Source organism: Bombina bombina, chromosome 10, assembly GCF_027579735.1.
Source record: "Bombina bombina isolate aBomBom1 chromosome 10, aBomBom1.pri, whole genome shotgun sequence".
In the NCBI taxonomy this organism is placed as follows: domain Eukaryota; kingdom Metazoa; phylum Chordata; class Amphibia; order Anura; family Bombinatoridae; genus Bombina; species Bombina bombina.
Genome location: NC_069508.1, coordinates 192,422,242 through 192,487,241, shown reverse-complemented (window position 1 = coordinate 192,487,241; position 65,000 = coordinate 192,422,242). Strand labels below are relative to the sequence as shown.

At 37.2% G+C, this 65,000-nt stretch overlaps 2 protein-coding genes across 2 annotated transcripts in view; one reads left to right on the top strand and one right to left on the bottom strand.

Moving 5' to 3' along the window:
- Nucleotides 1-5,749, top strand: part of TMEM125 (transmembrane protein 125) — a 29,456-nt gene extending 23,707 nt beyond the window's left edge. Inside the window, exon 2 of the mRNA XM_053693611.1 lies at nt 2,291-5,749. Within this exon, the coding sequence (XP_053549586.1) occupies nt 2,565-3,227 (663 nt within the window). The 5' untranslated portion in view covers nt 2,291-2,564 and the 3' untranslated portion in view covers nt 3,228-5,749. The remainder of the gene's footprint in view (nt 1-2,290) is intronic.
- A 20,573-nt stretch (nt 5,750-26,322) lies between these two features.
- On the bottom strand, nt 26,323-57,901 carry C10H1orf210 (chromosome 10 C1orf210 homolog). Its single transcript, XM_053693610.1, has 5 exons — nt 57,738-57,901; nt 51,389-51,471; nt 36,301-36,781; nt 30,581-30,727; nt 26,323-27,755 (listed from the first exon to the last, which is right to left on the bottom strand). The coding sequence occupies exons 2-5, from the start codon at nt 51,458-51,460 to the stop codon at nt 27,442-27,444; spliced, it is 1,014 nt and encodes a 337-aa protein (XP_053549585.1). The 5' UTR covers nt 51,461-51,471; nt 57,738-57,901; the 3' UTR covers nt 26,323-27,441.
- Nucleotides 57,902-65,000: the final 7,099 nt, after the last annotated feature.

Here is a 65,000-nt window from a genome sequence, read left to right as displayed (position 1 = left end):
TACATACATACATACACACACATGCATAAAACACATTCAACAGCGTCTCATGAAGTCTGAAATAATTACACTCTCCTCAGCATTATATACAGGAAGGAAAAGCATAAAGATGCAACAGTTAGATAAAACAGGAGTGTATCATTTTATTAAAGGGACTGTAAAATGAATTTCCCTTTTATTATGTTCCCATTTACTTTTTGTACCAGCTGCAGAGTATTAACTGTTGCTCATTACAACCTCACCCATTGTTCTCAAGAACATGCCTGTTCAAATTGGCTGAGGCTGCAGGAAGAGCACACCCGCTTATCTTCTCTCTATGTATATACAATATTTAGGTATTGCTATTTTCATCATGGGTACTCAATGAACAAGGGATAATCGTCAAAGTTCAAAAGTACAATAAGTATTTAAATATTAATACAGTATCAAGTAAATAGAGCTTTTATAGTAAAATCTGGGTTATAGAACTAGTTAGGCCTATTTTTAATAGCAACCAGAAATACACTTATCCGGAATCTACCAATCCCCATGGGTGCCGGTTAATTGAGAGTTTACTGTAATTGCAGAGAGCATTAGGTTATTTGTGATTTACCTTTACAGACAATGTAAAAGAATACACAGATTACAACAGTTAAACCTGCTGGGGACACAATGAACAGTGGTTATGCTAATGACTCATTCATTTGTTACATTTGGTAACTTATTTGAAAAATGCCAGAAGTGGTTTTATAATGGGGTTTGTATTTACCACATAATGAAAGAGAACATAAGTTTAGTCTGTACTAACTGTTGCTGCTAACTTGGTTTTATTGTAACATTTTAGCACAATAAATTCCTGTTATAGCGTTCAGAACTATAACACAACAAAATCCAAAGCTAATACATTTATTTTCACACTGAAATGAGACATAAAAGGTGCATGGAGACATAGGTTCCCCAATTATAGATATATTTCCCCCCACTCATCCTACCTATCTATCTATCTATCTATCTATCTACACATCTACGTTATCTATGTTTATCCATCTGTTTATTAATATTTATACATTTAGGCAAATTATTAAGTCATTATGAGTAGGTCTTTGGTACTGACATTTATTTTTTTGACTGTGTGCCCCCTTATATTTGTTAGAGAAGAAACAAAGAATAACCTGAATTATTAAAAAAACTAAATCTTTAAAGGAACATTCCAGGGACAGTAAATTCAAAATGAAATGTTCTTGATTCAGATAGAGCATGTGATATAAAACAATTTTCCAACATATGTCTATTATCAAATCTGCTTTGTACTAAAATGTCATGTTCTATCCAATCAATTTAAGTTTCATTTGATTTTACTGTCCCTTGAAACTATTATGGGGATAATTTTGCAATAATCATGATTTATATTTTAAAAATTAAATCCAAGGTTTGCACAATGTGCACTTTGCAGTGTGTTCCCTAATGTGCTGAGATTTTTGTTTGTTTTTTTAACTATGAGTTTATTACAAACTAAACAAACTACTCAGAATAGGTTGCATTAAAGCATAGATAAGTATACCTGACATAGGACGTAGGTATTTTTATGTTACTGGTCTCACAGGGGACTAAGAGATATACATTGTTATAGCAGAGAGAACTGAACATGGGTAGATCATTTGGCCTTAAAAGAAAACAATTTAGACTAATTTAGAAGTCAGGAGGATGCAGTGTGTGTGGTTCGCTTTGTTACTATATCCGTCTTGTGGGATTATAAAGGGTTACAGCCAGCCCCTCCCCTTCATTGTCATGCTTCAGACAGAGAAACTTGGTGACAGGGAGAACAGTTGGGGACAATAGTCAGACTCAGTGACATCAATAAGAAAGTCAGTGTGGCTTGGAATGGTCTCTTTTCTGTTGGATCTTTGTACAGTCTGCTATACAAAGCCTCTATCACTGTGTTTTACATTCTCTGCTACACTGAGGCCGATCACAAAAACCATCATCCTCAATTGTGCAAGGTATGTAACATATGTATGTGTTATCTAATTCCTTAATACAGTGCTCTTCTGATGTGTATACACTTTTTATTGTTCTGCATATTATTTATTGCTCTCTTTGTTAAATAATGATCTGGTAAAATAAACTGAATATCTAATTAATACGACAGCTACCCTGAGAATGTGCCCTAAATCACAAATGAGATGTAATGCAACAAAATGTATCTTTTCTTTTTCCCTAAATATCCAGTGATCTGTTAATTCTAAGCAATGTACCCAAAGAATGCAATATCTCTGTTTTGTATTCACATTTTTACTCTTGTGTCTTGCAGGTGAACTGATAGAAGAGATGAAGCCCTTCCTTGCCTGTCTGTCAGTTGGGATAACTGAATACCTGCGTATGACATCCTGTTATAATACACATTCCTATACACAAGCTCTGCCTGTGTAATGTGAAATTGCAGCTATAGCCTAAACCTTGGCTGTGTGTTTTGTTTTGCCAACAGACTTGTACTCAGTATAAAGGGTCTGATACTTGTAATGTGTCATCTTGGCCTGTGACTGTCTTCTATAGACTGAATCCTTTCCTGTTTCTCTACATCCTAAATGTCGGAAATGGAGTCAATACCTCCACCCCGGACCCCTCCTGACCCAGGACGAATGCAGAATGATGTCATAGAGGAGCACATGGAACTCTGGTGGTTCAATGAACCTGTAAAGTCTATAATGTGTTACTCTTTGTCAGTTCTTCTCATCCTATTAACTGGCATCGGAGGTATCGTCCTCCTCTCCACCACCACCACTAGGTCTGGTGAATGGAGACTAGTTGTAGGAGCCATACTATGTTTATTATCACTACTGATCTTACTGAAACAACTTCTGAGCTCTGCTGTGCAGGACATGCAGTGCGTGCAAAGACGCGAGCGTATAGAGATGTTAAAAAGTGGTGGCTTTTCCGACACGTTAGTTTTTATTTTGAGTGGTATCATAATTCTTGTATGTGGGGTTGCACTTTTGATACTGTCATTCACTAATGAGACACCTGGTTTATCCCCATTGCTGGTAACCATGCACACTGTGGGAATAACTCTTATTGTAGTGGGGGCAACAATTCTTTTTGGTGTTCTGGTCTATGCAATAGTGACAAACTGCAAATCTTATCCTTCCGCTCGCTTTAACCCCAGGAACATAAGTGTGTTCAGTATCTCTGGACACCTTAATGCCAACCAGCGCCAGACCACAACTTCTAGTATGGCAAACCTCATCTAGCATTGACTAGTCCAAAAGAAAGTTCACCTGAACCTCTGAGATCAATCAAGTCTCAGTCATTTTGGGAAAGAAGCCTCGGAAAAACAGCAACTGATATTTACAACAGAACATATATGGATGATTTGTAAATTCTGGCAAAGGGTCCTGGAACTGTATCCAGGAAACAATCTCCAAAATAGATAATCCATTCTGATCATTTTATTATAGCGTAATCTTGTATGTGTCTAATAAACCATTATGTTGGGTAGCTGCTAACGCTTATGGTTTTGAGCAACTGATTAGGTGTCCGGACACCAAAGAGTTAAAGAGGTGGCAGGTCCATCTCAATATTAATGACTGTTCTTGATGTTAAAAAGTTAATGTGACATTTGATAGACACCATAAGTACACAGTAAATATAGCAGCTGGGCTGGTTCTAGGCTATACAAATTATAGGTACTGACAAAAACAATGGTAAATTTCACTGCACTGTGAAAGATTTTATCTTCTGCTAATTATTGCAGTGTTTATTTGTTACTTTTCTTTTTGTCTTTGACAGAACTCTTAAAGTGACATGAAACCCCAACAGGTTTCTTTCATGATTCACATAGAGCAGCAATTTTAAGTACATTTCTAATTTACTCCTATTTTTGGTTCAGCACCTGGGTAGCGCTTGCTGACTGGTGGCTAAATGTAGCCACCCATAAGCAAGCGCTATCCAGGGTGCTGAACCCAAAATGGGCCTGCTCCTAAGCTTTACATGCCTGCTTTTAAAATAAAGATAGCGAGAGAACAAAGAAACATTGTTGATAATAGTAGTAAATGAAAAAGATACTTAAACCGCTGCTCTATCTGAATCATGGAAGCTGTGTTCATCACAGGACTAGCAATGCTAATCAGAAGCAACAATTCACTGTGTGTTTAACACCTCAATTCTGTTTTAAAGGGATATTAAAGTCAAAATTAAACTTTTTACACACAGAGTGTGTAATTTTAAGGTACTTTTTAAAGTTACTTCTGTTAGCAAATGTATTTTGTTGGTAAACTGCCTTATGTTTTAGTGATAAGCATACCTAGATAGGCTCAGGAGCTAGCTGGTGATTGGTGGTTACACATATGCCTCTTGTCATTGATTCATCAGATGTGCTCAGCTAGCTCCCAGTGGTGCTGTTCTTTAGCTGACATTACCCTTTGCAGGGGTTAATAGAGCAATTCTAAAATACTCTGACACTTTGCACTTTTATGTCCTTTTAGGCAACAGTGCACAGTAGGTGAGGTTATTATTGCTCATATACTGTGCAGCTCTTGTCAGTTACTGTGAATAGATACAAGTTGTGCTGTGCTAATGGGATGTGTTTTATATGCAGACATCTCATCCCCAGCTCAGGAATTTAAATACAATATATGTTTTCCAGGTTTTAAAATCAGCCCCATCTTTGGTTTACAATAGTCTATCTTTATCTCCATAGATATTGAAAAAAATAATACATGGTAATTACAAAGATGCCCTTCTCCATGTCTTAGTGACAGCTAAGGGACCACAATTGCTTAGCTCCTTATACTGTGACAGTAGATCAGCAGCTTTCGCTCACAGTGTCCTATAAAGTAATTGGTCACTCATAAAGTTCTGACAAATGTACTTTAAAAACACAAAATGGACATTTTTCAGACTTCTTAAAGGGACAGTCTAGTCAAAAATTAAACTTTCATGATTCAGATAGGGCATGAAATTTTAAACAACTTTAAAATTTACTTTTATCATCAAATGTACTCTGTTCTGGTATTCTCTGCTGAAAGCTAAACCTAGGTAGGCTCAAACTGATTTCTAAACTGTTAAAAACTGCCTCCTATCTCAGCGCATTTTGACCGTTTCTTCACAGTTAGGCAGAGCTAGTTCATGTGCCAAATATATAATATTGTGCTCACTCCCATGGAGTTAATTATAAGTCAGAACTGATTGGCTAAAATGCAAGCATGTCAAAAGAACTGAGATAAGGGGGCAGTCTGCAGAGGCTTAGATACAAGGTAATCACAGAGGTAAAAAGTATATTAATATAACCGTGTTGGTTATGCAAAGCTGGGGAATGGGTAATAAAGGGATTATCTATCTTTTTAAACAATACAAATTCTGGAGTAGACTGTCCCTTAAATGCTGAACAAGGAATTCATACACATTGTACATATTATATTTTATGATTTAATTATCAGGTTGTGGAATGAAAAATAATATAAATATATATATACTGCAAGTATTTAATGAGAGATACTAATATATATTTCAAATTGACACAATAATAAAACAAGTAGTTTTGTGATTTTTCTGATTGTAACTTTTGTGATTTGTCTTAAATCAAATTAACAAAGTCAATGCTTATCCCTTTGATTGCCGATTACTTGATGCATTCTATTGCAGCCCTCTCCAGGCATCAAGGGGTCAAATGATTAACCAATCACAGAGGAGGATTACAAGAGATGGAACTTGTGTGAAATGGTATTGTTGAAAACTAATCTTCTAGCTATAAATAAAATTATTTTTTTTTAAAGATTTTTTCCCCCAGTGTTTATTGTGTCCTGTCCACTATTAATCAGAAATACAGCAGTATGAGCAGCGCACAGAAGACACCAAAAATGTGCTTTAACTTCCAAAATGACCCTATTTTTTTATAATCGTGTACATGCATGTATGGCTTGACCTGTATGAACAGATATTGTATGGAAAATTAGGTCATGGCGATTATCTCTAATAAGAGTTTAAATAATACAGTCTCCTACTTTCACTAAATATGGTGGTAAGCGGCCATTAGTTAATGAAAGCTTACTGGTATATAAAAACACACAAAGATATAGGCCTAGATTACGAGTGGAGCGCAATAGTGCGCTTTCGCAAGTGAAATATATGCGCTCCACTTAGTAATACCAGTTATGTGTTCTGGTATTACAAGTCAGGTGCAATGCAAACGTGACCTTGTGTTCTCATTGCCTGGAAGCCTTGCGCTCACGAGAGTGCGCTTCCGTAGGCTCCCATGGGAGCCTTGTTCTTATGCTGTCAGACATGGCAATCCAGCTAGTGCAGCACAGCATTGGGCAGCAAAATAAAAATATATATGTATATGCTTATATACATATATATTTGTGTTACTGTGTATATACGTATATATTTATGTGTTTATATGCTTTTATATACATATATATTTGTGTTACTGTGTATATACATATATATTTATGTGTTTATATGCTTATATACATATATGCCAAAAGTGGACACCATCCCAACTGGATAAATAATATTCCCTTTGGTCAATTCCAAAGACTAAACAGGAATTGTTCTAAAAATAGTGAATTTTGAAGACGAATCAAAACTCCTAATGACTAAATTACTACATAAAGGATACAATGAACAAAATCTAAGAAAAGCATATGAAAAGGCCAAAAAGATGGATAGAAACACCCTCTTAGGAATTGGTAGATTAGAGAACACACATAAAAAGAAGAAAAACAAGAAAAATGGGGGAGTAACCTTCATAACAACTTATAACACAGGGGCCAGGGAGATAGAACAAATCTTTAGAAAACACTGGAATGTTTTTATCCAAAGATCCCCTACTAAAAGATATCGGAGATAAGAGACCCCCAGGAAAAATAGGAACTTAAAGTCCATAATAGCTCCTAACAAGCTCAAACCTAAAGAGAATGACAAAGCTAAGGGTAACTGGCTAGGGGCCAAGTCTATTGGGTTTTTCAAATGCAATAGGTCAAATTGCGTAGCATGTCTACACCATTATGGTGAAAACAAACCTACTAAACAAGTAACATCAACATCAAATAATAAGCTACATAATATCACCACATTAATCAATTGTAAAACAGATCATGTGATATATCTCCTGGAGTGTAGCTGTAAGCTACAATATATAGGACATACTACACGGCCATACAAGAAGAGACTTTTAGAGCATATTAGAAATATAGAAGGAGGGGAAAAGACCCATAGTGTACCCATCCATTACAGAAATTATCATAGTAAAAACCCCAAATGCCTTAAAGGAACCATTCTAGAGCACATCAAAAAGGCACCATAAGGGGTCAATAGACGATTACATCTAAGAAGAAGGGAGACCTTCTGGATCCACCAATTTGGGACTATGAACCCAAAGGGTCTCAATAAGGATATTGACCTAGCAGCTTTCCTTGAATAGATAAGAGCTATATGTCATTATACTGGGAGATTCTCAAGTATATGGGGATATGTGTGTATGTATGTATGTATGTATGTATATGTGCATATGTATGTATGTATGTATGTTTATATATACATGTCTTCTAGTTTGGGATTACAGAAGCCTAATACCATTTACAAAAGAACTATATGTTAAAAGGATACACACTCATATATTATACCCAGTTAATGGACCGTGTGTTGAACCTTATACAAAACAAGGAAACGTCCAGACTAGAGTGGGACTTTCTCTATTATTAACTTTACAATTATAGATCTTGCTAATGCTCTACCAGTATAAAGATGAAATATGTGCACACTATTATATATGTATTTACTATACTCAGGGATTTTTGGTCCCCTTTATTTTTAACCATAAGTGAGAAGAAACCTAAAGATTAAAAACAAAATAAACACAATAAGATATATATATATATATATATATATATATATATATATATATATATATATATATATAAAGAAACATCTAAATACAAAAATTAATTATATAAAGAAAAGCACATAATATTATATTCAGACTAAACTAAGAACACTCTTAACAAATCTCCAGTCTTAAATGCGTTTTAATACCAATAGGAAGTATCAAAATATATATGTATAGGAGCACATATTCCTCCAGATGACGAATATTTCCATATTGACTATATACTTTGCCACATAAACGGTTGCTATGACAAACGCCCATATGTATATTTATGCATAAGCTTTTGTAGGTATACATTTTTTTATCCATTATTCACAATTAACAAGGGACAGTCAAGTATTTATGGCGCTGAGTAAATTTTTAAAGTATACAAAGGGATTTTAGATCATAATATACTTCCGAATGTTTTTATATACAGTTGAAATAATAATCCGTGAGTTGCCATGGTAACTGTATCAACTAACACGTCATGTACGCTAAAACGTCATGACGTCACCAAACCCTAACCTGTGGTATGGCATTCGTAACAACGCATACATCATGAACGTAAATACGTCCTGACGTTTGCTGACTTCAACTAATCAGTAGAAAGAATTTGGACACAGGGGCGTATCGCCTGGCTTTTAAGGACCGATATTGGACGTTTGAAACATAGCATTTTAAAAAGACCCTCTGAAGAAGGACAACATAGCCTTCAAAACGCGTAAGGGACATTTCTTTGGGATTATATAAAGCTGTACTGATACTGTGAACTGTTATCCGAGTGGTATTTTAGCTGCAGACATTATAATAACTTGTGTTACCTTTTATTACCTACCTGTGTTTGGAGGAACGGTTTCTCTTTGGACTGGTACCTAGTTCTTACAGAAGTACCAACAGTATTCTATTGACTGACCGTGGTGTACAGACATTGTCTAAGTGTTTTATGCATGCCTCATATGTTTGAGGATTTTTAATGTGAGTGGCCATTTGTCCTTTTTATACTTTTTATATTATAATAAACTGTATTACACTATGTGCCCTTTCTTTGTCTCTCACTCTGCATAATCCATTGGATATATGGAGAGAACTCTAACAAGCCTCCGCCTGGTTCTACATGCTATACTCCAAGGGGAGAAGAATACATACATCTTGTCTCCAGTCGTCTCCACCTGATATTACCGGAAGTCCCCCACTTGTAGATGAAGCAACTTACCTCATATGATTGCGGTTTGTTCTAGTAAGTGCTATACCTACCGGATACTCATGGTGTGATTATATTTATATATAATGGACTAACATTCATCTTTGTTTACATTATTGAAATGGTATCTAACTGTATCTATATGTTTATTAGTAAGATATCCTAACATATATATACTTCTACATACTCTCTACGGGCATATATATATATTTTTTGCATTTTATTTTCAACTGCTACATATTTGGGCAGGTGTTTTATTATTATTATATTTATATACTGTATTTATATCTTACATTTAGGATCCCCCCTTGTTCAGCGCTATCTCTACCCCCACTTCTTGTTACATACATATATATTTGTGTTTATATGCTTACATACATATATATATATTTATGTGTTTATATGCTTACATACATATATATTTGTGTTACTGTGTATATACATATATATTTATGTGTTTATATGCTTACATACATATATATTTACGTGTGTTTATATGTGTATATAAATATATATTTATGTGTTACTACGTGTATATACATATATATTTATTTGTTACTATGCTTATATACATATATATTTGTGTTTATATGTGTATAACGTACAGTATATATTTATGTGTTTATATGCTTACATACATATATATTTCTTTTTATATGTGTATATACATATATATTTATGTGTTACTATGTGTAATATATATATATATATTTATGTGTTGCTACGTGTATATACATATATATATATATTTATGTGTTACTACGTGTATATACATATATATATTTATGTGTTTATATATCTATATACATATATATTTGTGTTTATGTGTATATACCTATATATTTATGTGTTTGTATGTGTATATACATATATATTTATGTGTTTGTATGTGTATATACATATATATTTATGTGTTAGTACGTGTATATACATATATATATTTATGTGTTACTACGTGTATATACATATATATTTATTTGTTACTATGCTTATATACATATATATTTATGTGTTTATATGTGTATAACATATATATTTATGTGTTTATATGCTTATATACATATATATTTGTGTTTATATGTGTATATACATATATATTTATGTGTTTATATGTTTATATACATATATATTTGTGTTAATATGTGTATATACATATATATTTATGTGTTACTATGTGTATATACATATATTTTTATGTGTTTAGTATGTGTATATACATATATATTTATGTGTTACCATGTCTATATATATATATATTTATGTGTTACTGTGTATATACATATATATTTATGTGTTAGTATGTGTATATACATATATATTTATGTGTTAGTATGTGTATATACATATATATTTATGTGTTAGTATGTGTATATACATATATATTTATGTGTTACTATGTGTATATACATATATATTTATGTGTTAGTATGTGTATATACATATATATTTATGTGTTAGTATGTGTATATACATATATATTTATGTGTTAGTATGTGTATATACATATATATTTATGTGTTAGTATGTGTATATACATATATATTTATGTGTTAGTATGTGTATATACATATATATTTATGTGTTAGTATGTGTATATACATATATATTTATGTGTTACTATGTGTATATACATATATATTTATGTGTTAGTATGTGTATATACATATATATTTATGTGTTAGTATGTGTATATACATATATATTTATGTGTATATACATATATATTTATGTGTTAGTATGTGTATATACATATATATTTATGTGTTAGTATGTGTATATATACATATATATTTATGTGTAATTTTGGTTTAACCATGAAAAAAGCTTTACCAATGCAGCAACCAGAAATCTATCTCCTACTGATGAGTTCCAAAAAGAACGAAACAGGCTTGTCTAGTGAGTGATTTCTGGTTTGCTGTAATAATCCTGTTTAAAAAGATCGCTGTGTCAAAACAGTATTTTTGAAGCAAAAAAACTGAGAAATTGCATATCTTACCCACAATTCTCTTGTGCATTGGAAACATTGTATATTAAGAATTTCTGGGGAAAAGCAAGCGGGGATACTTGCCTAGATGTACTAATTTCCTATGCAAATATTTACATTGATTTAATTTTGAGACATGGAGGATTTTAATTTCAATTTTTTATCTCCCCCCATAATTTTAATGAATTTATGTGTATATACATATATATTTGTGTTTATACATATATATTTACGTGTTTATACATATATATTTATGTGTTAGTATGTGTATATACATATATATTTGTGTTTATACATATATATTTATGTTAGTATGTGTATATACATATATATTTACGTGTTTATACATATATATTTACGTGTTTATACATATATATTTATGTGTTAGTATGTGTATATACATATATATTTACGTGTTTATACATATATATTTACGTGTTTATACATATATATTTACGTGTTAGTATGTGTATATACATATATATTTATGTGTTAGTATGTGTATATACATATATATTTACGTGTTTATACATATATATTTACGTGTTTATACATATATATTTATGTGTTAGTATGTGTATATACATATATATTTGTGTTTATACATATATATTTATGTTAGTATGTGTATATACATATATATTTACGTGTTTATACATATATATTTACGTGTTTATACATATATATTTACGTGTTAGTATGTGTATATACATATATATTTATGTGTTAGTACAGTATGTGTATATACATATATATTTACGTGTTTATACATATATATTTACGTGTTTATACATATATATTTATGTGTTAGTATGTGTATATACATATATATTTACGTGTTTATACATATATATTTACGTGTTTATACATATATATTTACGTGTTAGTATGTGTATATACATATATATTTATGTGTTAGTATGTGTATATACATATATATTTTTACGTGTTTATACATATATATTTACGTGTTTATACATATATATTTATGTGTTATTATGTATATATACATATATATTTACAGGAAAAACAGTCCCATTCACCTCTATGTAAAGGCACTTTTCAGTTTTTCCCCAAAAAACCCACGTTCCCCTCACTTTAACCCCTTATAACTGCTTTGTTATTTATTTTAAATAACTGTCCACCTTATTTGGGGGGCGATTTGGGCAACTTTTTATCATTAACCAGAGGTCTGGTTTGCGAGAGCATTAACCAGGCACTTGTAATGGTTATTTAATGTGCGCCCCTAAATGGGCAAATTTGTCCTTTACCGACGCACGTTAAAATATCGCTCTTTTTTGTAATCTAGCCCACAGAAAGTAAACAATACCACAATGTAATCAATGCATAAAAAACACAACCAGAAGCCACGTGTATATTGAGGTCACACAGTAATGTATTGACTTGGTACAGCCTGCTGTGGTTATTGATAAGATCTGTACATGGAGCGGACTGATATTTTCTGTAAATAAAAGCTGAGTAGATAAATTACAGGAGACGGTTAGGTGTATTGTTTGCAAGATACTGAGCAACTGTATAAATAGCCCATTGCAATATCTTCCCCAAAATACAGGGATCTAATGCACACATAAGGATCAGTTCTAGCATGTTATATCTTAAAGGGACAGTCTACTTAATTTTTTCTTATTGTTGAAAAAGATAACGACTTTACTGCCCATTCCCCAGCTTTACATAAAAAACATTGTTATATTAATAATATACTTTATAACTTCTAAGATTGCCTGTTTCTAATCCTCTGCAGGTTGGTCCTTATCTCAGTGTTTTTTTTTATAGCTTTCTAGGTTGCACTACAGCCAGACAGTGCTAGTTTGTGTGTGCTATATAGATAACATTGTGCTCAGAATGAAAATGGTTATACAAGAACTAGCACCGATTGGCTAAAATGCAAGATTGTAAAAAGCAAAAAAAAAAAAAAAAAACCACTGAGATGGGTGCAATCTGAAGAGGCTTAGATACAGGTAGTCATAGAGGTAAAATTATATTAATATAACGGTTGGTTATACAAAACTGGGAAGTGGGCAATAAAGGGATTATTTGTCTTTTTAAACAATAACACATTTCAGGTAGACTGTTCCTTTAAATCACTAAAGGGTGGGATCATTATTTGTGCTTGCAAAACTATTTGCATAGAATTAGATTTGGCTGCAAATTTAATCCAGATAGTAAAAAAATACAGTTATTTCCTGATTTCACTGGCTATTGCCTAACATAGATATGTACATTTAGACAGCAGATAAGAACCATAAGTGTAACAAGTCGGCCCATATTCCCTATAAAGTGTAATTAATATGTAGGGTAGCCTTATGCTTATCACAGGCATTCTTTAAAGCTACAGTAAAGTCATAATCAGACATTCATGATTCAGGCAGATCATACAATTTTAAACAACTTTCCAATTTACTTCTATTATTTAATTTGCTTCCATCTCTTGTTATCCTTTGCTGAAAGGTTTATCTAGGAAAGCTCAGGAACAGCAAAGAAACTACGTCTTAGCTGCTGATTGGTGGCTGCATATATCTATATATACTGCTTTTCATTGGCTCACCCATGTGTTCAGTTAGTAACCAGTAGTGCGTTGCTGCTCCTTCAACAAATGATACCAAGAGAATGAAGCAATTTTGTTAATAGAAGTAAACTGGAAAGTTGTTTAAAATTGTCTGTTCTACCTAAATCATGAAAGAAAAGAAGTGTTTCATGTCCCTTTAAGTCCCTCATAGTGTTTGTCTTTACCAACTCTAATGGAAGTTTATTCCATGAATCAACTACCCTTTCTGAGAAGAAGAGTATTACTATCCTTCAACTTGAGATCATGACCCCTTGTTCTGGAATTGTACCTATACATACATATACTGGTATGGCCATTTTAAAAAAAATAGAAATATATCTGCTAATAGATTTTATTATTAAAAAATAAAAAAAATGAAATTAGATATTTTTGAGCAACAAAATCAGTAACTATTAATCCAGTAATGGAGAATAAAAATTCGGCCTTGTACTGTGCAAACAAATAATTTTCATGGATTACAGAATTAATATATTGTTATATTGATGTTAATTAATATATTGTTATATTGATGTTAATTAATATATTGTTATTTCTTTCACAAAAGATATCTAAAGAATGAAGCAAATTAGATCATAGAAGTAAATAGGAATGTTGTTTAAAATTGTATTCTCTACCTGAATCATGAAAGACATTTTTTGGGTTTAATGTCCCTTTAATCTCCATAAGCAACACTACTTTTCTACTCTTATCTCTAATCTTTCTTCAAACCCAAAACATCTGTTCTCCACTTCCAATACTCTCCTCCGCCCTCCCCCACCTCCTAATACAACTTCTCTGTCAGCTCAAGACTTTGCCAGCCACTTCAATAACAAAATTGACTCCATCAGAAATGAAATCAGCTCTCAAAATAATTCCATTTTCTCCTCCCCTCAAGTGCTCTCACTTAACCACAACCCACATAACCTGAAATTTAGCTCATTCTCCCCTGTTACTGAGGAAGAAGTTTCGGCACTTATATTGCGCTCTCACCTCACTACCTGTCCCCTTGACCCTATCCCCTCACAGCTACTCCCCTCCCTCTCTGCTACCCTTACCCCTATACTAACACACATTTTCAACCTCTCCCTCAGCACCGGTAAATTTCCCTCATCGGTGAAACATGCACTGGTCACACCTATCCTCAAAAAACCTTCCCTTGATCCTACCTCCCCATCCAACTACCGCCCTATTTCCCTCCTCCCTCTTGCCTCAAAGCTTCCCGAAAAACTAGTATATGCACGCCTAGCCCATTTCCTTACATTAAACTCCCTTCTTGATCCACTGCAATCTGGATTTCATCCCCATCACTCCACAGAGACAGCAATTGTTAAGGTTACCAACGACCTACTTAAAGCAAAATCAAAAGGCCACTTCTCTCTGCTTATCCTACTTGATCTGTCCGCAGCCTTTGACACAGTTCACAACCCTCTTTTGCTCCAAACCCTCCAATCCTTCGGCATCTGTGACACAGCCCTTTCGTGGCTCTCTTCCTACCTGTCAAACCGTACCTTTAGTGTAGCCTTCTCTGGGGCCTCCTCTGCCCCGTCACCACTTTCTCTCGGAGTACCGTAAGGCTCTGTCCTTGGTTCCCTTCTCTTCTCAATCTACATGTCATCAATAGGTTCCCTAATAAAGTCCCACGGTTTCCAATATCATTTGTATGCCAATGAGACCCAAATCTACTTCTCTGCACTAGACCTATCTCCTTCCTTGCTAACCCGTGTCACTAACTGTCTTTCTCACATCTCCTCCTGGATGTCCACTCACTACCTCAAGCTAAATCTCTCCAAAACTGAGCTCCTCATTTTCCCCTTCTTCAAAAATCTTCACCCCAATCTCTCTATAACTGTCGACAACTCCATCATTACCCCTACCCCACATGCCCGATGTCTCGGGGTCACATTTGACTCAGATCTTTCTTTCACTCCTCACATTCAGTCCTTGGCTAAAGCCTGCCGCTTCCACCTTAAAAATATCTCTATAATTAGACACTTCCTTACACAAGACACAACTAAGATTTTAATCCACTCTCTCATTCTTTCCCGCCTCGATTACTGCAACTCTGTCCTCTCTGGTCTCCCCACCTGCCACCTAGCTCCTTTACAATCCATAATGATATGAATGAGTGACCTGATGGGGGACAGTAATGAGTCCTTTTTGGACATATTATCTCAATACTGTTATAAAGTTTTACAGGTTAAAATTTACGTTCAGATATGTCCAACCATTGGATAAATGAAGTTTAGATTTTTCACAATTTTGGAATCTCTAGTCTGAACGTTTTATTCTAACCCATATGTCCAATCTCATTAAACTTTGGGAGTAGACATTTAAAAGCCAATTTTCTTATTCAAGTATCTATATTTCCTAATCTAAACTAGATAGTGATAGGCTTATTAGTATTTGGCCTAGTATTTTGATGAGTATTAGAGACAAGGTATTTAGGAGAATAGTGTACAGGATGAGCAATAGAAATATTAGCAATAGGCTACAAGGGCAATGTAGAGAATGATGTATGTAAAAGATTGGAATTTACATCCTTTACCCCTAAATGTGAAAAAGGCAAAGAGAAAGATTATTGGAATTCCATATAACATTCAGCATCACTAGCCGACATATCTATATATATTATTCCATTTGCATTATTAAGTTTTTATGTAGATGTAAATGGTTAAGTGACAGGTATCTCATTTAGTAGGTTGGCGTTTTGTTGAAAATGTTAATATTGTTCTATTGTCATTCATTTAATGTGTTAGTGAATCCTGTGTAGTGGATACATGTGAATTACAGACAGCAAGTACAATGTAACTCAATTTCAGGAGAAAGTAGTATACGTGCTTGTCAGTTTAATTGCTCAGCAACTAAACAGTTAAATAAATCAGAGCATGTGCCTTAGCGAATCAATTGTTTTTACACCTCTTAAAAAGCCCATTAGTGAGGATGTAGTCAGAGAGCTATGAGTACGGCACACCAGCCGAAACGCGTAAGCTTAAGACACTAAGGGCATGCTTTTGTTTTTGATGTCTTCATGTATGCTTTTTAAGGATTAATAAAGGAAAAATGTTTTACTGCAGCTCCAGGACTTTAAGTGTTTGTTCCATAGTTATAGCCTGTTCTTGCCTGGAGCATGTTTGCAGTGGGTGAAGTCTTGGAGGCTTAAAGTAAAGGCAACGGTGCATTGGGACCTTTTTACTTACAGTCCTGGTTTGGTTCCAAGGATCGTTTTGTCAAGTTCCCGGTCCGGTCTCCCTTCCTCCCTTGCTAGTCGGCCGCGTCCGAGTGACGTCATCGGGTGGTGCCCTGGAGTGTTTCGATGGACGCCGGTGCAGCGTGTGAGCTGCGGTAAGCTCGTGGGAGCGTGCTCCGAGCAGGACGGCGTACCTTAGAGAGCCTAGGAGAGGGGTCTCCCAAACAGCTTTCCACTCCTATCGAAAAGGCCGTGAAGAAAGGGTAAGTCCCGTTGGGGATTTATTATCTTAAATATTTGGAGGAGCCGAGTGTGGAACTTTTCTATAAGGTCACCTAAGTGGAGATATCGATCAGGTCACGATATCACTTACACCGCATAAGAGAGACACTCCAATGTATTCCTAAAGGGTCACCTCTTTATTGAGGCATTTATTGATGTTTATTGTTGATGTTTGGCTACACTAGACCCTGGGACCGATAGTCCTGGCAACAGTATTTCGGAACTTGTACATTTCAGTGCTCTCTTTTTTCTCCCATGAAGATTTCACCTGGACTTTTTATTAACCTGTTATCAGCTATTAACCACTGACAAGTGATCACTGACACATTGAACTGCTTTGCAACGATCATTTCTTGCTTTTGCTTTCATTTGACTGCTATCTGTCACTCCCAGCTTCTATGAACTATTTCCATAGTGGTCGCTAACATAATCTTCTTCAAGAGGAATTCTGCTTCTGCTTATGGACTAAATTTACCTATTCATAGATGCAACAGTTTACTGGATATTACAGTCATTTTTCTATTTTCAATGTATTCGATTGTTACCAGATCATTATTCAGACTTATTGGTTTGCATTTGATATTACATATGTTATAGGATTTTCTATTATGCAATATCTTAAATAATGAATAAGATATTGGAGGATTTAACTGAATAGTTAAAACTTTTTGGAATTTCATTGCAACGGGACTTATTGCTCTGCACCCTTGGTCATTCAGAGGATAAGATTACACACTTATAGAATGTGAGCACCTTATGACCAAGATCATAGTAACTTTAAGGTGCAAAACAGAGTCCCACTGTAATGTTTTATCCCTTTACCAGTGGCTAATTGTAAGCTTATAGCTGTACTGTGTATTACGATATAATAGAGGCTATTTAAGTAAATATGTTGTAACGTTATTAGTAAGCAAGGCTCTTAAACTGACTATTTAAGACAAACCCTCGGGTTTCCAATTAGGCCAATCTGCAATTGAGTTGATATATTTTTGACTACTGTGCATCATATTATATATATCACACACAAATTACACCTTTTTTCTATGTACAGTACCATATAATATTTCTCAAGTAGAATTTTTAGGTTTTCATGCAGTAAGATATAGTTTGGTTTATCATGGACTGCTAAGTCCAGCTGATCTTACATCAAACACTCTAATTGTGAGAAATTAATTATTTAGTCAATTCCACCCATTTTCTAGTAGGATATTTGCCACATAAGAACTATATTTTGTATCATGGAGGTAGAAACAGTAAGCATAGATGAGGGAGAATTCTTTTCATATCATAACATCATATGAGAGAGGAAGTTGTGTAAAGGATCTAGATGAAATCTTCTGTACAGATAGATCCAAATTCCCTTTAGCCAAATTATTTGAAGAAGTAGAGTTCCTACTTATTAAAGAGAATAAGCTAAGGTGGGACATTATGACACTAAATAAATACCATGAATTAAGAATTATTCCCAGGGGGCTTAGGATAAACAAATTCCCCACGTTTCAGACAGATGATACAGAATTCATCAATGAATGGAATATTATTCTCTCTGACTGCTCCCTTCGCCTAATACTTTTATTGGTCCAATTTAAAACTAAGGCTCTTAATATTGTAACCCAACAAATTGAACTATTACAAGTTGAGCTCAACCTTAGAAGGAGTGCCTTGGAGTTTGCCAATTATGATGGCATTTTGAAACGAACGATTGCAGAAACTAAGGCACTTCTGATAGAGGTTAAACACAACAAATATTTAAGGGACCAATCTGACTATGACAATAATAGAATTTTTGTTTGGAATAGGAAGGACAGATTTGAAGGCTGTCGGGCCTACAATAGGACTAGAGGCAGAGGCAGGGGCAGAGGCAGAGGTAATAACAGAGGCAACAATAAAAATAGAAATATATTGGGTGCAGATTCTTCAGACAATAAGCTTGGTAATACTAAAAAAGTCACCTTCTCTGAGAGTGAGGCTGAATCTTACGATGAGAGCTCTGCTTCAGGAGGGGAGGACTCATTTGGTACGTCCTCCAATTCTGTACAGAATGTATGAGATCATTCAGTTAAACCTAAAGTGAAATCCAAAGAGGTACAGCCTATCTTAAAGAAACAACAACAACAAAAAGTTGGAGGGTCCAGATACACACCTGATAATGTGCAAGAAAGACATAATGATACACCCAATATGAATCAGGAAGATAGAAGAGATCTTGAACAGGTTTTTTTCCATCACCAAGACCCAACTGGAGGGAGGGGGTCGTGGAAGAGGGGGTTCAGAGAACCAAGGAGGCCAAAATCGATATCCAACCCGAAGAGGGAGATTCAGAAACGGATATCAATAACAAATAATGTTATAAATTTGTCAGATCACAATCTTACTGATATGGAACTGAAGGTGTTAAATTTAGGTTTGGGCTTTGTTCCCTCACAAAGTTTTAATCTGTTTAATACACTCATAGATGTTAATAAACTCATCAGAGGACTTACACTGAGAATTTTTTTTCACAATGACCAAGTTGAGGTTACTGCTGACTCTGATAGAGGCAATGAAGTTAGAGAGACAGCTGCAGGGAATCTTTTGTCTTTCAGTGAGGCTTGTGATATAGTCAATATGGAGGATTTATGACAAGAAGGTATGATTGAGGAAAATCCAAATACCCCTAATACACTGAGATTTAAAAGGGATTCCAAGTTTTATCCCATCCAATGCAGGGGTAATGCTTTGGAAACCTTTCAGGCTAGGGTAGAGAGAGACTTGACATCACTGCATCGGACCACCCAAGTTGGTCTCTCTAATTTGAATGCCAAGGAAAAGAGGTCCTTGAAGAAACTACAAAACAACACTGATTTGGTAATTAGGGGTGCCGACAAGGGTGGTTCCGTTGTAGTGATGTCTAGGTCTCAGTTCATTGTAGAGGCAGAAAGACAGTTGGGGGATGTGAAACACTACCAAAAATTGGGAGGAGATCCAACCATTAAATTTAAAAGGGAATTGGCACTATTGTTGGATGATGGTAAAGAATTGGGGATCCTAGATGAGTCTACCTGTGATTTCCTCCTGGTAGATAACCCTGTGATACAGATCTTCAACCACTTGCCTAAAGTCCACAAATCCCTGGAGGAGGTCACGGGTAGACCCATCATTACTGGTATTGGATCTTTATTAGAGAGAACTTCCCAATGGCTGGATGGTATTTTACAGCCACTGGTGAGTGGGCTCAGCAGCTACCTACAAGATACTACCCATGTCCTAAACCTTGTTAAAGATTTGGACTGGGAGGAATCAGACATGTGGCTTACGATCGATGTAAGGGCGCTGTATACCTCGATACCCCATGGTAAGGGTCTGGAGGCGGTCAGTTTCTTCCTTCGAAGGACAGGCTACAAGGATGAATATACTCAATATATTCTGGGGGCGCTGCAGTTCCTCTTGACACACAATTATTTCACTTTTGAGGGGTTTTCTATCTCCAGAGGTGCGGGACAGCCATGGGTGCGAAATTTGCACCCTCTTTCGCCAACCTTTATATGGGTTGGTGGGAGCTGTCCCGCATCTATGGGGATGGGAACCCCTTCAAACAGTCTATACGTTTTTACAAACATTACATAGACGATCTGCTCCTGGTGTGGAGGGATACAGAGGACCTAGCAAAGGAATTTGTGGCCTGGTTAAACTTAAATGATATGGGTTTAGAATTCACTTTTGAACTCAATAAAACCAGAATTAATTTTTTAGACTTAACACTAATTGGCACTCTGAATGCAGGCATTGAAACTGAAGTCTATAGAAAACCCATAACAGACAATACTCTCCTCCATGCCAGGAGCAGTCATCCCAAACAAGTCTTTAAGTCTGTGGCAAAGGGAGAATTCACAAGACTTAGGAGGAACTGCAGTGACCCTCAGAGATATGAGATACATGCTAATCAGCTGTCTGAACGTTTACTTAGTAGAGGCTATAAACGCCATACTGTGAACCAGACACGACAGGAAGTTGACAATGTTGACAGAGAAATGCTGCTAGAGAAATCTAAAGCCAAAAAACAAAACCGTGAAGGAATTTTTTTCACCACCGATTATAGTATGCAATATCACCAAATTTGCAATATTATCCAAAGAAATTTTAGATTTCTGGCAGTAGATGGGACAGTAAGAGAAGGATGTAAATGTTCCTTCAGGAAGGGAGTTTCCCTGGGCAATATCTTGGCACCCACACAGCTTAAAGAATCTCAAAGAGATGATCAGAGTTCATGGTTACATTTTAAAGGGGTGTATAGATGTCACAACAATTCCTGTAAGGCATGTGAACATGTCAGAACAGGTGAAGGCTTTAAGAGTGAAGTGACTAACAAAACTTACAGACATAACAGGTGCATGAACTGTAGAAGTAAATATACTATCTACTTAGCAGGGTGTGAGGATTGTCACCTACAGTATGTAGGTATGACAACACGTGAGACACGTGAACGCATTAGGGAACACCTTTCAGACATAAAAAGTGGGGACCTGACCACCCCCATGGTGCAGCATTTTAAAATGGTACACAATAGACAGGTGGATAGTTTCAAATGGACTATCATTGAAATAGTCAACACCAGTCAGAGAGTGGGTGATAGAGACCAGGCGCTAGCAAAAAGAGAGGTGTTCTGGATTTTTCACCTCCAGACTAGATACCCGAAGGGTCTTAATTCGTCCTACGATCTTATCAATTTTTGGAATTAAGTTTTGATATGAATGAATGACCTGATGGGGGACAGTAATGAGTCCTTTTTGGACATATTATCTCAATACTGTTATAAAGTTTTACAGGTTAAAATTTACGTTCAGAAATGTCCAACCATTGGATAAATGAAGTTTAGATTTTTCACAATTTTGGAATCTCTAGTCTGAACGTTTTATTCTAACCCATATGTCCAATCTCATTAAACTTTGGGAGTAGACATTTAAAAGCCAATTTTCTTATTCAAGTATCTATATTTCCTAATCTAAACTAGATAGTGATAGGCTTATTAGTAGGGCCTAGTATTTTGATGAGTATTAGAGACAAGGTATTTAGGAGAATAGTGTACAGGATGAGCAATAGAAATATTAGCAATAGGCTACAAGGGCAATGTAGAGAATGATGTATGTAAAAGATTGGAATTTACATCCTTTACCCCTAAATGTGAAAAAGGCAAAGAGAAAGATTATTGGAATTCCATATAACATTCAGCATCACTAGCCGACATATCTATATATATTATTCCATTTGCATTATTAAGTTTTTATGTAGATGTAAATGGTTAAGTGACAGGTATCTCATTTAGTAGGTTGGCGTTTTGTTAAAAATGTTAAAAATGTTAATATTGTTCTATTGTCATTCATTTAATGTGTTAGTGAATCCTGTGTAGTGGATACATGTGAATTACAGACAGCAAGTACAATGTAACTCAATTTCAGGAGAAAGTAGTATACGTGCTTGTCAGTTTAATTGCTCAGCAACTAAACAGTTAAATAAATCAGAGCATGTGCCTTAGCGAATCAATTGTTTTTACACCTCTTAAAAAGCCCATTAGTGAGGATGTAGTCAGAGAGCTATGAGTACGGCACACCAGCCGAAACGCGTAAGCTTAAGACACTAAGGGCATGCTTTTGTTTTTGATGTCTTCATGTATGCTTTTTAAGGATTAATAAAGGAAAAGTGTTTTACTGCAGCTCCAGGACTTTAAGTGTTTGTTCCATAGTTATAGTCTGTTCTTGCCTGGAGCATGTTTGCAGTGGGTGAAGTCTTGGAGGCTTAAAGTAAAGGCAACGGTGCATTGGGACCTTTTTACTTACAGTCCTGGTTTGGTTCCAAGGATTGTTTTGTCAAGTTCCCGGTCCGGTCTCCCTTCCTCCCTTGCTAGTCGGCCGCGTCCGAGTGACGTCATCGGGTGGTGCCCTGGAGTGTTTCGATGGACGCCGGTGCAGCGTGTGAGCTGCGGTAAGCTTGTGGGAGCGTGCTCCGAGCAGGACGGCGTACCTTAGAGAGCCTAGGAGAGGGGTCTCCCAAACGGCTTTCCACTCCTATCGAAAAGGCCGTGAAGAAAGGGTAAGTCCCGTTGGGGATTTATTATCTTAAATATTTGGAGGAGCAGAGTGTGGAACTTTTCTATAAGGTCACCTAAGTGGAGATATTGATCAGGTCACGATATCACTTACACCGCATAAGAGAGACACTCCAATGTATTCCTAAAGGGTCACCTCTTTATTGAGGCATTTATTGATGTACTCTCACTACCTCAAGCTAAATCTCTCCAAAACTGAGCTCCTCATTTTCCCCTTCTTCAAAAATCTTCACCCCAATCTCTCTAACTGTCGACAACTCCATCATTACCCCTACCCCACATGCCCGATGTCTCGGGGTCACATTTGACTCAGATCTTTCTTTCACTCCTCACATTCAGTCCTTGGCTAAAGCCTGCCGCTTCCACCTTAAAAATATCTCTATAATTAGACACTTCCTTACACAAGACAAAACTAAGATTTTAATCCACTCTCTCATTCTTTCCCGCCTCGATTACTGCAACTCTGTCCTCTCTGGTCTCCCCACCTGCCACCTAGCTCCTTTACAATCCATAATGAATGCCTCTGCCAGACTCATCTTCCTTACATGTCGCACTTCATCTGCTGCACCTCTCTGCCAATCCCTTCACTGGCTTCCTCTTGTCTCTAGGATCAAACACAAAATTCTCACTCTGACATACAAAGCCCTCAACTGCACTGCTCCCCCCTATATCTCAGACCTAGTCTCCAGATACTCTCCCTCCCGTCCCCTTCGCTCTGCTCATGACCTCCTACTCTCTCCTCTCTGGTTACCTCATTGCACTCCCGTTTACAGGACTTCTCCAGACTGGCTCCCATCTTGTGGAACTCTCTGCCTCACCCCACAAGACTCTCCCCTAGTTTTTGAAAGCTTCAAGTGCTCCCTAAAGACTCTACTGTTCAGGGACGCATACAACCTACACTAACCTTTCTTTATACCAGTTCCACTCCTCCATTGCTATCCCCTGGACCCCCTTAGCATGTAAGCCTAAGAGTCCAGCTGTTTGTAGATCACCTTCTAAAGAGCTGACTACTACAGTGCAACTCTTGGCAGGGCCCTCTACCGTTTTGATCCCTATAATTGTTTTGTTGTACTCCCCCTTTGTTTATAGCGCTGCGGAATCTGTTGGCGCTCTACAAATAACAATAATATATATATATATATATATATATATATATATATATATATATATATATATATATATATATATATAAATAAAAAAAGCTTAAATTCACATTAAGAATAGGAACAATGTGGAAACAATCGTACATAATAATTTGCTTATTCCAATAAAAAGAAAAAAGCACACAAGAAAATATAACAGTACGTTTTCTCGAATGAGTGTTGCAGTCCTATGGGGCAGAGCAGACTCAAAGGTTCCAGAACCTGCAAAAGAAAGATATCTCTGCACAAGATAAAGAAAGAATATAATGGTATAAAGTTGTATTGCATTAGCATCCTGAAAGAAAAGAGGAATTAAAGAGACCATTGAACTATAAAGTGTCCCCACTTTAATTTGTTCACAATTATTCATTTTGCTTGCTGAAGTGTGTTAAATTGTTCATAAATAGCTTATTTGCTTTTATTTTATCTTTTAAAACGATCGCGAGATTTCAATTATTGGATCGGGTCTGGACATAATATAGTCCGTCTTCAGACAAAAAAGCCGTAAACACTTTTTTGTCTGAAGACGGACTATATTATGTCCGAAAACGTTAACACTGATTAAAGTGATTTTGAAAAGTCCCTTGGATTGCGCTTGTCTTGCATTTCTATATATATATTATATATATATATATATATATATATATATATATATATATATATATATATATATATATATATATATATATATATACACATACACACACTGTATATAAATATAAACATACACACACACTGTAAGTATAGTGATCCTTAAAAAAATAAAGTTTAGAAGGCGACAAATAGAGGGGGGTCAATCATTGTTTTGTCCCAATATGATTTATAAAGTTTTTTTTATTTTATCACTACAGACAAATGTTGCACTTTTTTTTTATCTATAAACATTTGTGGAAAATATAAGAGTAAGATTTATAGACTCTTTAAAAAAGAAATATTAATTAACCCAACAGGAGCATTTTATATTTAACTTTACTGCACCACTTAAGTGAATCCTTTTTTAATAAAATTCAGCCTAACTTCAGCAAACAAATAAGAATATTCATATAAATTAGTTATGACACTAAAATTATAAATAAAATAGAAAACAAAAATCTAGTTTCCTTACATTCAGACAAGGTAAACACTTAAAAAACAGACTTTTCTCAGTATTTTTACCAAGTGTTTTCTTTCAAGGAGTTTCTGCACGCTGGCATGGCAGCAAAATATATAGGGTCAGTATTAAATGAAAACATATTGGCTAAATGAAACAGCCTTCATGATGACTGCCTAATGTGTCTGAGTGCTATTAAAGGGACATTAAACCCAAAAATGTTCTTTCATGATTCAGATAGAGAATACATTTTTAAACAACATTCCAATTTACTTCTATTATCTAATTTGCTTTATTCTTTAGATATCCCTTGTTGAAGAAATAGCAATGCACATGGGCGAGCCAATCACACAAGGCATCTACGTGCAGCCACCAATCAGCTGAGCTTATCTAGATATGCTTTTCAACAAATGATATCAAGAGAATGAAGCAAATTAGATAATAGAAGTAAATAAGAAAGTTGCATAAAATTGCATACTCTTTCTAAATCATGAAAAATCATGAAAAAAATTGGGTTTCATGTCCCTTTAATTTGTCACTTAACCAATAATATTAATCCATAATGAATACAATTAAGTTTGTGTAATTTTATTTAAAAAAAGCATTTTTAAAACATCGAAACATAAGCACATTCATAAATCTACCTACAGACGATCTAGATTTTGCATAATTTAAAAAATGTAATTTGACCTAAATATTTTACTTTTAATTATACAACAAAAATATCTTTACGGGCACGTGAACTGGGCATTTTAAAAAAAAAAGTCTGTTCAAATAGTCAGGATATACCATTGAAAACAGCTCAAGCTACCTGGGAGCCATGTTTGTAACAATGTTATACATACAGCACTCAAGACACATGCGCACTCTTATAGTTCCTTTCCATTACAGAATACTGTGGTAGGTTTGTTTTAACAAAGGATACCAAAAGAAAGAGAAGAAAGTCATAAAGTTTTTTTTATTGTATCAAGCTAAGGAGGCATCTTCTGAGCCAGTTGCATGAGTGAACCTACAACTTATTGTTAAAAAGCAGCATTTCTTAACCGCTACACCACCTCGGAAGAGGTGGATTAAAATCCCTCCGACGGATCTGACTGGGCTGACTGACAGTTCCTTCTCTCATGTGATTGGTTGTCTGAGATCAGAGGGCGGCACTGCGCATCTTTGCTTGTGTGATGATAAATGCGGCCAGTGTATGTCTGTTTGGGAACTTTGTTTGCCCACACAAGGATACATTGATCTTCCTTGCTGAATAATGAAAATTTAAAGGGATGGTAAAGAGGCATAGTTACCGTGATTAGCTATTTATTTGGAGTGCACATAGATAACATCTGAAAGAGTCCCAGGAAATTCCTTATGAACATGTATACACCAGATGTCTCCTGGAGGTCAGGAGCATTCCGCTATTAAACATAATAGGCTGTATGGCTCAGAGAGAGATTGGATGTGCAGACTGCACACAGCGGAGGTTCTATGGGGGTGCTATGCACCTTCAAACGCACATGTAGGACCCCTCTTGGGATGTGAAGAGCAGCACATATGTGTGCTATGGCTTTCAACTTTTTCTCCACCTTTTTTAACCCCCTAAATATTATGTTCTAGAACCCCCACTGACTGAAAATCTAGAAGCTTAAAAAAAGTACATTTAGAGGGGTTCAGGTGGCGGGGCCAGGAATATTTGAGTAAAAATTAAAATACTTGCAAAGATTTATAAATGATAAGAAAATGTTTTTTTCAGATATAAATCAACAACAAAAAAAACTTTTTCCCCCCTTTTACATAAAGTATTGTTTACTAATACTACCGCTTTAATTTTGACTATGTCCCTTTAACAAATAATTTCCATGTGCCTTTAAAATTCAGCTTGTTACTTGTTGTATTTAGATTTAACTAAATATTTATTATCCAATAGAAAAAAATGACTCTAATAATTATATAAAAAAATGCAATTATGTAATAGTGATATTTAAAGGTATCAGAAAATGACATTTTGTCAATAAAGCAGTAGCCGCTGCACAAACACAAATGTCTTCTTTTTCTATAACATTAGTGTGCCCATCACAGCGTATACATGCTGTCCTGATCATCCTCCTCTTCTCTGTGGTCACTTGGCTGGATATAATTATCTTCAATAAATCCATCTTCATCTTCAGCGGGGGGCAGTGGAACCCCAGGAAGTTCACCTTGAGACTGATTCATCCAGTCACTGTCTGGCAAGGGGCGATGGCGATAGCTCCTGAAGTATTGGTGGAAGAGATTGCATTTGGCAACTACAGCAATGAGAATGGACACACAGATGGCGATCAACACAAACCCAACGAGATAGGGCCAACTTCTTCCATTTGACCCAGCAGTAGAGGGAGCACTAGATGCTTATGGGGAAAAAGGAGAACAAAAGTGAGCATATTTCCCCCTTATTTTCTGAAAAAAAGTTACAATTTTAAAACAAACAAATCATATACAATTATAGCTTTTTGTTCTTTTCTTTTTTTCTTAAACCAAGATGCATTCAAGGGACATGAATTCTTTAAATCATTTTCTTATTGCACTATTGTTGGCCTTTACCTATGTGTTTAATTTTTTTTTGGGTTTCATGTACCTTTAAACAAAGCTCTGGACTGGCAGTGCAGTAGTGGCCTAGAGCTGAACATAGGCTCTGAGACAGTCAGAAGGATATGTACATATGCCAACCACCGGCTGTGATCAGCTCAGGATTGGAAGATGGTTGTTACTCCAGAGTTGACTTTAATTGAATGTTTAAAGGACCACTTAATGCAGTAGAAATGCATATCTAACAAGTGCAGAATAAAAAGACAATGCAATAACACCTACGAATTTCAAATAAGCAGTTGATTTTTTTCTGACAAATTTATTTTTTCTCCCATTTTCTGCCCCCTGTATCATGTGACAGACATCAGCCAATCACAGACTAGTATACGTATACCCTGTGAGCTTGTGCACATGCTCAGTAGGATATTGTTCCCCAGAAAGTGTGTTTATAAAAAGACTGTGCAAAATGTGATAATGTTAGTAAATTGGAAAGTATCTTAAAACTGCTGCTCTTACTGAATCATAAAAGTTTATTTTGACTTGAGTGTCCCTTTAACTGCTTTGCAGGGGTTAAAACACAGCTATAGACAGCAAACAGTGCAAGAAACAAATATGATACAATGTTTTGTATAAGTTTGAGACTTTTAAATACCCAGATTCATGTAATCGAATCATACGTTTTTCTTTTGGGGGGTTTTCTAAGGAAAATAAAAGTCAAATGTGTAATGTGCAGTTAAACCCCCATTAAAAGCTTGTTTTTGTTATTTACTGGCTTTGCAAATAATTTCATTTGAAATGTATCTCTGCCAGAAAAAGTATCATTAAATATAGAAGACATTATTTTACATCAGCTATTGCAAAAAGGAAGTTCATAAAACCCCCCCAGAGAAAAACGATTGATTATGGTTTAGAAGGGAAGCCACCGCCTCAGCAATATCCTCGGCCTCATGCTGACCTATCAAAAGGACAGAGTTTAATAAGCCAGTGATGCATTAAGCTATAGGAAAGAGGTGCCGCAATGCAAAACATAAAAAAAGAACAAGCACTTATGTAATCTAACAAAACTCACTGTTCATATTTTTATCCATCCAGCTTCTAAGTTTATTATACTAATATAATACTGCCTGGAGTTTATTCAAAATTCATAAACACAATTAAAGGAACAGTGTACTGTGAAACTGAATTCCTCTTAATGTGTTTTCAGTGACTTATTTTACCAACTGCTGAGTATAAAATGTATGTAAACAACTCATTTAGGATTATTTTTGTATGTAAAATAGCTGTTTATGTTAATTGAAACTACAACCCAATCAAGCGGACTGAGCTTGCAGAAATAGCTGACAACTTTATTATATCTATCTGTAGGCCATTTGAAAGTAAAAAAAACACATTATATATTGTTATTTTTTTCCAGCACAACTCTCAGATTCAAAGGATTACCTTTCAAAGGATGGGGTTCTCCAGGGCTTGAGAACATGAGATTGAGGGGTTTGAATACATACTCCCTTATGCTATGTGAAGCAGCCTGAGACTACAAGATCCAGGGTGTTGTGAAGTCGCCAGCAATGAAGATACCCTTGGCCACCTTGTAGTGCCCTGGTAATTGCAGGGGGGTCTGCAATGACTTCCAAAACCAGGCCCCCTGGGGTGCAGTGCTTGTCATCTGCACTAAAAGCCTTGTGTAGTTGCCGATCATGCGTCTTCATACTCAGTGAAGCAGCTAAACAAATGTTAAACGTAATTCCCCATAAAATCGTTATTAATAAGTGGTAAAGATGTGCATTACACCTTCATAATGTATTTTGCCCACTTTTCTTGTAATTTTACTTTGAAAAATGTAATTTCCACTGCCAGCAGAGATACTGTAGTGTATAATGTAGGATCATGACCCAGTAACATTATGCATAGTGATTGAAATCTGCAGGAGATAAGATAAAAAAAAACTGCTGCCAGGTATGATCGTGAACAAAGGATACCAAAGAATAAAGTAAATTGGATAATAGAAGGACATTCTTTTAAACTATAGACTATCTGAATCATCAATAAATTAAATTCAGATTCATGTCCCTTTAAAGTACAATAAAACAAAGCTTATAGGTAAACAAAGCCATAGAACCAGGAAATGCCATGTTATACTTTAAAGGGATTTTCGTCCATGATTCAGATAGAGCATGCGATTTTAAACAACTTTCCAATTTACTTCTATTATCAATTTTTCTTTGTTCTTTTGCTATCTTTTGTTGAATAGCAGAGACGTAAGCTTAGGAGCCGGCCCATTTCAGGAGCACTATATGGCAGCAGTTTTGCAAGAATGTTATCCATTTGCCAGAGCACTAGAGGGCAGCGCTATTTCCTGCCATGTAGTGCTCCAGATGCCAACCTAGGTATCTCTTCAACACAGAATATCATAGGAACAAAGTAAATTTGATAATAGAAGTAAATTTAAAACTTTTTAAAAATGATAAGCTCTGTCTGAATCACAAAATAAAATGTTTGGCTTTTATATCCCTTTAAACATATGTTCATCTCTTTTATAGACTGTCTCTTTCTTTTAATATAGCACAGTTAGGGCAGCAGTATGAAGACAAATTAGTCATTATTTTTGAAGGAAACGTTGCCGTATGACACAGAGAACATTGCCACTTACTAAGGTTGTTGAACGTGTCGTTACTGGAGTTTTCCTTCACGTCACGGATAAAACGTCTGCTGACCTCAGATTTGGAGACCCAAAAAATGTGAATCTCAGGGTCCTTCCCCCTCAGCAGTACAGGACACAGACAGAACAAACCAGGGACTGTGGGGGACAAAACAGACAATTGTCACCTGGTATCCTGACCTCGCTAACCTCAAAACCCCAGTGACAAGCACAAGAAGACAGAAAGACATCACATAATGTATTTTCTTCTAAGTCATCTCTTCTGACCAAATGTTGACCTGCTCTTCGATTATCTACCTCGATTCCTTTTTTCTTACCTTGATGACTTCACTACACAAGATTAGCAGGATACTGGGAGAGGGGAGATGGGCAAACAAAGCAAACCTTTTATTTTTTATTCCCCTCAAATGAGTGGTTTATAAATGCAACACAATTTAACAAACTACTTGTTGTAGATGTCATTTCCTTTAATGCTTAATTTAAATAAATGAAATTGAGCAGAACAAAGCTTATTAATTCCCAGGACATACTTGAAAACGAGAGAAATCTCAATGTATCTTTCCTGGTAAAATATTTTATAAATAAACAAATAAATAATAAATTAAATAAAAAAGGGTTACTTTGAGTAAGTGACATAGAATATACAATTTTAAAAAAGGAAATTGTAAACGTTCCTTTTTAAATGATATGCTCTGTCTGAATCACAAGATACATTTTTTGGATTTTATGTCCCTTTAAAGGAACACTCAATCAAAATTAAACTTTCATGATTCAGATAGAGCAGCCATTTTAAACAACTTTTCAATTTACTTCCATTAACTAAATGTGCACAGTCTTTTTATATTTAAACTTTTTGAGTCACCAGCTCCTACTGAGCATGTGCAAGAATAAGTGTGTATGCATTTGTGAATGGCTGATGGCTGTCACATGGTATGTGTATGCATATGTGATTGGCTGATGGCTGTCACATGGTACGTGTATGCATTTGTGATTGGCTGATGGCTGTCACATTGTACAGGGGGAGTGGAAAAAGACATAACTTTTAAAATAGTCAGAAAAAAAAATCTACTACTCATTTGAAGTTCAGACTAAGTGCTATTGCATTGTCTTGTTATCTTGCATTTGTTGATTATGCAAATCTACTGTGTTGACTGGTCCTTTAAATGGAGCACTCTCAGATATTACTGCAACTGTATGAGAAAAAGCAACTACATTCCAGCAAGTTTTTGGGATCAGAAATATTAATGTCTTAAGCATATAAGTAATCATAAATGTTAGTGTTTTTGAAACGCGAACCTCTATCTAAGGAACATGGACTTTAATTCATGATTTTTTGTGAATATGGGCTAACACATACCTTTATTTTGTCAATTGTTCTAATAAAATAAGCCCACCGCCAAACATTTTTTTTGGCCATAAGATGACATTTCCACCTCTTATCCAATAGCAATGGCTATGCTAGCCATACAGTACTCAATCGTCTAGTGCCGTATGGCTAGCATAACTATTGGACAAAACTCTTTAACCTGTTTTTTGTAAATAAAGTGTTAAAAATAGCAAGTGCAACTTTCCTGCATGCACAGCAGCTAGATATGTCATGAAATAACCTCATTACGGTAGATATGTTTTAAGCAAAAGCAGTACGTGTGTGTGTGAGCGTGAGTGAATGTGTGCGAGAATGAGTGTGTTTGTGAGAGTGTGTGAGTGTGTGTGTGTGAGAATGAGTGTGTGTTTGTGAAAGAGAGTGTGTGTGAATGACTATGTGTGTTTGTGAGTGTGTGTGTTTGTGAGTGAGTGTGTGTATGTGAAAGAGTGTGTGTGAGAATGAGTGTGTGTGAGAATAAGTGTGTGTTTGTGAAAGTGTTTGTGTGTGAGAGAGAATGAGTATGTGTGTTTGTGAAAGAGAGTGTGTGTGAGAATGAGTGTGTGTGTTTGTGAAAGTGTGTGTGTGCGAGTGTGTGTGAGAATAATTGTGTGTGTTTGTGAAAGAGTGTGTGTGAAAGAGAGTGTGTGTGTGAATGAGTATATGTGTGTGTTCAGCAATGTCTGTCGGACCTGATACGCACTGTCGGATCAGGTCCGACAGACACTTGATAATTCGGCCTCAATGGCACGATTGTGAGTAACTCCAAGGTGCTTATCCTGCTTTGCAGTGGTTTAACACATAGGAGTTGATCATAATCTATTTGATGATTATTGGCACGTTAGAGGCTGCTAATCACAATCAGTCATTTTTATTGTCTATTGGCAGAACGGTTATCATTACTGTTTCTGTTAAAAAATGGCCTTATACGTAACATATGACAGTCCTGTTTTTCTGATCACAGTTCAGATTCTTGATAGATAAGGGCTCATTTATGGTGATTGAGTTCCACAGTTAAAAGGACTTAATAAAATACACTAAATTTACTGGGCATCTGTTTAAAACATACTTGTTTCCCTATTGGATATTATGCATAATATACAGCTGTCTATGTCACCTTTAAATGAAAACCACATTTTTCTTTCAGTTTTCAGATAGAGGATACAGTTTTTAAACGTTTCCAATTTACTTCCATTATCAAATTTGCTTTGTTGAAGAGATATCTAGATAGGTAGCGTGCACTTTTCTGGAGCTCTACATGACAGGAAATAGTGCTGCCATCTAGTGCTCTTACTAATGTATAACATTAGTACTACATGACAGGAAATAGTGCTGCAATCTAGGGCTCTTGCTAATGAATAACATTAGTACTACATGACAGGAAATAGTGCTGCCATCTAGTGCTCTTGCTCATGTATAACATTAGTACTGCATGACAGGAAATAGTGCTGCCATCTAGTGCTCTTGCTAATGTATAACATTAGTACTACATGACAGGAAATAGTGCTGCCATCTAGTGCTCTTGCTAATGTATAACATTAGTACTACATGACAGGAAATAGTGCTGCCATCTAGTGCTCTTGCTAATGTATAAGATTAGTACTACATGACAGGAAATAGTGCTGCCATCTAGTGCTCTTGCTAATGTATAACATTAGTACTACATGACAGGAAATAGTGCTGCCATCTAGTGCTCTTGCTAATGTATAAGATTAGTACTACATGACAGGAAATAGTGCTGTCATCTAGTGCTCTTGCTAATGTATAAGATTAGTACTACATGACAGGAAATAGTGCTGCCATCTAGTGCTCTTGCTAATGTATAAGATTAGTACTACATGACAGGAAATAGTGCTGCCATCTAGTGCTCTTGCTAATGTATAAGATTAGTACTACATGACAGGAAATAGTGCTGCCATCTAGTGCTCTTGCTAATGTATAAGATTAGTACTACATGACAGGAAATAGTGCTGCCATCTAGTGCTCTTGCTAATGTATAACATTAGTACTACATGACAGGAAATAGTGCTGCCATCTAGTGCTCTTGCTAATGTATAACATTAGTACTACATGACAGGAAATAGTGCTGCCATCTAGTGCTCTTGCTTATGTATAACATTAGTACTACATGACAGGAAATAGTGCTGCCATCTAGTGCTCTTGCTAATGTATAACATTAGTACTACATGACAGGAAATAGTGCTGCCATCTAGTGCTCTTGCTAATGTATAACATTAGTACTACATGACAGGAAATAGTGCTGCCCTCTAGTGCTCTTGCTAATGAATAACATTAGTACTGCATGACAGGAAATAGTGCTGACATCTAGTGCTCTTGCTAATGTATAACATTAGTACTGCATGACAGGAAATAGTGCTGCCATCTAGTGCTCTTGCTAATGTATAACATTATTACTACATGACAGGAAATAGTGCTGCCATCTAGTGCTCTTGCTAATGTATAACATTAGTACTACATGACAGGAAATAGTGCTGCCCTCTAGTGCTCTTGCTAATGTATAACATTGTTGCAAACGTGCTGCCATATAGTGCCGCAGACACGTGCACACTCCTGAATTTACTTTCCTGCTTTTCAACAAAGGATAACAAGAAAACAAAAACATGTTAATAGAAGTAATTTGGAAAATTGTTTAAAATTTTATGATGTTCTATCTGAATCACAAAATAATTTTTTTGAGTTTTTTTGTCTCTTTAAGCAGGATAGTTAGGTCTCTAATTGCAAAAACAAAAAAACCCCACAAACTTTATTTTATTACATTTACTATCTCTAAATACATTTCTATAGGCCTCATTTAATGAGTAAGGATGTGTTGTCACGGTAACGCAACCGGCTGTCATTGCTCATAAAGGACCATTAAAGGAATAGAAAGGTCACACTTGAGATGTGCATGGATGCATTTCAGTTTTAATACTATATTGGTTCTGACTTCTGAGACTAGGCTTTGGACGAGTCTTCTTGATTTGTCCTGAGCATTATGACTTGGCTACAGTTCCTGAATCTAACTACCCGAGTCCTGACTACTCTTCTGATTGCTCCACCTTCAGTATTGCTATTGGTTCTGACTTCTGAGACTAGGCTTTGGACGAGTCTTCTTGATTTGTCCTGAGCATTATGACTTGGCTACAGTTCCTGATAACTACCTGAGTCCTGACTACTCTTCTGATTGCTCCACATTCAGTATTGCTATTAGTTCTAACTTCTGAGACTAGGCTTTGGACGAGTCTTCTTGATTTGTCCTGAGCATTATGACTTGGCTACAGTTCCTGAATCTAACTACCCGAGTCCTGACTACTCTTCTGATTGCTCCACCTTCAGTATTGCTATTGGTTCTGACTTCTGAGACTAGGCTTTGGACGAGTCTTCTTGATTTGTCCTGAGCATTATGACTTGGCTACAGTTCCTGATAACTACCTGAGTCCTGACTACTCTTCTGATTGCTCCACCTTCAGTATTGCTATTGGTTCTGACTTCTGAGACTAGGCTTTGGACGAGTCTTCTTGATTTGTCCTGAGCATTATGACTTGGCTACAGTTCCTGATAACTACCTGAGTCCTGACTACTCTTCTGATTGCTCCACCTTCAGTATTGCTATTGGTTCTGATTTCTGAGACTAGGCTTTGGACGAGTCTTCTTGATTTTGTCCTGAGCATTATGACTTGGCTACAGTTCCTGATAACTACCCGAGTCCTGACTACTCTTCTGATTGCTCCACCTTCAGTATTGCTATTGGTTCGGAAAAGGTCTTCTTGTTCCTGACTACTTTTGCTTTCATTCTATCTCCTGCAAATTTTAATCAATCTTATTACAAATGTAATCATTATATGCCTTTACATAAACAGGCACAAATTATAAACAGTATCATTCATAGCACTCCTATGGCAGCGACTTGCACTATCTTCAGTGCACATTGGATCTTGAGTAGCGCTGCAACCTATGCTATGACTGGCATCTCTTCTATAACAAGCCCTTTATTTGGCGCTCCTCTGAACCCTGACAGCGATACATCCAGCATTCTCCTTTTTGCAGGCTGATGCTGGATAGTCTAAGGCACTGGTTTTCAAACTTGTCCTCAGACCTCCCTAACAGGCCACATTTTGAGGATATCTGAACTGGAGCACAGGTGAAATAATCAGCTGATTAGTAACCATGGTTATTTTACCTGCTCTCAGCCAAGGTAATCCAGAAAACCTGGCCTGTTGGGGAAGCCTGAGGAGAGGTTTGAAAACCAGTGGTCTAAGGTAAGGAACGTCTTTTTGACCTGACACTTTCAAACAGTATCAATATATTAGTCATCCTTCAACACTATATTATTTACAATAATTCTTACCTTGTTGTTCTTCTTTCTGGAGGAATTCCCCTGAGGAGCAGCCACAATATCTTCTGTTTGAAAATAGCTGGAAAAGGTTATTTCTCTTGAGTTTTTGGGAGTGATCTGATATTAGTGGTGTTTGCCTAAGGTCCAAATATGTTAGTGATGTAAGGCCTTCCAAATTGATTGTCCTAAAGCTGTTGTTTCTTAAAATGAGTGTTTGAAGGTTACCCAGTCCTTTAAATGCATTGTGGTACAGATTGGAAATGCTGCAGCTACTCAGATCCAGGGTTTGGAGTTGAGGCAAGTTCTGAAAGCTTCCATCTGATAAGTAATTCAGTGCGTTATTGGAGAGGTTCAGGGAAAGCAGCTGTGGGAAGGATTCTGGGAACGGCTGGGAGATTTGAATGGAGTTATGTGATAGGTCCAAGGAGTGTATGTCACGAGGCAGTGAATCGGGTATATGATGAAGGCTTTTGTTGCTGCAATCTGCTTTGCCCTGTAAGGTTAAAAAAATATTGGTATCAATATCAAAAATGTCAAGAATATATAGTAAGAAATTCAGACTGTTTCTTTAATATACTTAGAATTTATCATAATCTCTCAATAAACTGATTAGTTCCCTTTAATTTAAAATGACAGATTCATTCAGGAACATTAGGGACATGAAACATAGAGTTTTTCTTTCATTATTCAGATAGAACATACGATTTTTAATCAACTTTTTATCAAATTGGCTTAATGCTCTTGGTATCTTTTGTTGAAGGAGCAGCAGCGCAATACCTGGAGCTAGCTGAACACATCGGGTGAGCCAATTAATAGAGGCATATATGTGCAGCCACCAATCAGCATCTAGTTACCAGTAGTGCCCTACTGCTCCTGAGAATATCTAGGTATGCTTTTCAACAAATGATAGCAAAAGAATGACGCAAACTAGAGATTTGTTTAAAACTGTATGCTCTATCTGAATCATGAAACTAATTTTAACGTTACTTCCATTTTAATGTCAATATGTATACATGTATAGCTTATAGGTAACGCATTGCAAACATATTGTTTACAAAATAAATGTCTTAAACTTTTTAAAAATGCTATTTGTTAGCAAAATCTGCAGTGTTTTATAAATCCACAGAAAACCAAGGGTACAATACTTTTTTTTCATGATTATCAAATTTGCTTCATTCTCTTGTTATCCTTTGCTGAAGGAACAGCACCAATCAGCAGCTAGTTCCCATTAGTGTAGGATATGTGCGTATTTTTTTTTTAACAAGTGATACCAAGAGAACAAAGCACATTTGAAAATAGAAGGGAATTTAAAAGTGTCTTAAAATTATGAGCTGTATCTGAATCATGCAACTTTAATTTTGACTTTCCTATCCCTTTGTTAGTTTAATCTTGCTTTAAACTCCAACATATTGTTAGCTCAATTCTGTATTAATTTGCACACCAGTCAGTGGACTCTTAGACCAAAAGGATAATTGAAAGGACATTAAAACTCTAAGGGCCATATTACAAGTGGCGCGCTATTTAGCAATCTCGCTCTCAAACTTTGCTAGAAGTAATCTTTTAACGTGCATGGTTAGCGCTCATATAACAAGTTAAAAGTAAATTGTTTGCGTGAGAGAAAGACGATGCACGCTAACTGTTGGACTTCAGCTATTGTAACAGCCCTAACTTCTCCTCCCCATAGACTTCAATGGACAGCGCAAATGGTAAAGAAGAACCCTAGCACCTATCGCTATCCAGAAGGTAGTTATGAATATTTTACATTCCAATATTCTTTACATAGAAGAAAATGTTCTATTTATTTTTAATCTGATTATTTTTGTAAAATATATATCTATACCTATATATATATATATATATATATATATATATATATATATATATATATATATATATATATATATATATATATATATATATATATATATATATACATACACACAGTATATATATATATAAATAAATAAATATAGGTATAGATATCTAAAGGAGTATCTATGTAAAAATATATAGAACATTTTCCCCTATGAGACAAACACTAGAATGTAAAATATTTACAGTGCAAAGTAAAACACATTATTAAATATTAAAATTTGATAAAAATAATTTTTCTTGTTTTTAGGTATTTGACTGGAAAGGGCTATAATGTATATATACATACATATACCCATCTAAATATGTGTATGTACAGTATATATACATGTTTATACATGAGGTATATATGTGTTTATATGTGCACTGAGAATATTCATCTATGCTTCACATGCACGTGCAGAGAAAAATGTTAACACTAAAACAATGAAAACTTTTACTATAAGCATTTTTGCCAGTACATGTATATTGCAAATATGTTTCTATTCAAAGATGTCATTTTTCTATGCACATTTAAATGTTGATTGGAATGTCCCTTTAAATACATGAAATAGAGTATCATACAGACTTCTGAGCAGCTAATAGCTTATTTGGTCTGTGATATATATATCAGTTTCCTGAATCATATACTATATATATATATACACAACATCGTTTGTAGAGTCCTTGAAGATAAATTTACATTAGATTCTCAATATATGTGATTCATTGATGTATTTATAGGCTCAGATAAGATTTTTGTCTTGTCCTACACAGATTTGCCAAAATAATCAGCTGCCTATGGGTTCCTTCAGTCATGTGATTTAATTAGCAATTCACTTCCCCTGATCTTGTTTTATATAAACAACTATTTAGTGCGCCCAATTAAATAGTGTACTGTGGGATCTTATAACGCCCTTTTAATAAGTGATATCTTTGAGCCATTTCTGATAGTGGTGATGTAACTGGGATATAAAAGGATGTGAGCACATAAGTAAAATCCTGCAATGTTTATTTTTAACTTTCTCTTTTCTTCCCTTTAGTCTCTTCTCACCCTCTCTTCATTTTTATTGTTTTACATAAATATATTTATTTGTATTATGCCGTATCCCAATACTACTTTATAAGTCCCTTCTATTATCACTTTGCTTTGATATAACCTTTCCAAAGACCCAGAAGCACCTTACATGACAACAAGGGGTCGTGATCAAGAACAAGGGGTCATGATCTCAAGCTGAAGGGTAGTATTATTCAGGAATAATTTGAGGAAGCTTATTTACACAAAGGGTGATTGATTCATGGGCCTCTAGTTATCAAGCCGTCAACCGCAGCGTATTTGTGGCAAGGCTGATTTGCCTTAGTTATCAAGCCCTACAGCCCGGCAAAAGTAGAATATAGTGACGTAACCTATGATCCGCCGGACTCAGTCCGACACAGATTGTTGGTTACGGCACAATCTGACTACTTTTGGTAGTTATCAAACTATTACCAGGTACGCTCGCCACTTTTCCAGGCCAGCGTACCTGGATTTCAATCCGCCACCCTGGAGTGTTAGGTTTAATTGTAACTTAGGTTAGGATTTATTTTACAGGTAATTTTGTAGGTATTTTAGCTAGGTAGCTATTAAATAGTTAATAACTATTTAATAACTATTCTACCTAGTTAAAATAAATACAAAGTTGCCTGTAAAATAAAAATAAATCCTAAAATAGCTACAATATAATTATTAGTTATATTATAGCTATCTTAGGGTTCATTTTACAGGTAAGTATTTATTTTTAAATAGGAATAATTTAGTTAATAATAGTAAGTTTTATTTAGATTTATTAAAATAATATTAAAGTTAGGGGGGTGTTAGTGTTAGACTTAGGTTTAGGGGTTAATAAGTTTAATATAGGTGGCGGCGGTATAGGGGGGCAGGATAGGGGTTAATAAGTTTATTATAGGTGGCGGCAGGGTCCGGGAGCGGCGGTTTAGGGGTTAATGAGTTTAATGTAGGTGGCGGCGGTGTAGTGGGGGGCAGGATAGGGGTTAATAAATGTAATGTAGGTGGCGGTGGGCTCCGGGTGCGGCGTTTTAGGGGTTAAACAATTTATTTAATTGCGGCAGGGTCCAGGATCCGCAGGATAGGGGTTAATAACTCGAATATAGGTGGTGGCGGTGTAGTGGGGGGCAGGATAGGGGTTAATAGATATAATGTAGGTGGCGGCGGGGTCCGGGAGCGGCAGTTTTGGGGTTAATAGATTTATTATAGTTGCGGCGGGGTCCAGGAGCGGCGGTTTAGGGGTAATAACTTTATTTTGGTGCGGGGGGCTCCGGGAGCGGCGGTTTAGGGGGTAAAACAGTGTAGTTTAGTGTGGGTGCTTAGTGACAGGGTAGCAAGAAAGCTGCAAAGAAGCCGGTGAGCAGCGAGATCGATAACTGTCAGTTAACAACAGTCCGCTGCTCATCGCTCCGTACTTGGTGCGCAGCTTCTTGACAGCTTTCTTGATAACTTTGGCAAACGTATTCAGGTCCGCGGCAGCTATGGTAGGCGAGCTTAGGCAAGCGTATTGGGCGGCGAATGCAGGAAAGTAGACGGCTTCATACATAGAGGCCATGGAATAAACTTCCATAAGAGGTGGTAATGACAAACACTGTGGGGGACTTAAAAAATGCCTGGGATAAGCATAAGGCTACCCTACATATTAACTAATGCCTGGGATAAGCATAAGGCTACCCTACATACTAACTAATGCCTGGGATAAGCATAAGGCTACCATACATACTAACTAATGCCTGGGATAAGCATAATGCTACCCTACATACTAACTAATGCCTGGGATAAGCATAAGGCTACCCTACATACTAACTAATGCCTGGGATAAGCATAAGGCTACCCTACATACTAACTAATGCCTGGGATAAGCATAAGGCTGCCCTACATACTAACTAATGCCTGGGATAAGCATAAGGCTACCCTACATACTAACTAATGCCTGGGATAAGCATAAGGCTACCATACATACTAACTAATGCCTGGGATAAGCATAAGGCTACCTTACATACTAACTAATGCCTGGGATAAGCATAAGGCTAACCTACATACTAAGCATAAGGCTAACCTACATACTAATAATGCCTGGGATAAGCATAAGGCTATCTTACATACTAACTAATGCCTGGGATAAGCATAAGGCTATCCTACATACTAACTAATGCCTGGGATAAGCATAAGTCTATCCTACATACTAACTAATGCTTGGGATAAGCATAAGGCTATCTTACATACTAATTAATGCCTGGGATAAGCATAAGGCTATCCTATGTACTAATTAATGCCTGGGATAAGCATAAGGCTATCTTACATACTAATTAATGCCTGGGATAAGGGGGTTGCAGGTTTGATCCCCGGCGAGGTCCACTCAGCCTTTCATCCTTCTGAGGTCGATAAAATGAGCAGCGTCTTGAGACCCTTACGGGTGATTAGCCGCGCTTTACATACAACTAATTCCTGGGATAAACATAAGGCTATCTTACATACTAACTAATGCCTAGGATAAGCATAAGGCTATCTTACATACTAACTAATGCCTGGGATAAGCATACAATTATCCTACATACTAACTAGTGCCTGGCAAAGCATAAGGCTATCTTACATAATAATTAATGCCTGGGATAAGCATAAGGCTATCCTACATACTAACTAATGCCTGGGATAAGCATAAGGCTATCTTACATACTAATTAATGCCTGGGATAAGCATAAGGCTATCCTACATACTAACTAATGCCTGGGATAAGCATAAGACTATCTTACGTACTAACTAATGCCTGGAGTAAGCATAAGGCTATCCTACATACTAACTAATGTCTGGGATAAGCATAAGGCTATCCTACATACTAACTAATGCCTGGGATAAGCATAAGGCTATCTTACATACTTACTAATGCCTAGGATAAGCATAAGGCTATCTTACATATTAATTAATGCCTGGGATAAGCATAAGGCTAACCTACATACTAACTAATGCCTGGCAAAGCATAAGGCTATCTTACATACTAACTACTGCCTGGGATAAGCATAAGGCTATCTTACATACTTATTAATGCCTGGGATAAGCATAAGGCTATCTTACATACTTATTAATGCCTGGGATAAGCATAAGGCTATCTTACATACTTATTAATGCCTGGGATAAGCATAAGGCTATCCTACATACTAACTAATGCCTGGGATAAGCATAAGGCTATCTTACATACTTATTAATGCCTGGGATAAGCATAAGGCTATCTTACATACTTATTAATGCCTGGGATAAGCATAAGGCTATCTTACATACTTATTAATGCCTGGGATAAGCATAAGGCTTCACTACGAGCAAGATAAGTTTTATACTTTTAGGAAATATTGTGAAGACTTGTTGGGCCTAGGGTTCTTATTGGCTGTCAAAATCTATGTTTCTATGTATTTACATGTGTTTGTGGGTATTTGCATTAGACAGTATCCAAAACATATCTGTAATCGCAATTTAAGAAGCAACAGTCATATGTAGGGTTGCCAGGTTTCCATTATTCAACTGGACAGTCAAGTATTTTAGCAGGCTCTCCAGTAAAGTGTTAGCTAAATGTAAAATGCCTCCTATGCCTAAATTCTTTACAATTATGGGGCAGAAAGTGAGGGCCAGTCAAAGGGGTAAAAACCCTTCTGTTTATGTGTGTTACTGGCAGCCAAAGAGGGAAAATTGTTAATCTGTCTGTATTTGGAAGCAAAGGGGTAAAATTACTGCACAGTTGGGAAAAATATACATTGTGGGATCAAGAGTAGGGACTAAGGTAGAGATTTTGAGGGAGTTACAGAAAGATGAGCGATGAGTTACAGAAAGATTTTCCAGTATGTTTGTGGACACTAGTCATAAGACTGCCGCTTTCTAACTCATCGCCACCTAATAGATGGCAGATTAAAATTACCTTTATAAATATACCGTCTACGTCTTAAAACACAAATGCTTTACACTGCATTGTCTGCCCCCGAAAATGTGCAGCCCCAAGCAGAAATAAACCACTGTAATTTACCATTTGCCTACAACCCTTCAACTCATTTTCCTCTTTTTTCCCTTATGCCTCACCTTTGACCCCCTTCTCCCGTCAATATTAAAGGGACGTTTGTACTCAAAATGTATCATTCAGATAAAAGATGAACATTTAAACACATTGACAAACTTTCTAAAACTTTTTAAGCAAAAAAAATTAAAATCAATGAAGCAATAATAGTTGTGCACTTCCTGCTAATTGGCTGATAGGTACTTCAAGCTAATGTCCATTGGCTGATGGCATACCTCCCAACATTTCAAAACTCAAAAGAGGGACAACCCCCCGCGGCAAAAAATTGAAATGTGGTGGGCAGGAGCAGGGATGGGGCTTAACAAAAATCATATTTTAATACACTTAGGCAGCAAATCAAACACAAGCTCAAACCACTGGTATACCTATGTGAGCTCTGTATTTAATTAGCCTTTGGAGAGACATTGCTAAATATTTTTGTATCTTAATTGGACATTTAATAATAGATTCTTTAAAACTGCTCTCTGCATTCCCCATTAATATTCTAGATTCTGGCCTTTAAAGTTAGCAAAAATGCACAGTTATACACTACGTAACATACACTTGCATATGCAGATACACACACTACATAGCTTACACTTATACATACAGATACACACACACACTACACAGCATACACTTATACATGCAGATACACACACTACATAGCATACACGTATACATACAGATACACACACACTACACAGCATACACTTATACATGCAGATACACACACTACATAGCATATACTTATACATACAGATACACACACTACATAGCATACACTTATACATACAGATACACACACTACATAGCATACACTTATACATGCAGATACACACTTATACATACAGATACACACACTACACAGCATACACTTATACATACAGATACACACACACACTACACAGCATACACTTATACATGCAGATACACACACTACATAGCATACACTTATACACTGTGTGCAGAATTATTAGGCAAATGAGTATTTTGACCACATCATCCTCTTTATGCATGTTGTCTTACTCCAAGCTGTATAGGCTCTAAAGCCTACTACCAATTAAGCATATTAGGTGATGTGCATCTCTGTAATGAGAAGGGGTGTGGTCTAATGACATCAACACCCTATATAAGGTGTGCATAATTATTAGTCAACTTCCTTTCCTTTGGCAAAATGGGTCAAAAGAAGGACTTGACAGGCTCAGAAAAGTCAAAAATAGTGAGATATCTTGCAGAGGGATGCAGCACTCTTAAAATTGCAAAGCTTCTGAAGCGTGATCATCGAACAATCAAGCGTTTCATTCAAAACAGTCAACAGGGTCGCAAGAAGCGTGTGGAAAAACCAAGGCGCAAAATAACTGCCCATGAACTGAGAAAAGTCAAGCGTGCAGCTGCCAAGATGCCACTTGCCACCAGTTTGGCCATATTTCAGAGCTGCAACATCACTGGAGTGCCCAAAAGCACAAGGTGTGCAATACTCAGAGACATGGCCAAGGTAAGAAAGGCTGAAAGATGACCACCACTGAACAAGACACACAAGCTGAAATGTCAAGACTGGGCCAAGAAATATCTCAAGACTGATTTTTCTAAGGTTTTATGGACTGATGAAATGAGAGTGAGTCTTGATGGGCCAGATGGATGGGCCCGTGGCTGGATTGGTAAAGGGCAGAGAGCTCCAGTCCGACTCAGATGCCAGCAAGGTGGAGGTGGAGTACTGGTTTGGGCTGGTATCATCAAAGATGAGCTTGTGGGGGCTTTTCGGGTTGAGGATGGAGTCAAGCTCAACTCCCAGTCCTACTGCCAGTTTCTGGAAGACACTTTCTTCAAGCAGTGGTACAGGAAGAAGTCTGCATCCTTCAAGAAAAACATGATTTTCATGCAGGACAATGCTCCATCACACGCGTCCAAGTACTCCACAGCGTGGCTGGCAAGAAAGGGTATAAAAGAAGAAAATCTAATGACATGGCCCCCTTGTTCACCTGATCTGAACCCCATTGAGAACCTGTAGTCCATCATCAAATGTGAGATTTACAAGGAGGGAAAACAGTACACCTCTCTGAACAGTGTCTGGGAGGCTGTGGTTGCTGCTGCACGCAATGTTGATGGTGAACAGATCAAAACACTGACAGAATCCATGGATGGCAGGCTTTTGAGTGTCCTTGCAAAGAAAGGTGGCTATATTGGTCACTGATTTGTTTTTGTTTTGTTTTTGAATGTCAGAAATGTATATTTGTGAATGTTGAGATGTTATATTGGTTTCACTGGTAAAAATAAATAATTGAAATGGGTATATATTTGTTTTTTGTTAAGTTGCCTAATAATTATGCACAGTAATAGTCACCTGCACACACAGTTATCCCCCTAAAATAGCTATAACTAAAAACAAACTAAAAACTACTTCCAAAACTATTCAGCTTTGATATTAATGAGTTTTTTTGGTTCATTGAGAACATGGTTGTTGTTCAATAATAAAATTAATCCTCAAAAATACAACTTGCCTAATAATTCTGCACTCCCTGTACATGCAGATACACACACTACATAGCATACACGTATACATACAGATACACACACTACATAGCATACACTTATACATGCCGATACACACACTACATAGCATACACTTATACATACAGATACACACACTACATAGCATACACTTATACATACAGATACACACACTACATAGCATACACTTATACATACAGATACACACACTACATAGCATACACTTATACATGCAGATACACACACTACATAGCATACACTTATACATGCAGATACACACACTACATAGCATACACTTATACATACAGATACACACACTACATAGCATACACTTATACATGCAGATACACACTTATACATAAAGATACACACACACACACTACATAGCTTACACTTATACATGCAGATACACAAACTACACAGCATACACTTATACATGCAAATACACACACTACACAGCATACACTTATACATGCAGATACACACTTATACATAAAGATACACACACTACATAGCTTACACTTATACATGCAGATACACACACACACACTACACAGCATACACTTATACATGCAGATACACACACACTACATAGTATACACTTATACATGCAGATACACACACACACACTACACAGCATACACTTATACATGCAGATACACACACACTACATAGCTTACACTTATACATGCAGATACACATACACACACTACACAGCATACACTTATACATGCAGATACATACACACTACATAGCATACACTTATACATGCAGATACACACACACTACATAGCATACACTTATACATGCAGATACACACACACTACATAGCATACACTTATACATGCAGATACACACACACTACATAGCATACACTTATACATGCAGATACACACACACTACATAGCATACACTTATACATGCAGATACACACACACTACATAGCACACACTTATACATGCAGATACACACACTACATAGCATACACTTACACATGCAGATACACACACACTACATAGCATACACTTACACATGCAGATACACACTACACAGCATACACTTATACATGCAGATACACACACACACACACACTACATAGCATACACTTATACATGCAGATACACACACACACACACACTACATAGCATACACTTACACATGCAGATACACACACACTACATTGCATACACTTACACATGCATGCAGACAGACACTACATATCATACACTTATACAGGCAGATACACACACACACTACATAGCATACACTTATACATACAGATACACACACACACACTACATAGCATACACTTATACATGCAGACACACACACTACATAGTATACACTTCCACATGCAGATACACACACACTACATAGTATACACTTATACATGCAGATACACACACACTACATAGCACACACTTATACATGCAGATACACACTTATACATAAAGATACACACACACACACACACTACATAGCTTACACTTATACATGCAGATACACAAACTACACAGCATACACTTATACATGCAAATACACACACTACACAGCATACACTTATACATGCAGATACACACTTATACATAAAGATACACACACTACATAGCTTACACTTATACATGCAGATACACACACACACACTACACAGCATACACTTATACATGCAGATACACACACACTACATAGTATACACTTATACATGCAGATACACACACACACTACACAGCATACACTTATACATGCAGATACACACACACTACATAGCTTACACTTATACATGCAGATACACATACACACACTACACAGCATACACTTATACATGCAGATACATACACACTACATAGCATACACTTATACATGCAGATACACACACACTACATAGCATACACTTATACATGCAGATACACACACACTACATAGCATACACTTATACATGCAGATACACACACACTACATAGCATACACTTATACATGCAGATACACACACACTACATAGCATACACTTATACATGCAGATACACACACACTACATAGCACACACTTATACATGCAGATACACACACTACATAGCATACACTTACACATGCAGATACACACACACTACATAGCATACACTTACACATGCAGATACACACTACACAGCATACACTTATACATGCAGATACACACACACACACACACTACATAGCATACACTTATACATGCAGATACACACACACACACACTACATAGCATACACTTACACATGCAGATACACACACACTACATTGCATACACTTACACATGCATGCAGACAGACACTACATATCATACACTTATACAGGCAGATACACACACACACTACATAGCATACACTTATACATACAGATACACACACACACTACATAGCATACACTTATACATGCAGACACACACACTACATAGTATACACTTCCACATGCAGATACACACACACTACATAGTATACACTTATACATGCAGATACACACACTTCATAGCTTACATTTATACATGCAGACACACACACTTATACATACAGATACACACACTACACAGCATACACTTATACATGCAGATACACACTTATACATAAAGACACACTCACACTACATAGCTTACACTTATACATGCAGATACACACACACACACACACGCACACACTACATAGCATACACTTATACATACAGATACACACACACACACACACTACATAGCATACACTTACACATGCAGATACACACACACACTACATAGCATACACTTATACATACAGATACACACACACACACTACATAGCATACACTTACACATACAGATACACACACACACACTACATAGCATACACTTACACATTCAGATACACACACACTACATAGTATACACTTATACATGCAGATACACACACTTCATAGCTTACATTTATACATGCAGACACACACACTACATATCATACACTTATACATACAGATACACACACACACTACACAGCTTACACTTATACATAAAGATACACACACACACACTACACAGCTTACACTTATACATGCAGATACACACACACTTATAGATATAAATACAGATAGACACACACACACTACACAGCTTACACTTATACATGCAGATACACACACACTTATAGATATAAATACAGATAGACACACACACACTACACAGCTTACACTTATACATGCAGATACATACACATACACACTTATAGATACAGATAGACACACACTACATCATAAATGGGTATCTGTAACTCATAGTATGGGGTCCTGGGGTTGGCAAGCACATTAGCTGGCAGTCTGAGGCTGCCACTGTTCGTTACCATGGTGTTAGCACTGATCATCGTATAAAACTGAAGGCATGCTAGTAGTATTATCACCAGGGGTTAGACATCATCACTACCAGAGGTAGGTTCGAGAGTTCACCATTACCTGAGGTCAGAGGGTATACAGCCTTCCTACTCCTGCTTAACCCACACACCATTAATTGTCCACAAAGAATCTAACAGGTATATAACCCTGGGAGAGAAAAGCCAGCTGCTTCTGAGTATGTGCCCAATAAAATAAAAAAAAATAAAAAATATGTTTTTTTGAATGCATTGGGCAGTGCGGGACAGATGGCTAGCAACCTGGGACAGACCCCTAAAATCGGGACTGTCCCGCGAAAATCGGGACAGTTGGGGGGTATGCGGGTCTAATGCATATTGGTACCTAAGAGTCCATTAGATGAAGTACGCAATATACATGTACAGGGAGTGCAGAATTATTAGGCAAATGAGTATTTTGACCACATCATCCTCTTTATGCATGTTGTCTTACTCCAAGCTGTATAGGCTCGAAAGTCTACTACCAATTAAGCATATTTGGTGATGTGCATCTCTGTAATGAGAAGGGGTGTGGTCTAATGACATCAACACCCTATATCAGGTGTGCATAATTATTAGGCAACTTCCTTTCCTTTGGCAAAATGGGTCAAAAGAAGGACTTGACAGGCTCAGAAAAGTAAAAAATAGTGAGATATCTTGCAGAGGGATGCAGCACTCTTAAAATTGCAAAGCTTCTGAAGCGTGATCATCGAACAATCAAGCGTTTCATTCAAAATAGTCAACAGGGTCGCAAGAAGCGTGTGGGAAAAACCAAGGCGCAAAATAACTGCCCATGAACTGAGAAAAGTCAAGCGTGCAGCTGCCAAGATGCCACTTGCCACCAGTTTGGCCATATTTCAGAGCTGCAACATCACTGGAGTGCCCAAAAGCACAAGGTGTGCAATACTCAGAGACATGGCCAAGGTAAGAAAGGCTGAAAGACGACCATCACTGAACAAGACACACAAGCTGAAACGTCAAGACTGGGCCAAGAAATATCTCAAGACTGAATTTTCTAAGGTTTTATGGACTGATGAAATGAGAGTGAGTCTTGATGGGCCAGATGGATGGGCCCGTGGCTGGATTGGTAAAGGGCAGAGAGCTCCAGTCCGACTCAGACGCCAGCAAGGTGGAGGTGGAGTACTGGTTTGGGCTGGTATCATCAAAGATGAGCTTGTGGGGCCTTTTCGGGTTGAGGATGGAGTCAAGCTCAACTCCCAGTCCTACTGCCAGTTTCTGGAAGACACCTTCTTCAAGCAGTGGTACAGGAAGAAGTCTGCATCCTTCAAGAAAAACATGATTTTCATGCAGGACAATGCTCCATCACACGCGTCCAAGTACTCCACAGCGTGGCTGGCAAGAAAGGGTATAAAAGAAGAAAATCTAATGACATGGCCTCCCTGTTCACCTGATCTGAACCCCATTGAGAACCTGTGGTCCATCATCAAATGTGAGATTTACAAGGAGGGAAAACAGTACACCTCTCTGAACAGTGTCTGGGAGGCTGTGGTTGCTGCTGCACGCAATGTTGATGGTGAACAGATCAAAACACTGACAGAATCCATGGATGGCAGGCTTTTGAGTGTCCTTGCAAAGAAAGGTGGCTATATTGGTCACTGATTTGTTTTTGTTTTGTTTTTGAATGTCAGAAATGTATATTTGTGAATGTCTAGATGTTATATTGGTTTCACAGGTAAAAATAAATAATTGAAATGGGTATATATTTGTTTTTTGTTAAGTTGCCTAATAATTATGCACAGTAATAGTCACCTGCACACACAGATATCCCCCTAAAATAGCTAAAACTAAAAACAAACTAAAAACTACTTCCAAAAATATTCAGCTTTGATATTAATGAGTTTTTTGGGTTCATTGAGAACATGGTTGTTGTTCAATAATAAAATTAATCCTCAAAAATACAACTTGCCTAATAATTCTGCACTCCCTGTATATTGTCATTACTATTGTTACCTTTATTTGTAATGGGCCAACAGATTTTACTATAAAGGGGGGCAATAAAGACAAAACCAGGAAGTGAGACTAGGACAAACTACAGGGCTCTAATACTTGGAGATCTCACAATCTAAATGGCCACTACAGACAAAAGATGGAAATATGTCTCAGTTTTAATGTCAATACATTTTACTCCATAGTTTTCAGGCAAATAATAATTTCAGCATGTTGAAATCTTGTTCTTTCATATGTGTTGTATGCATTTTTTGAGTGGGCAAATCGGCCGTTGGTACAGGGTAAATCTGTGTGTGTGAGGGTTTGCCGTCCTTACCTGTGAGAGCCGCACACAAGGGTTGGCAACAACTGACGAGATAAGGAGTGTGAGGTACAAAACCGGCATCATGGTAAGTCCGCCTGCAACCAAAGGAAAAGAGAGCTATTCTACAGTGAGCAGGTAATGCATGGATCAAACATATTCTTACAATTGTGAGGGAAATATAAATCATTAAAGGGAAAGTACCCGAGGCAAACAGAATTACTTTAGAGACCATCCTGGAGTCATTTGATGACCATCAAACTACTTTAGAAGTCATTTGCACATCATCAGACATCATTAGGCTTGTAAAGTCATCAGCTAAGGTAAAGAATTCCGTGTGATGTCTTCAGAATGATTAGCAGCTTACCTTACTGATTACTTCACAAGCATTGAACAGCCACTGAATGCCTCTAGTCATCTCATTTAAATATTTCGGCCTGTGGGCAAACTTCAGGATGGCTTCTGATGACTACTTCAGAATGACTCCAGGAAGTTCATTCATATAAAATGTTTAATTATGTGTAGTTAAAAAAACAGTAAAATTACATAATTAACAGATGGCTAATAAAAAGACAATGGAATTGCACTTACTCTGAATTTCAAATAAGCAGTAGATTTTTTTCTGACAAATGTATTTTTTCCTGTTAGCCGCCCCCCACCTGTATCATGTCACAACCATCAGCCAATCACATTCTAGTATACAGTCTAGTATACATATACACTGTGAACTATGGTGTTTAAACGATGCTCAATTGGTACTAAGGGGCCCAAAGTGTGCCAAGAAAAAATCTCCCACACCATTACACCACCATCAGCCTGAACTGTTGATACAAGGCGGGATGGATCCATGCTTTCATGTTGTTTACGCCAAATTCTGACCCTACCATTTGAATGTCGCAGCTGAAATCGAGACTCATCAGACCAGGCAACGTTTTTCCAATCTTCTATTGTCCAATTTTGGTGAGCCTGTGCAAATTGTAGTCTCAGTTTCCTGTTCTTAGCTGACAGGAGTGGAACCCGGTGTGGTCTTCTGCTGCTGTAGCCCATCTGCTTTAAGTGTTGTGCATTCAGAGATGGTATTCTGCATACCTTGGTTGTAACCAGTGGTTATTTGAGTTACTGTTGCCTTTCTATCATCTCAAACCAGTCTGCCCATTCTCCTCTGACCTCTGACATCAACAAGGCCTTTTCGTCCACACATTGAGTTGCTGCCATGTGATTGGATGATTAGCAATTTGTGTTACCAAGCAATTGAACAGGTGTACCTAATAAAATGGCTGTTGAGTGTAATATTCTAAGGCTAAACTTTGCTTTGAATACATCATTATGTCTAGAAAGTATTTACTGTTTGATATCCTTTTAAATAAAAAGAATGCAAACACAATATCTCAAACATACTTTGTTTTATTATGTAGAATATCTAGTCTTGGCACTTGAATCAGCATCCTTGTCATCTCCTGTTTGGACAAAAATATTGCTCCAGGTTTCACATACAGAACAGTAAACACCTTGACATTTTAATATAAAATGTTTTGTTATGCATAATAAATTAACTTTACAATATACTTTCATTATTTACTTTCATGTAATTTAGCTCTGGATATTGTAGATTTTCTAATTCTCAGAGCTTGATGCACCCTGTTGAATTATCAAGGCTTACCATGCTACATATATTTCCCAAATTGGCTTTCCAGATAACCACTGCAAAACAATGTAGTTTATACTAACATAATGAACGGGGCTAGCCTTGTCTTCTCCAGAAGCAAGCCCACATTAACTCCTCCATATAAGGCAAGTGGTGGGTGGAGTTTGGCTTTTGAAAAACAATTGCATCAAAAAAGATGCTAATTTGGTTTAAAAGTTTTAGCAACACAACAGAACTGTCTTGTAATTACAAGGTGTTCACTGTCCCTTATGGGTACTAACATCAAGAGGAGGTTGCTACCTTTCATTAAAAAAATACAGACCATACAATTATTACATAGTAAAGCTGCTAGGGCTAATCTGATTTTAAATGAGTATTTGTCACAATAACAGAGCTTTTTGCTTCCTTTGCTAATATACCCACAGCCTTCCAGACCTGCCCACATTCTATTCTGGTTTCCTTTGCCCACAAACTCACAGTCTGCTTCCCTTGATCTCACTCTTACACCAGTCATGCCCATACCTTGTCTCCTGTGCACATACTCAGTCTGTCTTGTCACTACATCTTTGCACATATTCACACAGCCTGGTACCCATATTGACATCTTGCCTACTTTGTACACATACCCAGAGCTTTACACACTGCCCACATCTCGAACCCTTTGTATATATATATACACTCACAGTCTAACACCCTTGCCCACATCTTGCTTCCTTTGTACACATACCCACAGCCTGGTACCCATGCCCACATCTTGCTTCCTTTGTACACATACCCACAGCCTGAAACCCATGCCCACATCTTGCTTCCTTTGTATACATACCCACAGCCTGATACCCATGCCCACATCTTGCTTCCTTTGTACACATGACCACAGCCTGGACCCTTGCCCACATCTTGCTTCCTTTGTACACATACCCACAGTCTCGTACCCTTGCGCACATCTTGCTTCCCTTGTACACATACCCACAGCCTGATACCCATGCCCACATCTTGCTTTCTTTGTACACATACCCACAGTCTGGTACCCATGCCCAGATCCTGCTTCCTTTGTACACATACCCACAGCCTGGTACCCATGCCCACATCTTGCTTTTTTGTATACATACCCACAGCCTGGTACCCATGCCCACATCTTGCTTCCTTTGTACACATACCCACAGCCTGTACCCATGTCCGCATCTTGCTTCCTTTGTACACATACCCACAGCCTGTACCCATGCCCACACCTTGCTTCCTTTGTACACATACCCACAGCCTGGTACCCTTGCCCACATCTTGCTTCCTTTGTACACATACCCACAGCCTTGTACCCTTGCACACATCCTGCTTCCATTGTACACATACCCACAGCCTGGTCCCCATGCCCACATCTTGCTTACTTTGTACACATATTCACAGACTGATACCCATGCCCGCATCTTGCTTCCTTTGTACACATACCCACAGCCTGTACCCATGCCCACATCTTGCTTCCTTTGTACACATACCCACAGCCTGGTACCCTTGCCCACATCTTGCTTCCTTTGTACACATACCCACAGCCTGGTACCCTTGCCCACATCTTGCTTCCTTTGTACACATACCCACAGCCTGGTACCCATGCCCACATCTTGCTTCCTTTGTACACATACCCACAGCCTGGTACCCATGCCCACATCTTGCTTTTTTGTATACATACCCACAGCCTGGTAACCTTGCCCACATCTTGCTTTTTTTTTTACACATACACACAGCCTGATACCCTTGCCCACATCTTGCTTCCTTTGTACACATACCCACAGCCTGGTACCCTTGTCCACATCTTGCTTACATTGTACACATACCCACAGCCTGGTAACCTTGCCCACATCTTGCTTTTTTTTTACACATACACACAGCCTGATACCCTTGCCCACATCTTGCTTCCTTTGTACACATACCCACAGCCTGGTACCCTTGTCCACATCTTGCTTACATTGTACACATACCCACAGCCTGGTACCCATGCCCACATCTTGCTTCCTTTGCACACATACTCACAGACCGATACCCATGCCCGCATCTTGCTTCCTTTGTACACATACCCACAGTCTTGTACGCTTGCGCACATCTTGCTTCCTTTGTACACATACCCACAGCCTGATACCCATGCCCACATCTTGCTTTCTTTGTACACATACCCACAGTCTGGTACCCATGCCCACAGCTTGCTTTTTTGTATACATACCCACAGCCTGGTACCCTTGCCCACATCTTGCTTCCTTTGTACACATACCCACAGCCTGGTACCCTTGCCCACATCTTGCTTTTTTTGTACACATACCCACAGCCTGATTCCCTTGCCCACATCTTGCTTCCTTTGTACACATACCCACAGCCTGGTACCCTTGCCTACATCTTGCTTCCATTGTACATATACCCACAGCCTGGTCCCCATGCCCACATTTTGCTTCCTTTGTACACATACTCAGACTGATACCCATGCCCGCATCTTGCTTCCTTTGTACACATACCCACAGCCTGTACCCATGCCCACATCTTGCTTCCTTTGTACACATACCCACAGCCTGGTACCCATGCCCACATCTTGCTTCCTTTGTACACATACTCACAGACTGATACCCATGCCCGCATCTTTCTTCCTTTGTACACATACCCACAGCCTGGCACCCTTGCCCACATCTTGCTTCCTTTGTACACATACCCACAGCCTGGTACCCATGTCCACATCTTGCTTTTTTTGTATACATACCCATAGCCTGGTACCCATGCCCACATCTTGCTTCCTTTGTACACATACTCACAGACTGATACCCATGCCAGCATCTTGCTTCCTTTGTACACATACCCACAGTCTCGTACCCTTGCAAACATCTTGCTTCCTTTGTACACATACCCACAGCCTGATACCCATGCCCACATCTTGTTTTCTTTGTACACATACCCACAGCCTGGTACCCATGCCCACATGTTGCTTTTTTGTATACATTCCAACAGCCTGGTACCCTTGCCCACATCTTGCTTCCTTTGTACACATACCCACATCCTGGTACCCTTGCCCACATCTTGCTTTTTTTTACACATACACACAGCCTGATACCCTTGCCCACATCTTGCTTCCTCTGTACACATACCCACAGCCTGGCACCCTTGCCCACATCTTGCTTCCTTTGTACACATACCCACAGCCTGGTACCCATGCCCACATCTTGCTTTTTTTGTATACATACCCATAGCCTGGTACCCATGCCCACATCTTGCTTCCTTTGTACACATACTCACAGACTGATACCCATGCCCACATCTTGCTTCCTTTGTACACATACCCACAGTCTCGTACCCTTGCAAACATCTTGCTTCCTTTGTACACATACCCACAGCCTGATACCCATGCCCACCTCTTGTTTTCTTTGTACACATACCCACAGCCTGGTACCCATGCCCACATGTTGCTTTTTTGTATACATTCCAACAGCCTGGTACCCTTGCCCACATCTTGCTTCCTTTGTACACATACCCACATCCTGGTACCCTTGCCCACATCTTGCTTTTTTTGTACACATACCCACAGCCTGATACCCATGCCCACATCTTGCTTCCTTTGTACACATACCCACAGCCTGGTACACTTGCCTACATCTTGCTTCCTTTGTACACAAACCCACAGCCTGTACCCATGCCCACATCTTGCTTCCTTTGTACACATACTCACAGACTGATACCCATGCCTGCATCTTGCTTCCTTTGTACACATACCCACAGTCTCGTACCCTTGCGCACATCTTGCTTCCTTTGTACACATACCCACAGCCTGGTACCCATGCCCACATCTTGCTTCCATTGTACACATACTCACAGACTGATACCCATGCCAGCATCTTGCTTCCTTTGTACACATACCCACAGCCTGGTACCCTTGCCTGCATCTTGCTTCCTTTGTATACATACCCACAGCCTGGTACCCTTGACCACATCTTGCTTCCTTTGTACACATACCCACAGCCTGGTACCCATGCCCACATCTTGCTTCCTTTGTACACATACCCACAGCCTGGTACCCTTGCCCACATCTTGCTTCCTTTGTACACATGCCCACAGCTTGGTACCCATGCCCACATATTGCTTCCTTTGTACACATACCCACAGCCTGATACCCTTGCCCACATCTTGCTTCCTTTGTACATATACCCACAGCCTGGTACCCATGCCCACATCTTGCTTTTTGTACACATACCCACAGCCTGGTACCCTTGCCCACATCTTGCTTCCTTTGTACACATACCCACAGCTTGGTACCCATGCCCACATCTTGCTTCCTTTGTACACATACCCACAGCCTGCTACCCATGCCCACATCTTGCTTCCTTTGTACACATAATCACAGACTGATACCCATGCCCACATCTTGCTTCCTTTGTACACATACCCACAGCCTTGTACCCTTGCCCACATCTTGCTTCCTTTTTACACATACCCACAGCCTGGTACCCTTGCCCACATCTTGCTTCCTTTGTACACATACCCACAGCCTGTACCCTTGCCCACATCTTGCTTCCTTTGTACACATACCCACAGCCTGCTACCCATGCCCAAAATTATGCCACCTTTACACACAGTCTCATTACCCACATACACTGATACTCAGAGATGTAACCAGCTTGACATTTGCAGACTGCCTTATTTACCTGCACACAAACACATGCCCCTATTTACACCCGCATGCTGTGTATAACTCACCTCTGGTTTCCTTTTCTTCACAAATAGACCATGTCTGTGTTTGCAGAGGTTTCCAGCGTGCACCTCACATATAAATTTCCATTTTACACCCTTCCTTTTCCAGCAGTCTCCAGCTTACTGACTTTACTTTCTCCTACACTTTTCTGTGAAGGTGATGGGTGGAGTCTGAGAAAATGTAATGTACAAAGGTGAGAGAGCTGGTTAAAATGTAACTTCCTCATCATGTGTTGTGCAAACTGGAATACAGGAGGGGAAGGAGAGGAGCAAATATAAGTACATTGTGTCTGCGTATAGAGACATTTTATTTCTTTCAAACTTCTATCTCTGCAAGTCAAACTGAGCTGTATGATCCCAGGGTGCCAAAAATATTTAATGTCAACTTAAAGGGACAGTAAAGTCATAATTAGACATTCATGATTTAGACTGAGCATACAATTTAAACAATTTTCCAATTTACTTCTATTATTTAATTTGCTTCCTTCTCTTGTTATCCATTGCTGAAAGGTTTATATAGTAAAGCGCAGGAGCAGCAAAGCACCTAGGTTTCCTAGGTGCTGATTGGTGGCTGCATATATATACCATTTGTCATTGGCTCACCCATGTGTGCAGTTAGCAACCAGTAGTGCAGTGCTGCTCATTCAACAAATGATTCCAAGAGAATGAAACAAATAATAGAAGTAAACTGGAAAGTTGTTTAAAATTGTATGTTCTACCTAAATCATAAAAGAACAGTTTTGGGTTTCATGTCCCTTTAATTTGCATATCTGATGATTTCATTAAAAGTATTGCTGTAAAAAGTGCTTAAAGGGACAGTCTACACCTTAGTCATCTTAAAGTCTTGCTTTAGATAAAGGTGCAAGTAGCTTCCTGCATCCTTTCTATATCATGCAGCAGGAACAGTAAAAAAGTTATTTTAAAATGAATTCGGTTTCTGGCTACTTTGAAATGGCTGCCAAGCTCCACCCACTGATGACATCACGATGTGGGCTGCATCTAGGCACTCTGCTGAATAGCATTGACAGGCTGTTGAATCAAATGAGTGTAATTAGATTACACAATTGTATAACCCCCATATGTATTTCGAGTCATTACTGTCCACCATTCCACACTGCTGCCTGTTATCTAGAATTTTATTTACATGTTTTTGTGAAGTGTCTTGTCCAACACAGCGTCTGGCAACCGTCCAGGGGTACTACCTCAGGGTAAGGAAGTCCAGACACTGTGAGGGCAAGGTGCACAGGCTGACCAGTGAAGCAGTATGTTGCTGCATAACATAATCACATAATCAGCATATGCAGTTTTTTTTATCACAGTCTTGTCCAGCTTAAAGGGACAGTAAACACCTTGGGCTAGATTACAAGTGGCGCGGTATTTTATTCCCTGCAATCGCGAAAACTCAGCTAGAGTTACGTTTTCACGTGCACGTTCATGTAATCCTCCATAGGAATCAATGGATAATAAAAAGTAGAAAAGAAAACCTAACACTCGAGCGCAAACACAATCTCATTTTCGCATTCCCCATAGAAGTCATTAGTGAATGTGAAATATTTACAGTAAATAGAATTGTTATTATTTGAAAAGATAGATAATCCCTTTATTACCCATTCCCCAGTTTTGCATAACCAACAGTTATATTAATACACTTTATACCTCTGTGATTACCTTGTATCTAAGCCTCTGCTAACTGCCCCCTTATTTCAGTTCTTTTGACAGACATCCATTTTAGCCAATCAGAGCTCACTGGAACTCCACGTACGTGAGCACAGTGTTATCTATAAGATAAACGTGAACTAACACCCTCTAGTGGTGAAAAACTGTAAAAATACTCTGAGAGAAGAGTCGGCCTTCAAGGGCTTAGAAATTAGCATATGAACCTCCTAGGTTTAGCTTTCAACTAAGAATACCAAGAAAACAAAGCAAATTGGTAATACAAGTAAATTGGAAAATTGTTTAAAATTACATTCTCTATCTGAATCATGAAAGATTATTTTGGACTAGACTGTCCCTTTAATAGCAAAGGGCTCTAATGCACTTATATACAGTATATGTCTATATATGTGTACATATATATTTATGTGTTTACATGTGTATATATGTCTGTCAATATATATATATATATATATATATATATACACATATAAATACATTAATATATATATATATATATACACATATAAATACATTAATATATATATATACACATATAAATACATTAATATATATATACACATATAAATACATTAATATATATATATACACATATAAATACATTAATATATATATATATATACACACATATAAATACATTAATATATATATATATACACATATAAATACATTAATATCTATATACACATATAAATACATTAATATATATATACAAACACACACAAATATAAAAATAGTCCAAGAGTGCCTATGAATAGGCGAAGGAAGATTCTAACAGATTGAATTTAAAATTTAAAATGGTTCAAATGTTTATTACAAATCATAAATATAAATCACATGGATCCATGTATACTACATACATATAAAAACTGAATAAAAACAATCAGAATATGAAAACAATTTGCAAGCAGTTGTTAATTATAACAATTTAAAAACGGTTGCCAATCATAACAATGAGAATGATGTTCCTATGAAGTCTCACCAATTAGGGAGATAAACAAATGGGAGTCATATAAAGATCTTTAAAAATGATAAAAAAGACCTTAAAATAATGATAAATCCAATAAATGTGTTCTGATAGTAGGAAATTCCAGTGAAAAAATCTGTTGGAAAAGTCCAGTGATATTATAAAATATAAAAAATATAAAAATATTTAAAAATATAAATATAAAAATCCTGGGATAAAAGTATAAATAAAAAATGTGTGAAAAAATTATTAATATATGCAAAATAAATAAATAATGGGGACCCCAAAAGATGAAAAATATGTGAAAAGTGAAAAAATGAATGTGTTCAAAAAAGTTCAGTGATATGTATAATCCAAATAAGATGTCGGTTACTGAATGTTAGTGAGTGATCCTCCTTGTGAGTGTTTTCTTATAAGTGAATTTTAGGGTGTATCCGTGTGAATGATGATAGTTTTTCCTTTTAGTTAGATAGCTGTGCTTTTCCTTTCAATGATATCTTTAGTAATTCCTCATTGCAGATTACCCTGCAAACCGTTCCCCCCAACTGAAGTTTTCTGGTACTCCTCAGTCCTCAAAAGATGACAGCTAGGAACAAGGTTTCAGGTTCTGGTAAACGTTCATCAATCAGTTTCACAAGTTTCTGTTTGCAGAAACCTCCAGTTTTGTGACTGCAGAGATTCCTGGATCCCCTCCTCAGTGTGGTCTGCAGAATATAGTCCTGGGGTTCTTCCTGTAATTCTGGAATCAGGCTGTAATCTCAGGGTTTGAGCAGATTTTGGTCCTGGAGTCCAGGCTGCAGACTCAGAGTACAGACTGTGTTCAGGGGTTCAGTCTGTAGTATCAGTGGATAGATAGTATTTCTTGGGTTCAGACTGTATTTTCAGGAGTCAAACTGTTTTATGGGGCTCAGACTGGGTTATTGGGGTTCAGGATGTAGTCTAAAATTTAGGATAGTGGTCCTGGTGTTCAGGCTGAAATATCAGGGTGTAGACTGTGGGTCAGGCTGTAGTCCAAGGGCACAGACGGTTCTAGGTTTTCAGTCTGCAGTATTAGGGTGCAGCCCTGGGGTTCAGTTAGTAATCCCAGATAGAAGGTCGTTCTGAGATGTAGGCTATAGTCTCAGGGTGCAGATTTCGTGTTCTGAAGTTCAGGCTTTAGTGTTACGGTACATCTTGTGGTTCTGGGGTTCAGGATTTAGTCTTAGGGTGCAGTTTGTTGTTCTTAGGTTCAGACCAAATTCTGAACCCCATATCACTGGACTTTTATAATATCACTGGACTTTTCCAACAGATTTTTTCACTGGAATTTCCTACTATCAGAACACATTTATTGGATTTATCATTATTTTAAGGTCTTTATCATTTTTAAAGATCTCTATATGACTCCCATTTGTTTATCTCCCTAATTGGTGAGACTTCATAGGAACATCATTCTCATTGTTATGATTGGCAACCGTTTTTAAATTGTTATAATTAACAACTGCTTGCAAATTGTTTTCATATTCTGATTGTTTTTATTCAGTTTTTATATGTATGTAGTATACATGGATCCATGTGATTTATATTTATGATTTGTAATAAACATTTGAACCATTTTAAATTTTAAATTCAATCTGTTAGAATCTTCCTTCGCCTATTCATAGGCGCTCTTGGACTATTTTTGTATTTGTATCTTTAATTAGGGTAAGCTAGATACCCTATTACCCAGGAGCCATAAGGAAGTAGGTGAGCGCTGTTAGATAGCTTAACTATACACACATACATATATACATCATTAGACATGTATATGTATGTATCTCAATGTTAAAGCCCTTTGCCCGCCTTTTTTTTCTCCTAACATCCGAGACCCCATATTTTAGAGCCCTTATAACTTTTTTGTGCAGTATTTTTATAAAATAATTTTTATTAGATGGTGTGAGTGTACTTTGTAATGTATTTTTGAAGTGTTTTGTGTACGTTTTTTTATTTTAGAAAAGAGTTAACCACAGCTCTGAGATTGCGGTAAGGACTGAAATTCAGGGCCGTTTCTAGAGAATCTGGCTCCCAGGGCAGAATTCTAAAATGCGCCCCCCTCACAGATTCTAAAGTCCCCCTCCTAGACCTTGCATGTCACTCTGCCATTTAGAGGTCAGCTCCAAAGCAGCAGTGCACTACTGGGACCTAGCTAGATGAGCACATCTGGTAAGCAAATGACAGGAGACAAATATGTGTTGCAGCCAACCACCAGTTAGCTCCTAGTAGTGAATTGCTGCTGCCAAGGATATGTACATATGCTTTTCAACAATCGATACAAGAGAGAACAAGAATAATAGAATTGTCCTAAAATTATATGGTGTATCCTGAATTATGAAAGTTTAAAAGGACACTCAGGTTTTATTAATTTGTCATGATTCAGATAGAGCATGTAATTTTAAACAACTTTCCAATTTACTTCCATTAAAAAAAATGTGCACAGTCTTTTATATTTACACTCTTTTGAGTCACCAGCTCCTACTGAGCATGTGCAAGAACTCAGACTATACGTATATGCATTTGTGATTGGCTGATTGCTATCACATGGTACAGGGGGAGTGGAAATATGCATAACTTTGAAACTTGTTAGAAAAAAATCTACTACTCATTTGAAATTCTGAGTAAATGCTATTGTATTGTCTTGTTATCTTGCATTTGATTATTATGCAAATCTACTGTGTTTACTGGTCCTTTAAGTTTGACTTTCCTATCCCTTTAAATATGTCCATTTTCTACTATAAAGTTTTTTCCAAATATATTGATATTATCTAAAAATATATTTACTGTATATATTTTACTAATTGCCATTATATTTATACTTTTCTTATAGCTATGCATATTTATTTGTTTAATGCATAACAATCCCTTTAAATTCTTATCCAAAATGTATCTACAAAACTTCCAATAAACTTTAAAGTTAAACTTTGCAGAAAGATTTTCTAGAGGATTGCAATATGTCACTGGGTGTATTTGTAACATATTTAGGGGTCTATTACAATTATTTAGAAAAGTTATAACAATTGTTTTTACAAAATTCACTATTAAAGTCTATGGCCTCTATTTATCAAGCTGTCAACCGCAAATACGCTGGAATTCCACAGTGTATTTGTGGCGAGCCTGATTCTCCTTAGTTATCAAAGGCTACAGACCGGCAAAAGTAGAATTTAGTGACGTAACATACGATCCGCCGTACTCAGTCCGACACAGATCGATGCTTATGTCACTACAGATGTTCCGAACGCAAGTTCGGCACAATCTGACTAGGACTGACCTTGCATTCTATTGGCTGATTGGAACAGCCAATAGAATTCGAGGTCAATCCTATTGGCTGATTGGATCAGCCAATCGGATTGAACGTCAATCCGATTGGCTGATTGCATCAGCCAATAGGATTTTTCCTACCTAAATTCCGATTGGCTGATAGAATTCTATCAGCCAATCAGAATTCAAGGGACGCCATCTTGGATGACGTCATTTAAAGGAACCGTCATTAGTCGTTAGTTGTCGGTCTGGATGGATGCTCTGCGTCGGATGTCTTCAAGATGGAGCCGCTCCTCGTTGGATGGAAGAAGATAGAAGATGCCGGCTGGATGAAAACTTCTGCCCATCTGGAGAACATCTTCTGCCCAGATTGGATGAAGACTTCTACCCGTCTGAAGGACCACTTCGCTTGGCTTCGTTGAGGACTTAGGCCCGGTTGGGTGTAGACAGCTAAAGGTAGGGTGATCTTCAGGGGGTTAGTGTTAGTTTTTTTTAAGGGGGGTTTGGGTGGGGTTTAGAGTAGGGTTGGGTGTGTGGGTGGTGGGTTTTAATGTTGGGGGGGTTGTATTTCTTTTTTACTGGTAAAAGAGCTGATTACTTTGGGGCAATGCCCCGCAAAAAACCCTTTTAAAGGCTATTTCTAATTTAGTGTAGGGTAGGGATTTTTATTATTTTGGGGGGCTTAGATTAGGTGTAATCTGTTTGAAATTCTTGTAATTATTTTTTTTTCTGTAATTTAGTGTTTTTTTTGTGTGCTTTAGTTAATTTTATTTAATTGTAGGTAATTGTAGTTAATTAATTTAATTTATTTAATTGTAGTGTAGTGTTAGGTGTAATTGTAACTTAGGTTAGGATTTATTTTACATGTAATTTTGTCTTTATTTTAACTAGGTAGTTATTAAATAATTAATAACTATTTAATAACTATTGTACCTAGTTAAAATAAATACAAACTTGCCTGTAAAATAAAAATAAACCATAAACTAGCTACAATGTAACTAAAAGTTATATTGTAGCTAGCTTAGGGTTTATTTTATAGGTAAGTATTTAGTTTTAAATAGGAATAATTTAGTTAATAATAGCAATTTTATTTAGATTTATTTAAATTATATTTAAGTTAGGGCGGATACATGCACACACAGGCAGGGATAGATAGGCATACACACACAGGCAGTAATAGGCAGATACATGTGCCACACACACACACACACACACACACAGACAGTAATAGACAGATACATGCACACACAGGTAGTATTAGACAGAGACATGCACACACAGACAGTAATAGACAGAGACATGCACACACAGACAGTAATAGACAGAGACATGCACACACAGGCAGTAATAGGCAG

What these genes read in the sequence shown, in the direction of transcription:
- C10H1orf210 (XM_053693610.1), bottom strand. Translation starts at nt 51,460, where the DNA reads ATGATGCCGGTTTTGTACCTCACACTCCTTATCTCGTCAGTTGTTGCC. An exon ending in CCAGAAAGAAGAACAACAAG is followed by an intron (nt 30,728 to 36,300) that starts GTAAGAATTATT and finishes TGTCCCCCACAG; the next exon opens with TCCCTGGTTTGTTCTGTCTG. An exon ending in CGACACGTTCAACAACCTTA is followed by an intron (nt 27,756 to 30,580) that starts GTAAGTGGCAAT and finishes TTTCCCCATAAG; the next exon opens with CATCTAGTGCTCCCTCTACT.